This window comes from Chionomys nivalis, chromosome 3 (genome assembly GCF_950005125.1).
Source record: "Chionomys nivalis chromosome 3, mChiNiv1.1, whole genome shotgun sequence".
In the NCBI taxonomy this organism is placed as follows: Eukaryota; Metazoa; Chordata; class Mammalia; order Rodentia; family Cricetidae; genus Chionomys; species Chionomys nivalis.
This window is the reverse complement of record NC_080088.1, coordinates 39,494,021-39,560,560: the sequence shown is the minus strand read 5'-3', so window position 1 is coordinate 39,560,560 and position 66,540 is coordinate 39,494,021. Positions and strand designations below refer to the sequence as shown.

Below are 66,540 nucleotides of genomic sequence, written 5' to 3'. Positions count from 1 at the left end.
TGGATGCCCACTGCCATCCAATAATCTCTAACACGAAGAAGAAACAAAGCAAAGTGGAGTGGAATAACCTAACACTGCTATCTCTTACAAGCTACTTCCAGCAGATGATTTTTCACAGGGTTTGGGGATTTGTTGCTCAAAGAATTAAGTGTGTCCAGAAAGAAAACTTAGATTCACACTCTGGTTTCATTCACACTTCTCCCCTACATGATTTGTTCCTTTGCCACCTTTCCTTCTTATTCTTTCTATAATGCCACATCTGTGGAACTTCAAAGTGGTCTTAGACGTGCCACAGTTCCCTATACATCTATGTTAAAAACATACCATGATTATATATATATATGTATGTATATATAAAATTTGAGTATACTTTATTTTTAAATCTAAACAAAACACCGAGATCTCATTACCAGAATAAACTGGAGAGAAGCAGGCTGTGAATTTAATAGCTGACTCAGAGAGGATTTAGCTCTGCCTTTAGCACTGTTATTTATGTGTTTTAAGGACAATATACTTACTCATCTATTACTTACCTGGGGAGAACATTTTATTAAGAATAATTTCAGCCACATTAAGAATTATTAAGAATAATTTATGGTCACAAATTTTAGTGGTGACAGGAAATTCGGGTCTGGCTTGTCTTTCTTATTCCTTTACAGCGTCTTGTGCTCTTATCTCAAATCACATGACTTGTAACTGAGGTCCAGACTCTTAGTCTGGAAGAACAGTTCCCTTCTTTGTTGCTGCCTAGTGAATGCTTGGGGGGGGGGCATTTTCGTTTATTGTCACCAGGGTCCAGAAAGTCTCAGTTGTGATGTTACAGCTTCATGGTAACTCATATCAAAGTCCAACAAATTGTAAAGATCCTGCCCCTTACGTAGCAAAGAGCCACTGGAGGAGTAATGCAGATAAGAGCTATACCATAGGTCTCTGAGAGTATCTTGTAAAAGATAGCAGCATTGGGTCATGCCACCTGCTGTAACACACACACACACACACACACACACACACACACACCACATCTCTGAAGAGCTGATATTCAGAAACATGATCAATGGGCTAAAAACGAATAACTATTTCCACTTTCTGGAATAATTAAAAAATCGGAACCTTAAAAGTTAATGCTAAATTTCTACATTGCTGTTGACTTTGTAAAATAAGTCAACCATCTTAGAAAACAGCTCAGCTGTTGTTGTTTGTTTTAATAAAGTGTTTTTAAATAAAGTTTAAAAATAAAGTTTCAATTACTCTGTGACCCGCAACACCATGCAATATTTTAAAAGAAAATAAAATGTTAGTTCAAAGACTTGTACAAAAATGATGTAAAAGTTTGATTCATAATAGTCAAAACTAGACAAAATGTTTTCATCTTACATGAAGGAACAAGCGCAAAAATTCTTAGGTAGATGAGAGCTTCTATGGATGAAGTTGATAGGAAAGACATATTTGGGTGGGAAAGAAGACTGATAAGCAGAGCTGCTGTGGGCCTGCTATGTTTGCAAGTGTGGGTCTCCAGATGTTCATTGCAAGGTTACCTGGCAGTGCGGCAGTGTGTGTGAGGAGGTGGGCATCAGGACGTTGAAGAGACAAGGCCCTTGGGTTCTGAGGGAAGCTGCCCTCAGAAGAGATTCAAATCTTCTTCTTCTGGAGATCTCTGAACTCTGCAAAGACTGGGTTGTTTAAGAACAAGCCCATCCCCAGAATTGCTAAAGACATGTTAATACCTTTCAACACATTTATCCAAGTCCTGAGAATTTATCTTAAGGAAATCATTTAAATGAAGGAAAAATTGTATCTGTGCCCATTTATTCATAGCTTTTCCTACAATGTTAAATATTGAAATCAGCTAAATAGACAATAGGGAAACAAGTTAGTGATTCAAGTCATATGCAATCATTATTATTATAAGGACTACATTAGTATGTGATGATAATAAAATTATATACAGTTTCATTTACTGTTAAAGTTACAAGGGCTATAAGGAAAATGAAAATGTAGATAATAGTTTTAAATTAAGACATTACATATTTTGTTTTTATAAAAATATTTGTGAAGATGATTATTCAATAGTTTAATAAAGTATAAAATACAAATTACATATCTAAGGTATAAAATATGACATTGACCTAGGCAAGCAACTACCTCAATCTTGCTAACTTATCCATCTCCTCATACCATATGTGTGCAAAAACAGATGCTTGAACATTTGGGGAAAGCACTCTGCGATGTCGTGAAGTCCACTACTGTTAGCTATAGTGGCCCTGCTGCAGTCCAGTAGAGTACCGAACTTGGCCAGCCCGTGGCTGAAAGTTTGCAGCACACAGCCCAGCTTTCATTTTACCACCCAACCCCTGGTAGTATTCTGCTCTCACCCTGTGTGTGGCTGTAGTGTAGAGTCCACACAGACCTGAAATTACATGCAGTACTTCTGCAGCTGGGTTCTGTGAAGTAATCCATGCTGCTGCAAACGGCAATGCAGAGCCTCTCTTTCTTTCCAAAGGCTGAACAATATCACATTGTATAAGCAATATATAAAATTTCAATTTATGATGTCATTCAACTTAAAGTTTCTGCTTGTACTGGTGCAAAAGGGATATGAATCTAGGAGAAATGGTACTTCAAATTCGATTGTTTCTTGGGTAAGTGATATGTGGTATGACAGCTTCAAAATGTTGGGCTTCACCTTGCAAGTCACGGCTCCCAGTCAGCCACAGAGTCATGACAATAAATAAATGAAACTGTTCAGTTTATCATACATTATTCAATAAACTATATATATATAAAATCTTTATTATAAAACCAGCTCTGTGCTAGATGATTTTGTCCAAGTGTCAATGAATGTACGTGGTGTGGATATGTTCCTGTAGATTAAGCTATAATACTTGCTGTTCATTTTATTATGGCATTTTTAATTTACAATGAATTTACCTGGATACAAACTCATAAGGTAAAGAGCATTCTTATATGTTGCAACTACTTTATCCAATCCAAAAAAAAAAAAAAGATCGTTAGGCTCCTAGTTTCATTAGCTTAACTGTCATAAATAACACTCCATAAACATGGAAGGAGACATACATACACACACATACTTACACACACACACCAAGGAGAGGGACTGCTAGATCTTATGGTATTTCTGTTTTTAATTTTTGAGGCATATTCTTGCCATTTTCAATCATGGCTGAACCAGTTTACACTCCCATCAATAGTGTGTATAGATTCTCTGTCCGCATCCTGCCAACCCTAGTTATCTCTCTGAACCCTTTTTGGAATTGCGAGTTTGGCAGGTGTGCATTCATATTCCACTGTGTTCTGATTTCATTTCACTAGTATGAACTTGGGGAAAGATCTGTCTAGATCCTTTGTTGATTTGTTAATCAGTTTGGGGTGCTTTGGGCGAGTGTTTGATTTTACAATTCATGTGTTCGCCAATGCCTTTAAAATGGATACTGTTGAGTTTGGTTGATTGTAACCCAGCTGCCGACAGCTTCTTCATCATATTAGACCTCATCTCTGGAGACAGGAAAGGGAATATGTCTTGTGCATTACATCACATTGGTGAGGTTCCACAGACATTCCCAGTCATTGACAAGCTGATGTATCAGCTGCTACTTTTTGATACCAACTTCTCAAGTGTTAGGTATGCCCAGTTCTTCTAATTGAAGCAGTGAGTTTGAGAGGGATTACAATTTGCTGCTGACAAGATCAGGAGGGAAAAAAAAGCAAGATAGAAGAGGTAAGAGAGAAAACAAGATAGACTGACAACTGAACAGTGAACTTTGACCTGTCAGTTAAGATGCAGGCAAGAAAACACAAAGGTCAATCAATGATTTGTTTACCTTGACACTGCCAAAAAAAAAAAAAAAAAAAGCAACCAGGAACTGTTACCACACAAAAGTAACCAGAAAAGAGAAAATTAGGAATTGTTCATACACATCAGCAACACTATCTTCCTTATTACACATTTTATTTCCTTTAAATTCACACTTTACAGTTTTACTCATATCCAACTCTACCTTTGGATTCTACTGATGGTCCATCTAAACCCAGTTCAGACAGAGAAGATGACTGATCAGACTTCGACTGGCTTATTTGGCAGCAAATATTCACGTCCTGTCAGATGTAGTAGATTTTTAAATTGCTGCCAGCGTCTCTTCTGAGATGTAACTGTCCATTCTTCATGGTGTTCAACAAGCTTCTTTCACCCAAATCATCCCCAATCTCTCCTTCATGTTGGGCACTACACCAGCATTCCTAACAAACGCACATGTCCTGGGTAGGACATGCCAGCCCTGGACCTGCTGGTCTTTGATTCTCCCTGCCCACTGTACTCTTGCAGAGGGCATCCTGCGCTCCACAGATCCTGTCTTTGCTGGCTTTTTGCCGATTGCATCCAGTGTGAGAAGTGCTGGGAAGCTGTGGGGTCGGAGGAAGTGACAGCCAAGGTTCTTTGCCGTTTTGCTACGGAAAGCTGGCTGATCGTTTCCAGCACACAGCACTGGGAAGAGGTGTTTACAGCTCCAGCTCACAGCTTCATGTCTCTGGCTTAAGAGAAGAATCGTCTTCTCCCCTTACTTCTTTGCGGCTGTCTGCTGCAGGTCTCATTTTGTCTGTGCTTTCTAAGTGCCGTAAAATAAATGGTCTGTCCTTGAGTCCCTCTATTTTAAGCCGTTCTGCTTCCCACTGGAACAGTAAGTAGAATTAAAGCCCAGTAGGATTTGGCTTGTGGTTTGCCAAGAGGAATGAAATCCCTCTTCTTGTTAGATCTTAAGCCGTAGGGCTAGGAGTGCCCGTGAATAGCCATATTTGAGAACAGTGGTAAAGAAACACGTGGAGCTGGGCGGTGGTGGCACACGCCTTTAATCCCAGCACTCGAGGAGGCAGAGGCAGGCGGATCTCTGTGAGTTCGAGGCCAGCCTGGGCTACAAGAGCTAGTTCCAGGACAAAAACAAAAAAACAAAAACAAAAACAAAACAAAACAAAAAAAAAAACATGGAAACAAGAAGAGAGGAACGAATCCTGACACATTGTCACCATCCTTCCTTCTAACTAGACCTGGAGTTACTGTTACCATGCACTACTGTATGTCTCAAGCAGGGACACTTGAGAGTTAAAATTGCTGTTTTTCATGTATAAGTCAGGACAATGAACAAAGCCTGGGATTGCCCAAGGTAAATGGAACATAGAAAAGTTATCTGAAGCCAACATGGCCCTTGGACTCTACATTTATTAAGCCAGTAAATTCCCTTTAACCTTTAATCTAAATTTGAGTTTTATTTGTGTCACCAGACTTCAAGATTGCTGACTAACACCCAAGGTAAAGGTTCAAGCCAAAGGAATGGTTTCCTGATGGTAGGATTTCAGGATTTCGTGTGAATTAGTCTCCACCATTGCATGTGGACCTTGCACATTTAAAGGAAATCATATGAATTTTTTTCCCCTGGAATTATACTCCCAAGATACTGATAAAACAAAACAAAACAAAGAAGCAACTATAGCCATCAAGGAAAAGTGAAATCCTATCCTCAAGCTAAATATAGTTTTTGGTAATTTTTTTCTCACATTTATAGAACTTAAAAGATATTTTCATCTGTTCAAATTTTGAGTCAATCACATCATTTCTCTCCCTGTCCAGCCCACATCTAGGTGTAGCAGTATAATACCACTGAGAGTCCTGCCCTTCAGAACTGCCTTTCTAATGTACTTTCTTCTCTTTACTTTGTCTGCTCTCCCATAAATGTCTCATTGATGCTGCAGATCAAGTAAGCTTGGCTTGGTTTGCCTACGAATCCAATTGGCTTTTGCAGCCATTTCTGCAGAGAATGCACATTAAGAGCTCTGCCTGCTCTTCCAGAGGACACAGGTTCAAATCCCAGCACCAGCGTGTCTGCTCACAACTGTCTGTAACTAACTCCACTCCCAGGGGGAGATCTGAGCCCTCTTCTGACTTCCACAAGGAATGCATGCACATGGTGAATAGGCAGGCATGCAGGCTAAAAAAAAATAGATATTTAAAAAGTTAAATAAAATTAGATAATGTAATCTTTAGGGAATGGTGAGAAGGCTTTGACAAGCCCACATGAAATTTGTTAGTCCCTTAGTTCATACGCACGCACCAGCTGCCTGGTTTACGGCAAAACTAAAAGCAACAATTCAGAGATGGTATCTCCTAAGTCCAGTGGGGTATTCCCCACTCCAGGGGAAGTTGTTCACAATTCAAAGGCTTCAAGTTCTAGGAATATCTGGAGCTTCTAAAAGGCATACGTGTAATTGTCACTACATTTTTTTTTCATTTTCTGAGTCCCAGTGCCACTATATCAATTACACACACACACACACACACACACACACACACACTCCACACACACACCCCACCACTTATTTATAAGGGGTTTGTGTGTGCAGTAAATAGCTAGAGGCTTAGCTGTCTACTAAGACTCAGTGTTGCCTCTTTATTACAGAACTGATCATTTTTGTCACAAAACTTTTATTTTTTAATTATTGTTTTTCATTTATTTTACATTCCACCATAGCTTTCCCTTCCCCCATTTTCCTCCCCACCTCCCCTATATCCCCAACCCACCCTCCTCCACATTTGTTCAGAAACAGGCAGGCCTCCCATGGGTGCCAACAATGCATGACATATCAAGTTGAGGTAGGCCTAAGCTCCTTTCCTTGTATTAAGGCTGGGCAAGGCAACCCAACATTAGGAACAGGTTCCCAAAAGCCAGCCTGTGTGTTAGAGACAGGCCCTGCTTCCACTGCCCGGGAATTCCACAAGTAGACCAAACCATCACACATATGCAGAGAGCCTAGGCCAGTTACATACAAACTGGCCATTGGTTCATAGTCTGTGAGCTCCCATGAGCAGGCCAGTTGCTTCTGTGGGTCCCCTTGTGATGACCCCAACCCCCCTGGCTGATACAATCCTTCCTCCCTTTCCTCGACAGGATTCCCCAGGCTTAGCTCAGTGCTTGGCTGTGGATCTCTGTATCTGTTTCCATTAGTCACTGGATGAAGGCTCTCTGATGACAATTAGGGTAGTACCAATCTGTAACTACAATCTGTAGCTACAGGAGATGGCCACGTTAGGCTACCTAGCCACTATTGCTTGGAGTCTTAGCTGGGGTCATCCTTGTAGATTTATGGGAGTTTCCCTTGCACCAGGTTTCTACCTGACCCTGAAATGTACCCCCCCAATCAAATCATTTCTTTATTACTCTCCCCCCTCCATCCACACCTCAACCTGATCCCTGAGATCTCTTCTGTTTCTCTTTCCCAGGGAAATCCATGTGTCCCCCTTTGGGCCATCCTTGTTACTTAGCCTCTCTGTGTCTGGACTGTAATATGGTTGTCCTTTACTTTAGAGCTAATTTCCACTTAGGAGTGAGTACACACCACATTTGTCTTTCTGGGTCTGGGTTACCTCACTCAAGATGATTTTTTTTTTCTAGTTTCATTCATTTGCTTTCAATTTGCTGATGTCATTGTTCTTAATAGTTGAGTAATATTTCATTGTGTTAATATACCACACTTCCTTTATCTATTCTTTGGTCGAAGGTCATCTAGGTTGTTTCCAGTTTCTGGTTATTACACATAACGCTATGAACAGAGTTGAGCAAGTGTCCTTGTGGTATGATTGAGCATCCTTTGGGTCTGTGTTGAAGAGTGGAATAGCTGGGTCTTGAGGTAGAAACTTCATTTTCATGGGGTCCCATTTATCAACTGTTGATCTCACTCTCTTTGCTACTGGGTTCGACATCATTTCATCTTCTGAATCCCAGTGTCACTTCATCCATTGTTGTGTGTGTGTGTGTGTATTAATGTGTGTGCAGTTTGTACAAGTGCTTGTGCCATATGTAAAAGTTTGCACTCCCACCAGCAGTGGAAGAGAATTCCCCTTGCTCCACATTCTCCCCAGCATAAGCTGTCGTTGGCGGTTTTGATCTTAGCTATTCTGACTGGTGTAAGATGGATCTCAGAGCAGTTTTGATTTGTGTTTCCCTGATGGTTAAGGGTGTTGAACAATTCTTTGTTTCTCTGCCATTTCAGATTCTTTATTGAGAATTTTCTGTTTAGATTTATATCCCATTTTTTATTTGGATTAGTTGCTGTTTTGATGTCTAGTTTCTTGAGTTCTTTATGTATTTTGGATATCAGTCCTCTGTCAGATGTGGGGTAGGTGAAGATCTTTTCCCATTCTATAGGCTCTCATTTTGTCTTATTGACAGTGTCCTTTGCCTTACAGAAACTTCATTTTTAGGAGATCCCATTTATTAATTGTTGATCTTAGTATCTTTGCTAATGTTGTTCTACATTTTTCCATTCTCTCAGTCCCAATGTCACTTCATCAGTAATATATATATATACCATATATACATGGTAAATATGGTATATATATATATACCATGTATATATGGTATATATATTAATCAATTAAAAGTGTGTGTGTGTGTGTATGTGCAGTAAATAATTAGAGGCTGAGGCTTAGAGTCTCCTGAACAGTATCTTTAACCATTTCTTACAGAACTGATTACTCTGATCACAAAACAATTCTTTTTAAAGACTTATTTATTTTATGTATACCAAAGCTCTATCTACATGCATGCCTTTATACCAGAAGAGGGCATCAGATCTCACTACAGATGGTTATGAGGCACCATGTGGTTGCTGGGAATTGAACTCAGGATCTCTGGAAGCATAGCCAATGCTCCTAATCTCTGAGCCATCTCTCCAGCCCACAAAACAAATTTTTTAAACAAAAAAATATTTTCCTGTATGTAAAACTGGTTGCAAAATTCATCATCTGCAAAAGTATAATGTATGCAAACAACTCCCTGTATTTATCAGTAGCCATTTTGTTCTAGAAGGTAATTTTTCTTCATGTCTTTTTTTAATAAGTTGGGAAGGAATTTGTTGTAAGTTCTACATGACAATCAAAGTGTGTCATGTAGACCTAATGACACAACAATGGTCATATTGAATACTGTGTGGGATTCTTGACTTGATTCACGTAGTAGGCTAGTGAAAACCACACACACACACACACACACACACACACACACACACACACAAAAAAAAAAAAAAAACCCCTACCAAATCCACTATCCCTGTGATAAGAAACAACAAGTTTTAACGTGTCTTTAGGAAGACATTCTAGGAGAAGTAGAGAATGACATAAATGGGCACAATTCTTAGGAGTTAGACAGAAAGACCATCATAGGGAACAGTCTTATTAGGCACTTGACTTTGTTTGGCTACTCTCAAGATAGTGATGTTTCCTCAGACACTATAGATGGCTCCAGGAGCCTAAATCGTTCATTCAGGGATGGTATGGACCTGAGCATATTGTACATCCTCACACGCAGTCTCAGCGGGATCCACGAAGCCGATGGCTTCACTCTGTCAAAGGAAGATGACAGAGACTTCAACACCTTGGACGCTTCACTCTGAAATACTTTGGTTCGAACAGTGTAGAGGATGAAGATTTGTAGTCCCTGAAGAGAGAAGAAAAGTTTCATATTGGACAGTACAGAGCAGTAGACAGTACAGTACAGACTTCCGCATCACAGAATGGAGATGTTATTTCACTCTCCCAGCATGAGGAGGTATAGCTGCTCCACATTGCTGGTCATGTGCATGTCCTTCTCATATATACAGTGCTGCCCCAATGCATACTCAGAACTCCAGAGTTCCTGCCCTGGCTTGCCATTTCTGCTGTGCGTGTCTGCTCTTTCCCTAATCTTTACAGCCTTCAGTTCCTAAAAGTGTAAGGGTTTCCAGGGGATACCCGTGTGTTCTTCAGTTGTAACATCCTGGGTATTTAGTAACATAGCTGGAATTTTATAGACTGATGGCACAAATTTAAAACCCTCCAGTCATTGCTTTTCTGTGCTTTACATAGGAGATGAGACAGTCATAAGAAATGAAGCCACAAAAGGCTGGGTAGTGTGTTCTACATGTCTTTAATTTGTCATTTACCAAATTGACTTGAGATACTTCTCATTTATTTCTCATCATTTGATTCTTCTCATTTAATTCTCATACCAGCACTATAAACTAAGACACACTATTCCCAATTTATAGATATGGAAACTGAAATTCAGATGAATTATACAATTTGCCCAAGATTATCCATCCACTCATAGTAGAGCTTGGAACTGAATTACTACAGTCTTCATTTCAATATTCCTTATCCAATGTATGGTTTGTCTCTCACTTGTAACTGGAACAGGAAAGTAATACCTAGAATATTATAGCCTCTAAAAAGCCTTTCTAATACTATTTGTAACCTAGCTGATAATATTGCATCAATGCCCATTCCTTGATTTTGACAATGTACTGTATTAGAGTTGTTACTGGGGAACACTGAATAGAGAATGTATGAAAACTATAGTGTTTTTCCTAGGTTTAATTGTGCATTTAGATTACAGAAAATTATTACTTTTGGACTAGAAAGACGGGTTAGCAGTTAACAGAATTCACTGCTTTCCAGAAGACCAGGGTTTGATTCCCAACACCCACATCATGGATCACAACCATCTACAATTCCAGTTCCAGGGGATTCAACACCTATTCTGGCCTCCACGGACACCATATTTGGTGCACAGATATATGTACAGGTGAAACACAAAATAATTTTTTAAAAATCCTGAAGGTGTTATTAGTACTAAAGGTTGGTCATGGGTACTTAGGTAGTTTGCAGTATTTTGAAACTTCAAATAGTCTAAAATATATTCAAAATTATTGTTTAAAGGAAGTAGAATGACAATAATGAAAGTTAATTAATTTTGCATCAGCTCAGACTTTTTTCTATAAGCATGAATTTATTAACTATGGAATTCCAAAGGGGGGAAGATTGTCAATAATTAGATTTCAAACAAATCTGTAGTTCATGTGCCATATCTAAAAAGAAATTACCACCTAGGAAACTCTTCAATAATCCTTATTCACAGTCTACTAAAATGATTAATCAAAAAAATACTATCATTGATGTCACTAATTAAAACAAAGAAGTCAAATAGGATAATCTGATAAGATACCATGGAAATATTTTAAATGGAGAGTTATGTATAATAAAATTCAGTTAACACAAATATCAAATATAATTTAAGTAATTAATATTTATTAGGAGAAAGTATTGCTGATGATGTTAATTGCACAGTAAATTTTAAAGTGTGCCAATAAAATTAGGAGTCAGTGAACAATTACCCTATGCTAACGGCATTCGTTTCCTCAGGTCAGCTTAGCATCACTGTGCTTGCCTAGCAAGTGAGAGGCCCTGAGTCAGATTCCCAGCTTTGCAGAAAGAATTTGCTCTCACACACATCACTTTTAAAGGGATGCAGGGAGCAGCACACCCTGTTTTACTCTGAAAACTGAAAGTTGAATCTTCTAGTCATCATTAACAAACAAGGATTGTATTAATAGACTTTAGAAATATAATTAAAATGGTCCAAATAATTAGAGAAAGGTATATGTAAAAGTGATAATACATGTGGCCCAATATATAAAAGCAAGGAGATTATGGTGATGTGTGTAACAAAGATGATGGAACAGGACTAATATCTCAGTCTCTTCCATGCAGACAAAACTTTATCTATGTATTGTGACTGTGTGGGTGCACGCACACCACGCTGCATGTGCGGCGGCCAGAGGACAACCTTCTGGAAGTCAGTTCTGTCCACCACCTGGGTCCAGAGATTGCACTCAGGTCATTCAGCCTGGGCAGGCACATTTTACTTGCTGAACTATCCAATCAGCCTCTTTGTTTCTATGACAAGGTCTCATTATGTAGTCAGGCTGTCCTCAACATCCAAAGTGTTAAGACTATGGGGTTATGTTACTACAGCTAAAGTTTTATCAACTATTTTTTCTTTTTTCTTATTATTTTTATTAAGCTCTACATTTTTCTCTGCTCCTTCCTTCTCCTTACCTCTCCCCTCCCCTTCAACCCTCTCCCAAGGTCCCCATGCTCCCAATTTACTCAGGAGATCTTGTGTTTTTCTACTTCCCATGGAGATTAGATCTATGTCTGTCTCTCTTAGGGTCCTCATTGTTTTTTAGGTTCCCTGGGATTGTGATTTGTGGGCTGATTTTCTTTTCTTTATGTTTAAAAAACCACTTATGAGTGAGTACATGTGATAATTGTCTTTCTGGGTCTGGGTTACTTCACTCAAAATGATGTTTTCTGGCTCCAGCCATTTGCCTGAAAAATTCAAGCTGTCGTTAAATAGTTAAAAGTTATTTTTTTAACAAAATGAAAAGACATGAGAAAATTATCCAGACCATCAAAATATGTGGGCACAAAATGTTAAGAAACAAGCTTAAAAATAAAACAAAGGGTTGGGGAGATGGTCGGTGGATATGGGTGCTTGCTGTTCAAGTATGAGGACCTGAGTGTGGGTCACAGCACCAACATAAAAGCTAGGCGTGGACACACGTGTGCCAGTAACCCCAGATGGAGGGAGAGAAAGTGATCCTGAGACATGCTGGTCACCGGCCCAGCTCCAGATTCAGTGAGAGCCCCGAAATCAAAAGGAATAAGGTGGAGCATGGTAGCACATAACATCCAAGGTCCTCTTCTGCCTCTGCACACAGGGGCACACGCACACATTCATACACACTCACACACAAACTAAGGGAAAACGGCATTGATACACTTAGATAGACGAGATGAAACCTGTAAGAAAGACAGTTTTAGTTTCAGTCCAAGTGTATTATTTGTTGAGCCTGTTCTTGATAGGAATATAACGAAATGTGGATTTGCTCTACTACACTGCTTACAATATACAAGAAGCAATCAAAATACTACAAAGAAACAGTAAAACGTGACCCGCCCTAAGGAAAACCAGCAAGGAGTAGAGAGTGGCTGAAGCGACCAACCCAGACATTGGATTTAGCAGATGATCTTTGGACTCTATTCCTGTAGAGTGCGTCAGAGATGTGGTTATAGTGGGGGAAAGCAGAATTTAAGAGAATAAATAAGAGCAAAGCTTTTAAACTGAGTAAGTTTAACATCTACAACCAAATATACCGACAGGGTAGAGACAGTCACAGCAAACCAAGTGAGTTTTAAGATAAGAACCTAAAGTCTGAGAGAGAGAGAGAGAGAGAGAGAGAGAGAGAGAGAGAGAGAGAGAGAGAGAGAAAGAGAGAGAGAGAGAGAGATGAACAGCTCGCTATGACCTATGGGACAGCATCCAATGACCTAATATCAAGGCAACTGGACTATCAGAAGGAGGAGAAGAAAACAGGGAAGGAAAAAAATAATGGTGAAAACCATAAAAGATTCTACTAGTTCAGCAATCCCGAGAAAAGTATGTGCAAAGAAAGTTAAGAACCATTTTCATACCACAGTTAAACTACCGAACATTAAAACAGAGAGAAAGCCCCGACCCGAGCAGAGAAAAATAACCCATCTGTGTGCAGTAGAACAGTACAAACGGTTGAGGACATCCCATTAGGAAATGTATCGGTGTGTGAAATTGCTTTTCTAAAAAGCAATAAGAAAAGAAAAAAGAAAAAAAGGGCCTCTGTCAACCTTGTTTCATAAATAAAAAAAAATCCTTCGATAATGAGAACAAAATGAATGTTTTTCAGTTCAAAGAAAATACTTGGTCACCAAAAGCCGTAAATTACAAGAAATATTAAGAAATATCTTTAGGCTGAAGAGAAATGATAGCATATGATATTTAGATCTTCAGAGAGGAAGGAAGGGTCCTAGAAATGGTTGATATATGACCAAATATAAGTTTTTCCTCCTAATTACTTAAAATGCATGTCTAAGGGAAAAATAACATTTCTTTTTGGGGTTTATTATGAATATGCATGTAGGACATAAGTAAATTGCCATGTGTTCTCTCTACACAAGGCTAGAGAGGGCACCAAACAGACTTCTATTGTCATGAGACTCAGATTTCACTGGGTATTGTAAATTAATGATCTTAAGTTCCTTATGAAAGTTATGACTGTATGCTGCATCCATGAACTTGTCTCCAATTGCAAAATCACATCACTGGAATGTGAATTAAAGTGGAGTCATAACGATAATAAATCATACTTAAAAGTGGGGAGGAAAAGAGGATCAGGGGGATAAAAACAAATGACCACAGAAGACAAATCGTAAAATGGCAACCTATATCAATGAGTTCATTAGATCCAAATAAGCTACCCTCTCTAATAAAATGATAGAGACTGTCACAATAGACAAGAAGGTAAAGCTTATGTATTCGAAGCCTCATAATAGAGACTTAAAATTTAGAGATACAGAGGTTCATAGCAAACATGCTCACACATCACACACACACACTTGCACACACAAGTGATCATCTAACCAGTTTATGTGACAAGACTAGGTAATAGATAAAGAGTACAGTATGGCAAAAAGATATTATCAGAAATAAAAGGATATCGTAGTGTAAGTGATAAAAGGACTAATTCCTCCAGAAAATATAATAATCATTAATGTGTAACATGAGGATGACTGATTGTTAAGTCTTCACTTAAAATGAATGAAGCAAAAACTGACAAAATGGAAAACAAGGGAACACATAGACTCAAAGTCCTTGGTGGGGATTTTTAGTTCTCTTCACTAAACAGGTAAAGGAGCCAGACGATAATACTGGTAAGGACAGAAGAGCCCAATTGAGCCTGTGGTCTTTAACTTTAATGGCATTTTAAATCTTCATACCCAGCAACTACAGAATAAGAAGGATTTTCTTTCCGGTGAATATTTTGCTTCTGGGCCTGTGAAATGACTCAAGGGCAAGGCACCTGCCAGCACGTGTGAGGATCCAAGCTCTAGTCACGGACGCTAGAAGGGGAGAACTGACTTTTGCGAGCTGCCCTCTGACTTCTACGTACATTTATTCAATGGCATGCATGCCCTATACTACTACTACTAAATGCAATTTAAAATTTACAGAAAAGATAGCTCAAATGCTGGGCCTAAATCTAATCTTAACACATTTTTATTTTTTAAAAGAAAACTTCGGGGGCTGGAGAGATGGCTCATCTGTTAAGAGCATTGCTTGCTCTTCCAAAGGTCCTGAGTTCAATTCCCAGCAACCACGTGGTAGCTCACGACCATCTGTAATGAGGTCTGGTGCCCTCTTCTGGCCTACAGGCATACACACAGAATATTGTATACATAATAAATAAATAAATATTAAAAAAAGAGAAAACTTCGGTAAACCCACAGAGTTCCAAGCTCAAGGAATGTCGACCACTGCCCATTCCAACCAAAGTAAACTCGTTGCATGGAAGAAAGGAATGGACATATTCTGCCTTATGTAGTATTTTTTTTTTTCACTTAGAGAAAAGGAATTCTGCACCAACCCTATGGAGAGCTTACTCTCTGACCTCCAGGCCAGAAAAGAACACAGAAAGCTTTTGTTCTTCTTGTGAGATCTACAAATAATTGATCCCCTTAAAGGTAACTAAGCAATGATCTTCAGAGAGGTTTACAGGAAGAAAACACGGATCCAGGACGATACTATGTCTCGTGTGCCATGAGTTCTGCTACTTTGGGACCATCGATACCATACCTGAGTGGTGTTGAAAAGACAGAAAATGTAGCTGAAGACAATCCTGATGTTATCATCATTGATTAGCATAGCATATGCAAAAATCCAGGTGACTCCAAAAACAACGGCAATAGATAATGTGCTAAGAATCTTCTTTAGGGATGAAACTTTTTTTGTGCTACATGAAAAGAAAATGAGAAAGAGAACACAGCCGATTAAGCTTTTGCTGACTAATGTCCTCACTGCCGGTGATTAGCGCTACCTATATACCTTGTTCACTTAACAATGTCCTGTCATACCTTACGTCACCCTGACAAAACGTGACTCGACTGTCTGTCTTAAAACACTTTAATGCCCACTTCAAAGCTCAGGCAAATCATTCCTTTAGTACTGCACAGGAAATTTCATGAGGAAGCAACCGTTTTTTTAGAATGGGATTCTGGTTGATTATTACTAAAAGGTTAGCTAGTGAAGAATTCCTTTCTGTTAGGGAGCTTGGGATGCCCGGAAACTTCTTGTGCCTTGGGTTATATGAAAACAAGGTATTTAGAAGTAGCCTGATTCCCCCCTCTCATGGGAAGCCTGTACCCCTGTACCCCGAGAATCTGGTCTTGACTCTGTGACTTATTATGGCCAGGAGAGCAATCACTCATGGGGTTTGCCGTCTTTGGCTGCTCTTGAGAACCCTGATGGTGTTGGCAACGGGCCTCTTCAGGACCAGACTCCCATGTTAGCATATTCTCACAAACATCCTTTCCTTCATGTTCAGTAAAAACTGAAAATACAGATTTGTTTCTGTGTAGATCTATTATGTACAGATCTATTTCTGTCCATTCTTTTAATCTTCTACATATGTGCTCTGAGACATTGGGCTAACTATAGCCTAAATATGTGTCTGCTATCTTTTCAAATTATGACCCTACATTGGCCCTCCTTGTGAATTGGCACCGCCCCATGTAAATATGTATAGACTTGGATAAAAATCCCCATGTTTCATTTGTTCAGGGAGATGGGAACGTATTCTCTTGCTCTCCTTGCTGGTCATACTTTTCCCCTCCACTTCTTCCCCACTTCATTTCCCTTGGGCTTTTTTTGGCTGGAGGTGTTCAAGACAGGGTTACTCTGTGAAACAGTTCTGGTTTGTCCTAGAACTCACTCTGTAGACCAGGCTGGTCTCATATTGTATAACAAGAGATATTAGAGATAACAATAAGGGCACTTACTGGGGCTACAAAACTGACAGGAAGGAGACGTGCAGCTGGGTGGGCCCTGGTAAGCCCTGGAATGTGGTCTCCGTGTCACTAAATGTTCCATATTTTTAAAAGGCAGAATACATTTGTCAGTGAAATCTCCAAATTTCATATATGTACAATAAATTTTGAAGTTTTGGAAGCTACCATGTATGTAATTCAAGCACTGTCGGCAGTGATTCTTAAATTGAAAATGAGGATGTCAGCACCTCCCTCCTTACAGCCTTCTCATTTCTTCAAGTATTCAAATTTTTGCTTCCTGAATTTGGGGGATTTTCTTAACATTGTAGAGTTCAGTTTATGTTTGGGCCCATGTGACACAGAAGTGTGGTTTATAGTGCTGTACACCACACTGGATTTCTTGGGCCCACGTGACAAGAAGTGTGGTATATAATTCTGTATGGCACATTGGACTGCTGAGGTTAGCAGAGAAGCTGAGCAGATCCCGTTTCTCCGTCAAAGTTCGTTGGGATATTACTCCTGAATACCACATGCTCATGCCTTGTGCAGACTTTGAAAACCTTTGCAGGGCTTTGGGATGTAGTGAGATGCTATTACACCTACATTAGTCTTTTCTGGGATGCAGTGAGATGCTATGTTACACCTACATTAGTCTCTGCTGGGATGCAGTGAGGTGCTATGTTACACCTACATTAGTCTCTGCTGGGATGCAGTGAGGTGCTGTGTTACACCTACATTAGTCTTTGCTGGGATGCAGTGAGGTGCTATGTTGTTGTTACACCTACATTAATCTCTGTTGGGACGCAGTGAGGTGCTGTGTTACACCTACGTCAGTCTCTGCTCACAGCTTCCCACACCGGGAGACTCACCTCGTCAGGTTCTGGTTGTTCTTCCACAGCACTTTGACCGTGATTATGATGAATATAACAATATTAGTGATGAGGATAATGGTTACAGGGATGATGAAAGACCACAAAAATGGACTTTTTACAAAATTATCACTCTCAGGAATGGCCAGCCAGCAGCTGTAGAGGAAAACAAATTATTTCAGCAGACCAAGAAAAGAGCCAATACCAATTCCTTTTGTTATTTAACATTATTGTCGCTCATGGAACGGATGTCCCTGATAATAATATCCCTTGGCGTCTTACACATCAGAGGTCATTTACAATACTTCAGCCCATTAGAAAAGTTTCCTCTGTCACGGTTTCCTATGAGTCAATATGCACCAGGTAAGTCACTGAGTCAGGCAGACCTGAACTATTTACTAATCTTCTTGTTGCTGCTTTCATTATGGAGAGATGAAACCCGGTCTTGGGGCATGCTAGGTAATAGCTCTTCTACTGAGTTGTGGTTTGAATCAGAAATGTTGCCAGAAGTTTGCGTATTGACCTCTTAGCTCCCAGTCTGTGGCACTGTTTAGGAAGGTTGTGGAACTTTAGAAGACTGAGCCTTGCAGGAGGAAGAGAATCAGTGGAGGTGGGCTTTAAGGTTTTATAGCCTGGCTTTACTTCCTGTTCTTTCTCTACTTCTGTGTGTAGAAGAAATGCCATGTGTAGTCCTGTTCTGTGACTTTCAGTCTCTGCTGCTGCTGCCACCCATACCTTCTCAGCCAGGATGAACTGTTTCCCCGTGCAACATAAAGTAAAACAAGCCTTTCTTTCCTAAGCAGATTTTCGTAAAGGTATTCTATCACAGTCACAGAAAAGGACGTAATACATGTTCTCCTAAACCCACAGTCTGGCATTATATGCTGCTCCTGTCACGTATGAGGGACTTAACTTTAGGCAAGCTATTACTATTATTATACTTTTGGATATGTAGCTTATCCTGGCTCCTAATATGAAAGGTACAAATGGCTGTACCATATTTCCAGCTCCAAAATTCACCTGTGTTTTGCAAGTATCCTTACAGATTTAAGCTGCACAAACACTAGCAAATACACAGTTTCCTTAATGCTTTTAAAACAAATGACAGCATTCAATTAATGCTTCTGGAACTCACTTAGCATACCTTGGAGATTATTGGAGAATATAAAAAGAAACTTTGTTAATTTAGCATTGTATTTAGTCCTATATTACTTTGATATTCTGTAACTTAAAGAGTTTCCTATTGCTAGTTATTGGTGTGTGTGTGTGTGTGTGTGTGTGTGTGTGTACTTGTATGTATAGGCACATGCCTGTGGAGGCCAGAGGATAACCATGTGACTGAATCAGTTAGGCTGACCCATTAGCCTTAGGGATCTACCTGCCTCAGTTTCCCAGGCACAGAGATTGCAAGTACACGCCACCACATCTGCCTTTCTAGCCAGGAGCTTGGGACCTGCACTCTGATTCCATGCTTACACAGCAAACTGAAATGCTTCCCCAGTCCCCTGATAGATATTTAAAAATCTTACTACTCAAAAAGTATTCAAAAGTTAAGTCCATTGTGCTGTTTTGTTTTACAGATTGTCTATCATGATCTTTGTTTTGATGAAGAATTTTGGATGGATTTTGTTCTTTTCATTTCTTATCTAAGTTGAAAATGATGTGGCCACCTCATAGTATTGTTGAAATAATTTATTCACTTAAAAACCTTTAGAGAGAACATACTATGTACCAGATGGTCTTTTAGATAGCAAGAACTTAACAGTAAAAAAAAAAAAACCTCCATAATTTAGTGAGTAAATATTTTAGTTTAGAGATGAAGATAAAACAAAAAATAAGGCTGATAATATGTCAGGTAGTGATGAGCATTGGAGATAAAAATAATGTGAGCAATGAGTCTAAAGTGTGTGTGTGTGTGTACAGGGGAGGGTTTCAATTTAATAGAGTGGTTGTGGGAAAATCTCACAGAAAAATACTACTTGAGCAAAAACCTGAAGCTGATGAGGAGGGAGAGTATTCTAAGCAGAGACTGCATCATGTCCAAAGGCCCTGAGGTAGCAGCTTTAGAAACAGAGGTTAGTGTGGCTCGGAACACTTGAGTAAGTGAATAAGGCTTATGGAAAAATACAAACTATACTGCGGCTTTGCGGGCACTTGCTTGCATTCTGGATGAGGTGGTGAGACATGAAATGATGCGCTTTATCTTTAAAAAGTGTTACTCCAGGTGCAGCGATGAGAGCATGACTTGAGCAGAAGTAGGAAATCCTCTGGAGCTTGTTGTATCGTGAGGGGTGTGCAATAAAAGAAATGTCCAAGAAACAGTCTGGCTGAAGATTGTTTAAGTAAGGAGAAAGACCAGGATGATGGCACACACTTGCATTCTTAATCCTTGGGAGACAGACAGAAGCAGAAAGACCAGGAGTTCTAGAGCATCCTTGGCTCCACTGGAACTTCAAGACCTATAGATCCTATCTCGATAAAGTAAAAAGAAAGAGTTGAATGACTGCCAAGTGGAGGAGGGTTCGGGGTGGTATCATTGTTCTGAGCAGTTTTCAGAGGAAAGACAAGGAGGTGTTAGCAGACACAACAGCAGGCTATTTACAAAAATCACCAAGGACTGAAGGGTTTGGTTCTCAGCCACTACACTATACAGTCTCTATAACTCCAGCTCCAACAAATCCAAAGCATTATTCCAGCCTCTACATGTATCTGTATACACAACAATGACTTGGTGTCCAAAGAACTCTCTGGCATATACACAGACACACATATAGACTCTTTTTCTTAATTAAGCATGAAAAATTAACCAGTAAGCCCATCTGGCTTGAACCTGTGCAGGCTTTGTGCGTGCTGCCACTAAGTCAGTTTTCTCCAGTGGAATCTAAGTGGGTTTATCAACTGCAGGCCCCATGCCCAGGAGAAGTTGGTCAACAAATTCAGTGGTATTTTTTTTTTTTTTTGATTTTTCGAGACAGGGTTTCTCTGTAACTTTGGTGCCTGTCTCGGAACTAGCTCTTTTAGACCAGGCTGGCCTCAAACTCCCAGAGATCCACCTGCCTCTGCCTCCCAAGTGCTGGGATTAAAGGCATGCGCCACCACCGCCTGGCTCAGTGGTATTTTTGAGAGCTTTGGTTTTGATTTTTTGTTTGTTCGTTTTTTTTATTGACCATTGCTTTTTTTGCTTTGATTTTCAGTTTCTGTAGTCTTTTTTTGTCTGTTTGTTTGTGGGTTTTATGTGTGTTTCTTGTTTATTTGTTTTGTTTTTATTTCTCGTTGAGAGAAAGAGAGAGAAGAAGAACACTAAGTTGGGTGGGTGGGCAGGAATGTTCTGGGAGGGTTTGAAGAGGGAAAAAACATAATCAAAATATATTGCAGACAATTGTTTTGGGAAAATATAACCAGAAGTCTATTACATATTTGGCTTTCAATTTCTATTCATTTTCTTATCTCTGGAGGTACAATATTATGATATATGACAAAGAATTTTTTAATTTAAAGTCCCTCTTCAACTAAAGCAGAGGATAAAAATAGAATTTTCCTTCCTGTCACATATTTTCTGATAGGTGCCGGCATCTAAGTGTGTGTTTCTTCCAGGTCTTCCCATCCTTGGCTCACTAGAGATGCTTACAGTCATTTGTGTCAGTGCACGTACAGCAAGTGGTGCTTCTCCTAACTTGTAGCTATGAGCACTGCGGTGGGAGCTTTGTATTGAAACTGTAACTGTGATCCTCTGTGGCTGGTTGTTTGTCACTCTGTTGGCTTTTCGGGGGAGCTTGCCATGATAAATCACACACTTATTCTTACTCATAAGAAAGTAAGTAAGCTTATTCTTACTTGTAAATACCCAGCCTTAGATTGGCTTATTGCTAGCTTTCCTTAACTTAAATTATCCTATCTATATGTTACCTATGGGCTTTAAAAAAATCTTTTCTTACTTCAGTATATCTTACTTTTACTTTAACTGCATGGCTGGCTGTGTGGCTGGGTGACTGGCCCCTGGAGTTCTCCTCCTCCTCCTCTCATTCCTTGATCTTCTATTCACAAATCTCTCCTTCTATGTATTCTCTCTGCCTGCCAGATGATACTTTCTTCTGTCTAGCTATTGGCCATACAGCTCTTTATTAGACCAATCAGGTGTTTTAGACATGCCCAGTAACACAGCTTCACAGAGTTAAACAAATGCAACATAAAAGAATGCAATATATCTTTGCATCATTAAACAAATGTTCCACAACATAAACAAAAGTAACACATCTTAAACAAACATTCCAGAATCCAATCCTCGATTCACAGATGAGAGGAAAGGGATGATAGGCATCTTTAGGATAAACTTTGCACATCCTCAGCATTTTATTTAGAGACAGACCCACTCTGTTAAAGGTGGACATGCCTGTTGGTTTATTAGTTCATTACAGACTTGAACATTCATCTCAGTTTTATCACAGGCCATTCAGATTAGCAATATGATTTTCAACCGTTTGAAATGATAATGTTTCAGTTCCAATGATTAATTTCAACCCTCTCCCCATCAGAGAGTGGGATACAGCCCATCTGACGACAGAATAGAGAACTGGGGTAGTGCGTTAAGAACAATGTGGCCTGCGCTACATCTGTTCCTTCACTAGACTTACACAGAAGCAACAGGTCAGGGCCTCGGGTCAGATAAATAGAACTGGGGTCAGTGAGGTAACACACGAGACATCGAGGAGATGCTAGTGGAAGAATAACTCAGGGTAAGCACAGCAGCCCTTCCTCTTTCTCAGGAGATGAAGGAATGTGATGCTGACGCCATGTGTGTATGGCAGAGGCAGTAGGATGACCAGGATGGTCTCATTACCAATCCTTTCCTCTCCTCCTATCGTCAATCAGCAGTGGCCTAGAGCCATCCTCCGTATCTAACCCTGTGCTCAGCGAAGGACCTGCTGTAAATTATTGATAGCCCAGTGTGAATATACTCAAGCAAGTTGGCTTCTCTCTCAGCTTTCATAGAAATGGATCTAACCGTTTGCCTAGGTTACAATAAGAAATTAATAATGGGCTGCAAGTAAGGTACCTCTCCTGTGATATATTTGTACCTCAATGAAATCTAATTAAACCGAAAGTCTAGGTTGAGAAATCTAGCCAGGCAGGCAGCCCTTCAGGCTGTCCTACAGCTATCACAAGCAGGTAAATCTCTTGACACCATAGTCTTCCCTGGGGTCATCAAGTGCCCTTAGGACAAACTGGTTTTCAGGTGAGTGGGGATAGGAATGGCAGGGTGTCACAAGAGAAGGACGGATGACGTTCAGGGTGGCTGCTGTTTGGTGGGAGAAACACAAGGACAGTGTGGAGCCTCTGCTCAGCTCAGCTCAACTTTCCTCTCTTTCCCACATAAAAAGTAAAACGGCTCCAATAAGAACAGTTAATTATCCATGCTGGTGGCCTAGCAAGAATCTGTGGTCCGGGAAACATTGCCATGAAATAGCCATCCCAGCTATGTTTAACATGAGGGGTTCATCTGCATGAGATGCGGAGAGTGCTTTGTGAGTTATTAAATGATTCCAGGGTTGATTGCCATCCTGCAGAGCAACCCCTGAGCAAAATCACTCTAACTGCTATCCTCGTTCTAGAGGAAGGAACCAAGGCACAGGGCTACTAAGGATCATAACTATTATTTTATATGATTTTCTCACTAACTAAGAGGATATAATTTTAATGTGGAAATCTTCAGATTTATAAGATCAAACAGCAGATATTTCTTTTTCAGAAATTATCCCAGGAAATTTCTTTGTCATCCTATCTAAAATACGGTGTATTCTTTGAGAACATAAAATACCCATTACAAAATAGGGCATTTATAAAGTGAAACCTGGAGACACTTGGAGTTAATATCAATGAATTCATATACTTTTATGTCAAAGAAGTTTAAAGAGATAAAACTTACATTTCCTCTTGCCGATAGTCTAACTCCCAGTATGACTTGTCTCCACTCTGGGCATAAACAATCCCCACCGTTACACCCACGACTATAGCTGGAACTCCTAAGGGACAAAGACAGGCAAGGAGTTAATAGTTTGTCCAGGATAGAAATTAATTATAAAAGACTTCAGGTAAATGATACATCTGACCTCTTAAGTTGCATGCTTTCTCCTCTTTGAACAACCTACTGACCAATGAGTAGAAGTAGATTAAAAGTTGATAGATTTTTTTTTAAATTCTAATTTCTTTTTATTGATAAAATGTAGAATTTAAAAATGCTTAACGGATCTCTGTGAGTTCGAGGCCAACCTGGTCTACAAGAGCTAGTTCCAGGACAGGAACCAAAAAGCTATGGAGAAACCCTGTCTCAAAAAAATAAACAAATAAATAAAAAATAAAAAAAAAATTAAAAAATGCTTAAACTGTTTGTTGTTCATGACACTTTGATTTATACAGGAGTTACTTCCCAAAAAATGTTACCCATAGCTGGATTGAAAGAGTATTTGGGAAATGTGGCAATGTGGTTTACATAAGTATTCCACATTACAAGTCTACTGGGGAATCCAAAGGGATTTGCCTTTGTGGAGTTTGAAACAAAAGAGCAAGCAGCAAAAGCCATTGAGGTCTGACTGTAGGGCCCATTGTGAACCGGTGGCCAAAGAATCCGGTCCTCTGCTTGGAGGTAGACAGATTTTTTTTAAAATCTATTCTTTTTTTTTATTTATTTATTTTTAGCTTTGTTTCTGTATACCAATCCTATCTTATTGTTCATTTCTTTGTATTTCCGATCACAATGTTCATCACCAAATGTCTGAAGTCCTCTTTTACTTGAACAATTTAGAGTTTCACTGAGACAATTCTTCCTTTTGTCTTTGCCTGGACACAATATAGCCATCAAGAATTCTTTCTTAACAAGACATTCTGATTACTTTCTGGGAAACACTCCCATTTCAGTATTTAGGAGATGAATTGCATATGTTCTGAATCTAGCGTAAATTAATAAAAGGATGTTTTTAAACAAATCAACCTCTTTAATTTAGCTTATACTATGTCTGGTACAGCAGTCTGGATCCCTCACTGGAGAATAAGCTACTGGACAGATGTAGTGTTTAACGATTATTCCATTTGCCCCCTACCTTGAATTATTAGCCCTCCAATGGGTGTTTGTTTACATTAAACAATTGCAACAGTGTAACGAAGCGAAATGACTGAACAGGCGTTGATGCAAACACTTACCCCATCCAACTAATGAGATGATGGCAATGAAATGCGGAGGCAGGGGCTTCATGGTTCTGATCAGAAGGAAGTAGAGCTGTGTGGCGCTGAGTCCGTTCCAGGTGAACGTCACCAACAGAAAATAGTGAAGGAATGCAGCCACGGCTGTGCAGGAGGGGTTCGGGGTGTCGACCGTGTCTCGCGCAGGTATGTCATTGTTGTCAAGGTTATTATTACTAGTGATGTCAGCATCATTTATCACTAAGTTCTTATTGGAGTTTTCAATTCCAAACACAAAGAGGAGGTTAAAAATCAACATTGATGTACACAAACTGACCAACACCCAGGTTACTGAGGTTTTTCTGATTTTCCTAAAAGTAAAGAAAATAAAAAATTATGTGGAACTATGTGACAGGTGAAAGCAAATCAACTGAAAAAAAAAAAAAACATCAGGACTGAAAAGATGTCTCGACTGCAGAGGACCCAGGTTCAGTTCCCAGCAGTCAATGCTGTTTCCCAGCTTAGTAACTCCAGTTCCAGGGGAAATCTGATGCCCTCTTATGGCCTCTGTGGGTATTGCCTGCATGTAGTGTCCTTAAATACATGTAAACAAAGCACTCACACATACCAAAAGATAGAAAATAAACAAAAAAATTCACAATCCTCAGAGAAACTATGAAGGAATAAATAAATAAATGTGTTGCTCAACATAAGTCCAGTTCATGACCTGGTGGGCCTTCTGGTAAACCTTCCTTCTCTACAAAGCAGTGAATTCGGCAGGCGTGGTGAGGAACTGCTGCGTACTGATTAAGAAGAAATGACGGCTAATCTCTGAAGTCAGTGGGCAGTGAGCCCTAAATCCTAGTATTTGTGCCCTTTAGCGTCCTTTCCCAGGGTTGTCCTTGCCTTGATTTAACTAACAGAATGTAACTAAAGTCTGGTGGCCAAGGCTGGCTTATCCGTTGGGTACCATGATGCTCGAATCCTCCTTCCATACTTTTATGACCCTGAACAAAGTTCAACTCAAAGAAAAATAAAAAATGGAAGCCTACGTCTGAAGATGCTAATATACTTATTTTGTATCAATAAAGTCACTAAGGTTTTTAATTTTTAAAGTTTCTTTTAATTTGTTTGTTTGTTTACTTATTTTTAGGAAAGTCCCACAGAGTTCAAGTTGCCTTGGGTCCCAGCACAGTCTCCTTGTCAAATAGTTTTATGGTTGGAAGTCACACAACTTGAGAAAGTGTATAAAAGGGTCGCAGCATTGGGAAGGTTGAGAACCAGTGTCCTAGAGGAATCTCCAGGGCACTCACCCCAGCTACTGTCTGACGACCATCTCCCCGGGGAGCTTAGCTAGACCACACTAGCCATAGTAAGTCCCAGACTCGTGAGAGGTAATACATGGTTTGACATCCTGAGCTTGGACAGCTGCAAACATACACAAAGATTATAGGGAGAAGGGCCTTTACACAGCATTTTATCCCTCAAAATAGGACATTACAAATTAATAGATGAACCCATGTAGTGGCATTTCAAATGTATTTCAATAAATAAAGGCTTCCTGAAGATCTGAGAGTAAAAGAGTCCCTCTGGTCAGCCTTACAGACCAGATTATGGTAACACACACCTTTAATCCTAGTAGCCACACTAGTTGCCATAGAAACTGGGTGGTACATGCCTTTAATGATGGTGGTGCACGCCTTTCATCCCATTCCTAGAGGGAAATATAAACTGGGGGAAGATAGCTCCAAGACACAGTCTCCTGAGATTCCAGGAGGCAGGATCGCCATTTCAGACTGAGGTCGAGGTAAGAGCCAGTGGCTGGCTGTTTTGCTTTTCAAATCTTCAGGTTGGACCCCAATTTCTGGCCCTGAGTTTCTGTTAATCATGCTTCAAACCTATGTTTGAATGTAGAGAAAAGTCTCATGTTTGTAGCCAATGTTTATTTTTAAAATCACCTGTAAATTTTACAGTACTGCCAAATATACTCTTAAAAGCTAAAAATACAGTAGTGTAATGCATTTGAAAGAAACTGTTAGGCTATTTTGCTTATGTTTTATTTAAAGAGAAGATCTCCAACAGTTTTGTAGCCTGGTCTGTTTGTGGGACCCAGGCAGTGCGACCAGGATATATCCCTAGTGCATGACCTGGCTTTTTTCCATATAGTGGGGTGCCTTGCTCAGCCTTGATGCTGCAGGGGGGAGTGTGTGTCTGACCTCAGCTGAATGTGCCAGGCTGTGTTGATACCCCATGGGAGGCTTTACCCTTTCTTAGGAGTGGGTGAGGCTAGGTTGGGTGAGAGAAGGGAGGGGGGAGAAGGGAAGGGAGGGGGGAAGTGATTGGTATGTAAGATGAATAAAATAAAATAAAAAGAGCTGTTCTCCCATAAACCTGTAAAAGTAGGCAAACATGTTTTAAATTTGTTTCATATTGCTACTGGAGCTATTTTCTTTTTGAGTAGACTGATGATTATTGCCTGTGACATCTATAGAACAGAGTCACATGTCTTTTCCACAAGTTAGAATTCTCTTTCCACATAGCACCTCTGAAGGACAAGAGTTGGGAAATTCTTGCTCACTGCTAAAAGGTCAATATGTTCTAATTTCCCTTTTGCCATAAATATGCCCAGAGTTCCAGCATTTGAAGATGGAAATTCTAGGTGCAGAAATTGCTCTGCAGAGACCACTCCTTTGTGCTCAAGTCCCAATTCCTATTTACCCAGTGTGTTTGCTCTAAAAGAAAAAGATTTTGCTCTGGTTTTATCTACAGGCTGGCCATGCTTACCAGCAACTTTTAGAAGGTGACATGATCATGTTTGTGTTCCTGTCTGTGCGTGCATGCGCACGATGTACAATGTGGTGTGGAAGAAGTATGCAGTATATGTATATGATATGCTGTGTTGAGGGCATGCATGCTCTGGTATTTGGATGTGTCCTGTACTGGCCAACACATGCATCTTCAGGCTGGCAAAGGAGGAACAATGGAAGGCCTGATAGTCTCTCTTTCATATGTGCACTGTTTTCCTTCTTCTTTAACGATAGTTATAGCCTTGTGCCCTCTCCAATGGCATTTGGCAGTCCTGTGGATCCTATGGCATTTAGTCCTGTACCAGTGAAGACTATTCAGTGCCCTCTCAATCTTTCCCAGCTTTCTAGAATTATAGATTTCCCCAATAGTTGTCTTTCTGGATTTATCCTAGATGTTACATTTCTACTATCTAGACATACTTTATTATCCTTACCCTGTAATTTAATGATCAAATCTACCCATTTTATAGCCTATATGGTTTCCTAATATTCCACCATATTCACTGAGTCGTTAGATTTCTCCACTGACAGAACTCAGCCCATTAGATATGTTAGTTGAGATTTTCTTGATCATGAATCTTTTTACATATTTTGAGATGTTTAGTAATTAAAAACAGCAAAATGTCTTCAGAGAAATCATCATATTTAAAAATAACATGAGGGGCTAGTGCAAGGGCTCCGTGGCTATAAGCTCTTCCACCAAACCTCATAATCTGAGTTATAAACACAGTAGAAGGGGATCATGACTCCCACAAATTGTCCTCTGACCTCCACATACATTCAGTGGAATGCTCCCTCCAAAACTATATTTTTAAAATACAATAAAAACTAACAATAGTTACTATCTAATTTTGAACATAAAATATGACCTTCGCTTAGAATATTGCTATGTTCTTCATGTTATTATCATATGGGGATTTATCCAAGAACAAAAAAGTATTTCATTCAATATTTAAAATATCTACAAAATGTTTTTATTATTTTGTAAGATTATAGATTCTCATGAATTTTAAGTGGCAAGTATGATGACCAAATTGGGGTAGGAAAAGCTAACAAAAGCAAACATATCTGATAACAAATGGAAGGGGTAATGTTTTAGGTGGGAGAAAGCTAGTTGTACAGCAGTTACATAGTGAGCTGAGTAATTATCTGTCTAACTGTAATGATGGAAAGAATGCAAATGAATGGACAGATATGAGAGCTGTTTAATTTCCACCATCAAACTTGGTAGTACACAGCACATGCTTTCACTCCAACATGCTTGTCACAGCCTATAACTATACATTTCACTTTGTACATATTTGTGTAGTGTCTTGTTTACCCTTGAAAATTTAAGACAGGAACTTGACCTTGCTTATTGTTTGCTATTTAGCTTCTGACATGGTGTTTGGCAGCAGTAATAAGTCAATTAATTACTATCAAGAGATATTAATGAACCAATAAAAAACTCATTTAGTGTGAAGGGTGAAGGAAAAAGCAACTTTACTCTCAAGAATGACAAGTGATGGAGTGGAGAAACTGAAAGATGAGTTCAGTCATTCTGCAGTCATCAAAATGAGACAGACTTAAAGTGTGGTACAAGTATGGCAAAATGGCATAAAGAATTCACTATGACTTTTTATTAGTGCATCGCCAAGCAACACAGGAAGCATAAAAGAGTATGAAATCATCAATGCGATCTCACTCTAATAAGGATCCCTGTGGATCTCACCAGGATCACCGTGGGAGAGATAGTTGGAAAGCAGAAGGATATTGAATATTCTCAAATTCACGCTGTAAGAATAACCTGTTATTTACACACTGAGAAAATGAACTGCGATGATACAGAAATCTCACAGTTACCCATTAAACAGCACTGAAACTTACAACCAATAACAGCAGGGCTGCTACCGCGTACCCCTTGTGGAGTCACCCCGAGATGAGCCAGTGACATAGGATTTACTCTACCAACCCTTAACCTCAATCAAACAGTGAGGAGAACGTGAAACGGATCCTAAATCAAAGAGCAGTCTTCAAAATAACTGTCCTGGACACTTCAAAGACTTTAGTGTCACAAATGACCACAACAAACAAAAAAAGAGGAATTGTTAAAGGCTAAAGGTGAATAAAGTATCATAGTAGTAAATTAATTTAGAGAAATACACGCAGCTGTAATAGACTACTGGGTGAACTGAGATGTTTGATCGTGATTGCATAATTTTAAATTTCATAGGTTACATTTTCAGAGTGAGGATAGAGAATACAGAGTGTTGCTCTCTGGAGATGCACAACTGAAGAATTTAAAGATGATAGTCTTATGTGCAGTCTACTTGCAAAATTTCTGGGGAAAAGTTGAAAAAAACACAAAATGTTAAGAATTGGCAAATGTCGATGGGGTTTACAAGGATATTCAGTTTCCTGTTTCTGCTTTGCTATAGACTTTATTTGCTAAGTAAAACAATCTGGATTATAATAATTATAAATAACAAAATCTATATAGTTAAATTGGCCACTCATCTAAGATATAATTGAGAAGAAATTTAGTGGGGAGAATTGATTCTAGAGAAATGGTGAATTCACCTTGGTGCAACTTGGGTAAGGGAGGAGAACCAGACTGGCATATTCAATAGATTAATTTATTTCATAGTTTTATAAAGTTTTCTAAAGGCCCAGTGTGGCACTTAGCCCTGGGGAGCCAGGGAGAAAACAAAGCAAAGCACAGTGACAAGGGAACCAGATGAGGCCCTTGTCTTGGTAAACTGTACTGCAGGCTGTAACCACAATGAGAAAACCCTTTGAAGGATGCAAAATTAGATATTCAGTGGAAAAATAAAGCAAAAAGAACTATGTTTATAAGTATTTATTTAAAATTTAAAGCAAGATTTTTTTCAAAAACAAACAACTGAGAAACTGAATAACTTTAAACGTTTCACCATTTGAAAACTTTATTTTAAAAATTACTTTCAAGATGTTGTTGTTCAGCAATGGTTTCTTCTTTTACAATCCAATTTGTCAGACACGTTTTTTTTTCACATTAGTTTCAGGATCTATGCACTATGCGCTTATATTGGTTTTGCTGTCAAAATGGTTGTCTTACTTGTAACTGTATGTTTACTGTGACTTTATCTCAGCCTCTTTGAGATTGTGCCTTCTAGTTTAGAGAAACTAAGTTCTGAGATGAGTGTACCCAGTAAATTACAGGATAGCAGTTTCTCCTGGGAAAAGTGCCCTTCCCCTCCCCTCTTACCTGGTGACAATCTGGAATATGATAGTTAGAGCCAGGCCAGCAATGGACAGGGCACAACCAATGTTGGACAATATGTCTAAGGATTCGGGGTACTGATAACCCTTTTTGAAAGTCTGAAAAAAATAATTTGACATAGATTTTTAAATAAACTGGCCTAAGTGCTTAAAATTATTAATATAAATCAGTATTGTAGAATTACACTGGCTAAAATAACCAACTAGATGCCAAATATGCCTTCTTTTATATAAAGCCCCCTGTACAGGGAAACTTGACCATTGACGGGCTTAAGGAAGGGAGAATGGGCCTAAAGGAAAAACATAAAGGACTGAAGAGCGATCTCTTTTCCACTTATCAGCAAGAACAGCAACTTGGACAGCTCCAGTGGAAAACATTCCCAGAAATCAAAGTGGCCTACATATGGCCAGGTATGCATTAAACGGTTCCTTTCCATGTGGACCTCACTCTTAGTTCATCCCGTGGGATGCATCTTCTCTTTCACACATATGCATCCTTTCCATGTGTAAAAACACAGTGCTCACCTAAATTCGTCTATTTCTATCCCAAGACCACATTGCAAACAACAACAATAAACCGTAACTTTATTTATTTATTTAATGATTTAGTTTTTCCGAGACAGGGTCTCTCTGTGTAGCTTTTTAGCCTGTCCTGACACTCTCTCTGTAGACTGTGCTGGCCTCGAACTCACAGAGATCTGCTTGTCTCCCCCTCCAAGTGTTGGGATTAAAGGTGTGCACCACCACCACCACCCGGTAGCTTTCTCTCTAACATGTTCCTTTTCACACCTACCACTTCATTCATTCGCTGCATTTCCCAATTTTATGATCTACATAACTTATACCTCCTATATAAATTGCACATTCTTACCATCAGTACTGCGAAGTTGGTTGTGTGGTTGCAGCGGCAACCAAGGAACCCTTCAGTGCTCCCGTCCTTTCGGCAGCCGTGTGTGTCCCAGTCATTTCTTGAAAAATTCCAGTAGACACAGGCATAAGAGTGAAGCTGGAATTCTCTTCTGTCATACTGTGAATTGATGACATATTCAATGCTTAATTGGATAGAAAAAATCTAATAGGATAAGATAGTCCCAAGAGAAATAAGTGCATATTAAGCCTTAATGTCTTCCTTGTAGACTGAAGGAAGAGTCAGGGCATAAGAAATCAGGTGTGATAGCATACAGCTAGAATCCAAGTACTTATGAAGACGAGGCTGGAGGACTGCTCCAAATTCATGACCCCTTAAAGCTATATAGTGATAGTTTGTCTCAAAAACAAACTAAACAATCAACCAATCAAAGAAAGTGTATAAGGGTATAAATCAAATTAATTTACTTTCTACTTAGATTGCCAGAAATTTAGATAAAATTTAAACAATTACTTTAAAAGACTTCTCAGAGACTTTCTGTAGAGTTTTTCTTATTTTATACCATAGCTAATTTTTTAAAACTAATATATTCTACATCCTGATCACAGCTTCCCCTTCCTCGTTTCCCACCCCCTCCCCCTGCAGCGCTCCTCCAATCCCCCATCTACCCCTACTTACTATTCCTTCAGTAAGGGGCAGGTCTCCCAGGGGCTTCGCAAAGCATGGCATATCAAGATGCCATAAGCAATCACCTTCCCTTGTATTCAGACTGGGAAAAGCAACCCAGCAGGAGGAATAGGTTCTCAAGAGGCAGCCAGAGCTCCCATTCCCATTGCCAAGAGTCCCACAAATAGACCAAGTTACACAACTGTCATGTATACACTGAGGGCCAAGGTCAAAAACAATGACATCAGGAAATTTGAAGGCAAGTGGATAGAACTAGAAAAAAATCACCCTGAGTAGAGGTAACCTAGACCCAGAACGACAAACATGGTATGTACTCACTTGTAAATGGATATTAGCTGTAAAGTAAAGAATAACAGGCTACAATCCACAGACCCAGAGAGGTTAGGTAATAAGGAGGCTTCAAGGGGGGACACATGGATCTCCAAGGATGGGGCAATAAGAGATCTCATGGTTGGATTTGGGGCAGGTAGGCATGGGAACTTGAGGGATCAGACTCAGGAGTGGGCAGAGAGGAGGAAGGCAGAGAGAGATTACTTGGGTAGGATAAATCCTGATGCAAGGGAAACTCCCACAAGTCTACAAGGATGGCCCCAGCTAAGACTCCTGGTGGCAGTGGATGCGTAGCCTGAACTGGCCATCTCCTGTGATAAGGTTTGCGACCACACTGAATGACAGATGGAAGCTGATTCAGAGACCCGTGGCCAAACACTGGGCTGCGCTCAGGAGTGCTACTGAAGAGATGGAAGAGGGACTGTGGGAGCCAGAGACTTCAGGGACGTCAGAGAAAAACCAACAGAAAGGGTTAGTTTGGCTCATGACAACTCTCAGAGTCTGAACCAACAACCAGGGAGCCCGCCTGGAACCATAGAACTCTTTTATCTAAGATATCTCCAGTTGTGTAATTATCTCCAGATTTTTTTAAAATTTCCATTAATGGGGAAACTTACCGCAGGATTAAATACCATTTCCACAGAGACATCTGGGTCTTGAGCACTTGAATCTATTTTGCCTGAGATAATTTTTTGACTAAAATCTGATGTAGCAGTGAAAGTTTTTGACTGGAAAAGTTTGTGGTTTTGGTACACTACAAAGCCACATGGATTTTTATCTGTGGAGAAAAATAAACATTAATATTCAACAAATGTACCTGGTAGTGATCAAAAATAAAATTTTCAAGTCATTGTGGAACTGCATGGTTGCTTCATCTTTGAGTAAGGTACAACAAAAAATAGTTCAGCAGCTGAGCTTTTATTTGATTGCAATATAGTATGGTAATATTACAGTAGGAGTTGATTATAATTGGTATAGGGTTGGGGTTGGGGAAATTTTTATAGGCTCAGGGATAACTTTGAAAAAAAGGGAAAATTGGATGGAATAATAATAGTGAGTAATAGAGTGAATACTTGTGAGTTATTATTTATAGGCAATTACATTGGTATAGATTCTTATATATTGATACAAAGTTAAATTATATTGAATATTGTATGCATGCATGCTTCTACCTCTGCTTAAAACATTTTTATATATTAATATGTATTTATCATATTGCAATGTACATTTCTACCTCTGATCAAGATACTTACACATTGTTGACATTTTAAGGTCATTGTTCTCATTTGTTGCACAGTTTTTTATTGTATAATATTCTAATATGAAGTCTTAGTCTTTAAGTTATATAGGTATTAAGGAGTATAATCATCTATGCTTGTCATACTTAGACTAATCAGGTTCTTTAGATACATAGAGATTATATTCTGTATAGACAGGTAATCTTCAACCACTTCAAAAAGCTGTAGAATATGGCATTTAAATAACTTAGAATTCTGTTGAAGTGAGACACAATTGCTCCTGGCAGCACCGATCTATTCCCGAGAAAATGTTGAGCACTGAAGACACTCCACTTGGAGCTTGTTTTCTTCTTGGCAAAACTGGCCTTTGGGCAAAGAAATGCCCATGCCTCAACCACTGACAAGATACATGATATCTGAAAATGGATAAGAAAGACTGTGAAATCTTGCCAAGACAGAATAAGATGGTTTTGAAAAATTTCCTGCCTCTGAAAATGGTATGTCAATAATTCTAGGCCTTAGCCAAAGTTGGTTGCTTCAAGGTTGCAAATGAGACTTTGGGTGATTGCTCAGGTAGCCAGTTATCTCTGTCATTTGTTGCACATTTTGGAAGTTGCTTGATTGCACTTCCTGCTTACTCAAGTAATATTATTTCCCTTCTTGGATCTTTGATGGGGTTGAAGACTAGATAGTTGTAGTTACTTTCCTCTCATGACTTGGCCAAGTTATTTATTATAGAAGACTTAAACTAGTTAGGATAGGATAATTATTGAATATATATGTTCTAAGGGGGAGGTGCTATAGGAAGTCTTACAGCTGGTGGTTACCCGCCCACTGGGGCATGGCCTCTTATACTATATATGCTGAAGTAGAGCATGCATCTGGCTTATTTTCTGGCCTCTCTGTTCCGGTTGTGGGATTAGTTTTCTGATCTCTGTTCAAACAGAGGATTCTGATTTGTGAGTCTACCCCTAAATAAATAACCATCTATTTCTAAAAAAAAAAAGAATTTAGAAAAAAATTTACTTTTTTCATATCTATTTTTGTCTCTATCGTACCTTTCATTGAACATACATGTCTGTATATGTCTATATAAATAACATTTAAGTTTCCCACAGTCAACAATGAATTTTCTTGCAGTAATCTTTGAAGTTTCCAGGAAGAAGATGGGACTCCACAACAACAACTCCACCTGATTGCTATGACATTATGTTGCTGATAGTGATACTACAAGATCTGTTTTGGGTACCAGCTGCTCAAGATGGTTCCAACTTGGTTAGCTGAAATGGTGTACTTTTTTATACCCTTCTAGCCAGACCTCCAAATAGGTACCTCAGAAAAACCCTACCAAATACTCAAAGACTATTTGCAATTATACCAGACAGTAATCTTGGAACTTAACCATCATTTTACTTTCACAGGATCCCATAGAAAGAACATTGCCCCCATGACAGCTGGAAATAATTCTAGAAGACGATGGCCCCTCTCCCAACAAAGTTTGTCTTCAGGGTTAAGGACATCACACACATATCATCACTGAACACAGCCATTGTATCATAACTACCTGCATAAGTCAAACCATGAGAACTAGTGTGTCTCTTTGGGGTTGGCCATCAGGACAGTCTCTAGGCCTTCTGATCTAGTAAATCTTAGGACTCCATCTAAATAAATACCTTAATCCATGTCCAAGAGGCAGGGGTGCTTCACAGAGTTGAAGAGCAGTGTTAATAGACAGGCTTATTGAATTTCCCTATTCTATTTATGAGTGTTAGATCATATTTTTGTTCAATCATGTTTCCACATGTACATCTATTCTTCAGTTATAGACAAATATGCAATTAAGTCTCCATGAAAACTCAAAGGATGGAGTTCAGAGAGCTTTGGAAGAGTAGAGCATGTGGAGGTTCCTAAGTGTGATACTCTCCCAGAGAGGGTATAGAAACTCTGTACCTCTGCACTCAGACCTCATCCTGTTCTTATTTTAATATGTGTCCTTTGTAATAATCTTTGTAATAAGCTAATCAATGTGCCTACCTGTCCTAAGACATCTGTCAAGATGGCTGTGCCTACAAAAGCTTCCATGAGGTCTGCCTGCCATTTGACGACAGCAGGGCAGGTGTCTTAGGTCACAAAGAGACAAATTTGAAGGAAGCTTTGTGGGAGGTCTTGGCAAGGGCACCCCTCACCATCTCTGCTCCAACAATCATCAGCTACCTGAGGGGCCGGATCACTATTGTTCCAAAAACATTGGTTTTGGAACATTGTTGTTGGAGGCTGCTTGTTTGTTTCTTGGCTACCCAGGCTCCCGAAATAACCACACAGAAACTATATTATTTAAATCATTGCTTGGCCTATTAGTGCTAACTTCTTATTGGCTAGCTTTTACATCTTAATTTAAGCCATTTCCATTATTTTATATTTTACAACAAGCCTCATGGCCTAATGACAAGGTTCCAGCATGTGTTTCTGTCATGGCTACATGGCTTCTCTCTGACTCCGCCTCCTTTTTCCCAGCGTTCAGTTTAGTTTTCCCTGCCTAGCTACACTCTATCCTATCAGGCCTAAGACAGTTTCTTTATTAACCAATGGTATTCACAGAATACAGAGGGGGAATCCCATCTCAGAACATCGGAAAATGGAGCCCACTGTTCATTAGGGCTCTGTAGTGTTGTAATCACGAAAGTTGTGCCTGCCTGACCATGGCAATGGTCAAACAGAACTAGCTGAGGAATACTTCTTAACATTTACACAGTTGCTAGGCACAGGACGCATAGCAGAAGAAATAATAGAAAGTAATATTTTGGTGTGTGTGTGTGTGTGTGTGTGTAGGATACTCACACATCTGTATGTGGAATGTACACACTTGTGCAAGCATGCAGGCCAGAAAAGGATACCAGGTGTCCTGCTCTATCACTCTCTATATTACTTCTTGAGACATGGTCTCCCAGTGAACTTGGAGCTGATCTAATGGCTAACAAGTTCCAGAGTTCCTCTTGTCCCCTCATCTCCTAGAGTTACAGTTATGGGCTCAGGCATTTGTACCTGGATTTTTACATGAGTATTGGGGATCCAAACTCAGGTTCTCATGCACACAAATAAAATGCTCTTACCCATTGAGCCAGATCTCTAGCTCCCATAAGTATATTTTTAGCAGAAGAATTGCAGATATTGTACTCTTTCTTTCCTAAGTGATATGACAAAAATGACAGCCATGAAATGTGCCTATCCCACAATGTGGCTTGAGAAGACAGGCAAGGCTCTGATGGCCTCTTGGTCACTGCTTTGTCAATTATTCTTCTCTACCTTTCCCTGGAAGGACATGTAGGGCTTTCTCACATCCTTCACAGCAAGCTGTCCTCACCAAATTTTTCTCTCCTGGATACTGGATGACAAAATTAACCCCATTTTATTTTATTTTGTAGGAATAAGCTATTTTAATCCTTCAAAACAAATTTCTATTTATGATTTCTAAAAGTAAAATTAGACTTTTCCAACCCTTAGCATTTACATGTATTAATGTCTTCTAAGCAAAACATGGATGCTGGGGAAGAGAGTTAATTTTTTTTCAGGGATGAACTCCCTGATATGTTATCTAGTCACAAGTGGTCAGCTGTAAACACACCTACATTACAAGCAATACTAAATGGACTTTGTAGTTTGTATATGCGTGCATGTGTATGCGTATATATCATTACACACAAGTTAATAATTTGAGAGAAAGCAGGGAGAGGACACAGGAGGAGTTGGAGGGAGATAAGAGAGGGTTGGAAGCCAAGTACAGTACTAAAACATGAAAGTCTCAAAAAAACTTAAAATGTAAATAAAAACTAAAAAAGCAAAATACAGAGTTCCTGCTCACTCCTCTCCTCAGTGCTATAGTATTTTGAGCATGTTACAAAATAATAATCTTTTTTTACAAATGCTTAGATTTATTAGAATAACTTCTGTTTGTATCTTGTGTATTTTCAAGTTTCCACATGTTCAGCTATTCCTTTTCCACTCCTCCTCCTTCTTCTATCCACTTTGGTAGATGCTTGTTTCATTGTTTTTCATGAAATTAATTTTCCACTTTGTTGACCAAGCCTAGCATTTTTTAATTTATAATTTTATTCACTTATAAGCTTATGTTTACTCATCCTTACTCCTACCTTTATTTTGTGTAAGAGTAAGAGTCTTATAGAAACACAGGTTTGTATGCCTAGTGCTAATATTTCAATCTGTTACTCTCCAATGTGTTTTTGGAATGAAGAGGGATTCTTTCTGACATAAAATAGTGGACTTGATATTACTGTAATATATTTGAGCCTAAAAACACTCAAACAAAATTATTAGGTGTAAAACTAAGCAAGGATTAATCTCCCTTCATGGATATAAAGTGTGTTTACAAAACAATGCAGAAAAAGGTTCGAGGCATACTTTCCCCGGTTTTAAGCAGGATCTGAAGTTCAGTCTGTCCGTTTGGATTGAGTCTGTCTGCAGTTTTATTAATGGATGTTCCACCAGAAACTAGAGAACCACTCGATCCTACAAGAAAGGGGAAAGTAGACTTTTAAATACCTGCACTTTCGTGACCCAGGAACTGCGTGTGATTGGCAATGGACTGTTCTTTACTGTTACAAGCGCAGGGGACCAACAGCTTACCTTTCTGTACAGAGAAGAGAACACTTGACCCTGCATCATCACCTCGCGTAACTGACTGGATTGCTATGTTAGGTTCCACTATTGTTTCGTCACCCAGAGAAAAGGAGTAAGACTCCATTTGCTCAATAAGCCTGCACAGAATGAAACATAACAACTGAACATTTTCTCATAAACTCAGAGATGTATTGTTTTCCTCATTGCTTTAGAAAAGGCATGAGCACTAAACATGTAGTCATGGTGACACGACAGTTAACTATACGTGTGTGCATTTGTGTGTGTATTTACCTAATTATCTGCTTCTCTTCATCAGAGTCTTATTTTGTCTCATGTACTTTTTAAAATGTTATGATGATTACCCCGCAAGTTTTGTGCCACCATTGTATTAGCATGTTTTGCAGGCAGGACCGCATTGTAGATCAGAGAGTTTGTGGCTGGTCTGATATTTAGGTTTCTCCTTTGGTAGTGTGTAGGTGTGAAGGCTCTATGTAGACGCCAGCTCAACTTCTCAATGGTCAGTGAGTTTTGTAGGTATTGTCTTCAGTAATGGGGCTTTGCCTTCAGTGGAGAGAAACCTATAATCTTGGCAACAACCTGGATTGTTTACAGTTCCCATGGGACCCCTTTGGGCAACAATTTAACTAGACATAGCCTATTCCTGGTACTGAATGCTTTGATGATAAGAATTTGTAGGAGTAACCAACTGTGATCTAATTTGACTTAAGGCCCACTCCACAAGATAGAACTCATACCTGCCACTGCTTAGATGACCAAGAACCTGAGACTAGATAGCCCAGGTACCTAGGGTAAAACCAAATACTACTGCTCTAAAAGCAAACAGAAAAATAGAACAATATTGTAACTCTTAATGACATTCTGCTGTGCTCATAGATCAGAACCTTTCTCTGACATCATCAGAGAAGCTTTCTCCTACAGCAGATGAGAACAAAGGCAGAGACCCACAGCCAGACATGATGCAAAGGGAAAGAGACCTTGGAACAGTCACTCAGCCCTAAGTGGGATGTCTCTGTCAAATCCCTCCTCTCAGAGTTCAGGGAATCCCACAGAAGATGAGGCAGGAAGAATGCCCTTTGAGTACACATTATGGCTTCCAGTTTAGTGTTTTGATGGGATTCCAAACTATGTGAATGCGTGGGTCTCTCTCATGTACCTTCTCTTGTGCTCTTCTCCCTTTGTCTGTTTTGTCTACTCCCAATGTGTTAGTATTTGTTTTACCTCATTGTATTTTATTATTAGAAAGTGATAATGTAACGTCATTTATTTATATTTTTGACAGAGATTCAGAAAAATATAAATTATGTGGATTATTATTTTTTTAAGAAGCTTAAACTAATTAGAGATTGTTTTATAAGGAGGAGGATAACTTCATTCCTAATGTTACACAATTTCTTAAGGTTTCAGCAATTTATACTATATATTTCCCATGTAATACATAATATTCACACGCATGGGCAGCCTGTATATGGTGGTTCTTGTCCATACTGGGTTTCATGGTCTAAGCTGATAAGGACGACTGACCAGTTCTCTTCCTCAAAAGGGCACCAGATCTCATTGCAGGTGGTTGTGAGCCACCATATGGTTGCTGGGAGTTCAATTCAGGGCCTTTGGAAGAGCAAGCAGTGCTCTTAACTGTTAAGCCATAGTTCAGTGTAATCTATATTTTGAGGTTTATTTCTCCTCTAACCGCCTTTGTTTGAGGCCATTAGGATGTTATGCATAAATTATACAAGGTTATCTTTTTCTCTATATACGAGCCAGTAAATGCATAATTGTTTCTTAGTAAGGTATCGCCACCTCTGTCATAACCTATAAAATTCTCAGATAAATGCTACATTTTTTCTTCTTTCTTACTAAACACATCCACCACCCTCAGCCCTTCTTCTGGCAATAATCTACTGCCACAGACCCTTCCCTGACTGGTGGGGGAGGGCTTTCTCTGTCTTTCATTTCTATTTTCATTAAACATAGACTTTGGAGCTCATGGAAACCTCCTTCCGCACTTTAGGAAACAAGAGGTACCCTCAGCCCCAGGAGAAGGATCCAACCTTCTCTGAGGTCAAGAAATATACCAGTCCAACCATTGACATGACTTCTGCCCCATCTCTCAGAACTGTGATCTTTCGAGTTCACAGTTTCACATGTACCCTTTCTACTCTGAGGGTGTAACCCCAAGTAGACTCTGGCTGTGCTCAGTCAGGAACTGAGAGTTACATGGAGGAAGTGAAGATAGCGCTGCTTGCTTGTCTCCACCTTGCTGGCGAAGGCATCTGCTTTGTTGTAGCTGCCGCCATTCTATGTTGGCATTAGAGCCCAGCTTCATAAGCCTTCCAGTTGAACTGAAGGCCAACAGTTCTCCATGAATCCTCCAGGCCTTCAGGACTACTGAGGCATCCAACCTCACAGACTGGGCAGCTACTGACTTCTCAGCCTCTGTGGTGTTTTACGTAAGTCAATCGAATCAATACATGTCTGTAACACATATTCATTCTGTTAGCTTCTACAGTGAGTCCTAATATACTCAGATGATGCAGTGATCTGAAATGATGGTGTACATGCATAGATACTCATATTTTAAAAAATGTTCTAAGCTATTAAAAATAGGTTAACATATTATGCAATTACTCCAGTGCATGAGAAAATATTTGGAGCACGTGCGAACAAATTAATAAAGGTAAATAGTTTCAAAGAATTTGCCAATTGTGTATTTTCCTATTTTTCTGAAAGAAGCATATGTAAATGTAAAGGGGAGTTTAAAAGTGTATTTTAGTGAGGGGCCTCTGTGAATAAAGATGATTTTTTTATATAAATATTGAATAAAAAGTAATCAGGAACATAGTCTTAATAAGAGAAAGCAAAGGGGGGGAGTTGGATTTCTTTTTTTCTTCCTTTCTTTCCTTTTTTTTTTTTTTGAAGTAGCTGTAGGAAAACTGGAAAGAGCTTATCAGTTCTTGGGAAGAGAGCTGAGGTGTGGGCTGGAGGCTGACAGTGGGCTGCGCCTGTGCTCGGCTGCTTCCTGCAGCACTGTGCACTGAGAAGGGAATGGGAGGGGCACCTTTGTGCGGAGCGGCTGCTTTGACCACAGCAGACCCAGGCCAAGGGAACAAATTGTAAACTGAATCACCCCTTTTTTTTCTCCTAGGCCATGACCCCCTGGAACCAAGAGGTAACACACATCACTCTATGTAGGAACAAGATCGCATGAGAAGTCAAAGATTTTCTCTTAATGCCCAAAACATCAGGCAGTTACTGCACCCAAGAGATATAGACCCTCTGTTTGTGTTTTAACCCGAAAAAGGTAAGTAATACTCCCCAAACTTTGTTCCAAACTGTTGCTTACGTGGAAAAGGAGTCCTCTTTATCAATCATGGCGGCTTTTTGAAAAACGTCTTCACTGGCATCCAGAAGCTGACTCACCGTGGTTATAGCGACTCTTTTTGCCTGAGAGGGAGAAGGCACATCACAGAAGACATGTGTCATGCATAATCATCACTATGATCATGAGGACTTATCATGGTAGCAAATAGCATGACTAGCATGATAATCCAAAGGAAAATACTACTTAAATTGAAGTTTCAGTTTATTTTACCTATGTAAAATAAAAGAAAGAGCCGAGATAAGAAGTAAAAGCATAAATGAAGCTGGTAAAGTAGAGGTTTAGGATTTTGAATTTGAATTCATGATAAGATCATTTACAGATCCCCTTTCACCCATAAGAACAAAAGAAAGAGTGCTTGGGAAAAGTAGAATTAAATACCACTGCAGGCCTGCTTGTCCAAACATCATAGCTCACAATACTTAGCATAACTTATCAGTTGTGCTTAACGTAACTATCAGTAAAGTTTTCTTTAGTTTCTTATAATTGAAAACTTTGGAGTGCATCAGAGAAATGGTGTCTTGGCATTTCATTCCTCTCTTCACTGACTAATTTTCTATAAACTTTACAATTGGAAGTACAGATCTTTTGAATTATGTCTTCCATCACTTTATTACTTAAGATCTACTTCTCAAAGGACCTTTGGTAATTGAAACAATTTTGTAAAGAAGAACACACACACACACACACACACACACACATATATATATATATATATATATATATATGAAAGGAGGCATGCTGACATACTTCATATTGATGATTTACAATCTTGCTGATCAATAAAAAAATAGTTCCGCTGTTGACAAATATTGAGTATACTTCTTGCTTTTATGCTTCAGAATTTAGCAGGCCATGACATTAGACATGTAAACTTGGTTTAAGATTCTTTAGGAAGCCAAAGAACAACTTGCGAGTAGCTTGGCACAAAGAGCAAACAGAGCTTAAGGCACAATTCATAGCAAGGGTCTAGGAAAGCTGTCTCTTTGGGGAAGAACATGTATATCAGAGTCTAACACATCTGTTAAACTGTATACAATAAAGCTAGAGACTTGTTCATTCCAGGACATGCTGGGATATTTAACATAATAACAATCATCATGTCAATTCCAGAGAATGATTAGAAAGGAGCCCTTGTTCAATTTCTTTGAGCATCTCCCAGAAAGTGTACTCTACCCAATGGTCTTAATTTAAATACCACCCACATCATAGGCTAAGGAGGAGAATTGTGGATGTCTCTCCTCATTCTAAAACATTTGGAATCAAGTCCAAGGCCCTGCACGGGCTAATGAAACACCATCAATAGACCACAACCCCAGCCTTCTCTTATATCTTAAAATCTTGAGTTTTACCTGCTGCTCAGCCCTTCTGCTTTCATTGAAGATCTGTCCAACCACTCTAGTAGCAGAAGTGATGTTCTCAGGAGTTAATATATCGGCATTAGCTGTTAAAATCTGGGCTTCTGAAGAAATAGCCGTAGATTCTGTGGTGATGTTGTCTATCTGTTTAAAAACGTTTTTTTTCCAGAGTCTGATTTATATAAGTATTCTTAAACATTTTGCAAATGACTGCAGTTGAATGAGCTGAAATTTAGCTGAGTCTCAACCTCCTGAGCATCACACCCTTCCACTTTTTCTTGTTTATTTCTTTATTTGAATAAACAACACAAAGAGCAGGGATTTCATTTTCCACTACTGGATTGGATTATATTGAGACTAACAAACTGCTATAGTCATACTGTGTAGCTGGGGTCAACATGGATGGGTGGAATGAACTTAGTTTTACACTAGATGGCACCATCACTTCATAAATCAAGCCAGTACTCACTTGTAAGGAGTCAAGACAAATTCTATCAGCAGACAGAAAACGAAACAAAACAGACAACAAAACAAAAACTATTGAATTCAAGTCTCTGTCATGTGCTTGCACTTTGCTCAGTCTTTTAAGGTGTGATCATGTATAACACATAATGGGAAACGGCCCTGTAAACTGTGCTTCCTTATAACAAAGACTTAGAGATGCTTAACCCAAGCTCACACAGCATGGAAGTTGTGGAGTTGAGAATCAAACACTGGCTTGTCAGATTCCAGCATCTGTCCTCTTTCTTCCAGTGTGTGTGATTAACAGCTACCTGCACATTCTATTTCCCATCCCCAGCCCACCCATACCCTGCCCATCTGTGATTAGGGAACTGGTGTGATTGGTTCCCTGTGGATTTTAAATTCAACAGTAGCTTTGTCACAGCTTGGCAATGGTCTCTGGCCAAGCATTTCATCCCTCAGAGCTGCAATATTCCTCACTTATAATATTTGTCTGTGGTGTTTAAAGATTAAATATGAGTTGGAAAACTTGGCAGTATGCATAAAATGTTTTAAATGGTATAGGCAACTACTCAATTAACCAAAGTTGTTGTTTTTTTTATAACTTTTTTGAGGGTGTTACAATTATACATGAATGATTTACTCAGTACAAAAAACACATTGAATTTTGGTCTTTTACCACATGCTAAAGATTTGCAAATGTGCTGTAGTTTCTTAGTTGTGACAGACAGCAAACCATAGAGTCTAGTCTTCCAAAAGATGATGAAGATGAACAACCAACAACTTTAGAGTGTGTTATATTGATCAATCATGGTGCTGAGTAGATTGGGTGAATTAAATACATCTTACACTTTCAATGGGCTTATAGGTCTTAGCCCTATCTTATATCCAGGATCGTCTGTGCTTGATAACAATAATGCTCACCAATTAGTGGTAGTAGCTATAATTACCTTTAGTATGGAAATGGTACCCAATTTGATAAAGAAGATGTAACATCCTGTACAGAGAAGTACCTCCATTGAAGTTTATAGTGCCTTCTGTAGAACTCTAGGATAACTCTAAAGCCATTTCTGACAACTCTGAGGCCATTTCGGAGGCCTCTCAGCCTTAGTGCTTTCCTCCTCCCCTGGGAGCGAGGAATCTAACGATTACCCACACACGTACTGAAATACTGGGAACTTTCCATCTCCCTGAGTCTTTGTGAATGTTCTCCAGCTAGAACTCAGTTATTGAAATTGGGGCAAGATAACCTTTAAGATGTTGACCCAGTTCCTGATGTTTTGACTCAGTCCCTGAGAAGGGGTCAAAGTAACCCTCAAATGTTTCCTCTTACCTCACCTGATCTGGCAACCGTCCTCCAGCCCTGGCTCGGACCAATTATTGTTAATAGTTTTTTGAATAAGCCAACCCCAATAGTTGGAAAACAACCCCCGAGTTCCCCCTCCCACTTGTTTCTATGGCTTTTTGCTTTAAAAGTAGCCCATACCAACTATTCGAGGTCCTTGGCTTGAATGCTGAGTGAACCTGTCCCGACCGAATTAAAATCCTCATTCTTTTACATCAACTGCAGTGTGAGGGTGTTTTCTTGGGGCGACTCCTCCTCGGTAATTGGACTCTAGGGTCCAACACTTCCTCTTCTGTTGATCAATTGAGTTAGCACTTCCATGTATGCTCACTTGCCTAGGTCCTCAGTCAATATAATTTAATATAAACGGTAACACAGCTAGCCATAAATTCTTCTGATTTTATTAGCTCATGGTCCAGTCCTAAGACCAGTATCAATCAGGAGTTGTCTGTGTCTAAGATTCATTGGTCACATGGTTTTTCCATTCTTTCTGATGGAGTAGACTACCTTCGGTTTCTGAAACCAGGGATCTACATTAAGTCAAAACTTGAGCAATCTACAAATATAAGGGTGTTTAAAATATTCTCTAGCCTACCATTTGTTGAAATGTTCTGAAATAAAATGTCAACATTAAATGGATGTCAACTTTAAACAAATAAGAATGTTTTAACTTAATGGGTTTTCTTAGTTTCTAATTTGAGAGTTTGAAAAGCGTTGAATTGACCATCAGAAAAGCGTTGAATTGACCATCAGGCTTCTGAAGACTAAACAGATCAGCCTAGGCTCAGAGCATCCCTGATTGTCCGTCAGCTGGGCTAGAAGACGTACCTGCATTTCCAGTGTCTCCAGATTTTCTTCGCAGTTTCCTATTGTTACATTTCCAAATTTTATCTCTCCATACTCAGAAACATCGCATAGTCGAGTTGCTCTAGGAGTCCCCGCTTTAGTAAAAGGGAAAAATGGAAAAAAGTTTATAAAGACAGACACAGTAATCACTGCGCGCTTGCTCCGTGCCAGCGTGACTCCGCTGCTTCTCCCAGGATGAGCATCTGTTCACTCTTGACTCTGGGCCGACCTTGACTAACAGAGTGTGGTGGAAACACGTGACTCCCATCACTTGGGCCTCACAATTTCCCAGCTTCAGTCTCCACCCTTCTGGGACGTTAGGATGCTGTCCCGAGGCAGCGCATGAGGAAGAGACTCTAACTACTGCAAGACAGGCCATGTGGTGCTGTCTAACAGCCTGCACGCGTGTTCCCCTAATGAACCTTTTAGCTGCCACAAACAACCCACAGAACTGTGAGAAACCTAAGGCCTTGTGGGTTTAGGTCAAGAATACGAGGTTGTTCTAATACCCGGAAATAGAAAAGTGAAGCAATCCCTGCAGCATTCTAGGCGGTTGTCTTGATTTTTGAAACTGGACTTTGTACAAGGGCCAGTTCCTATTCACTTCCTTCTCCGTCTTCAAGAAAGATTTACTTTCTAAATAGTAGGCATGAAATAACTTTAATTGGACACAATGAAAATCTACTAGGCTGAGACAGGAGGCAATATGAAAATTTCCTACAAACTATTAAATATGTTCATCTTTTATCTCTATGTAAATCTGGACAACTCCTCCAAGACCAAGAATTCCAGGGTATTGCAGCAACTTCTAGATGTTTTATTGGCTCTCAATAAAGCAGTTCTTTGGGCATTTTTATTTTTGCAGCCTGTCACCTGAACGTTCCACCCCATGGCTCACCAATGTAATCATTATGTAATATCTAAAGACAAAATCATAATCAGTAGGGAAGCTTATCACAGGTGAATTTTTTTCCTCAGGATTAGTATTGAAGCAGCTGCTTTTTGAGGAACGATAAGAAATATTGATATCAGAATTGCTTTGATAACACTTAAAATAGAAGGTTGGAGTTTTTATTAATTTACAGAATAACTCCACCTCTACTGCCAGACAGAATGCAAAGTTTTAACACATACAGGATTTATATCTTTTAGGCAACCACATGTCAAGTGTGTCTCTTCCATTATTCATAGAACATCACTGAAGTGCATTGTGATCACTTGTTATATAAAATAAAACAAAAGAATTCTTAACAGAAAATTAAGTGAATTCGTTAATAGTTGAAATATATATCTTTAAAATGATATGGACTCAGTCTGAAATTCAAAGATATGTACAATAAATATTTTCATAACGGTTGCTCAAAAATCAAATAAATGTCAAATAAAAGATGATAATGTGACTCTTATTTATCACTTGGTATTATATCAAATAGCTGCGATGACCTTCATGAATATATTACTGACACTTTTCCCAATTCATAGCACACAGTTATGTGTTGTAAGCTGTACCTGGTTTACAAAAACATAAAAGTGCTCTTAACCACTGAGCCATCTCTCCAGCCCCCAAACATTTTTTTAAATAAATAATTTAAAAGTGACTGCATTGTTGGCACCAGGATTTATCTCTACTGCTTGTGTTGGGTTTTTGGGGAATGCATTCTCTTTGGATGGTTACCTTGTTCAGCCTAGATATAGTAGGGAGGGCTTTGGACCTTCCCCAAAGCAATGTGCCTTACCCTCTCTGAGGAGTGGATGGGGGGCGTGGTGGGGGGGATAAATGGAGGGAATGGGGGGAAGGGAGTGGGAACTTGGATTGGTATTATAATAAAAGAGATAGTTTGTTTTCTTTTTTAAAAAATGAAAAAATGTGACTGCATTCTTGAGGCATCCAGTTATGTAAGACATGGGAGCGCTGGCAACATTAATAGATGCAAATTAATGCAATCAAGGGATAGATAAGTCGTTTAAATAAAATGACATGACTGGTAGACTTTAACTATTAAGAGGGAGCTCTATGGATGAATATAGTCTACACTCAGAACATATTAGCCAGTGTGGGGCTGATATAAGTCATCAATGTTCTGGATCCCGTCTGCAAACAACTAGAAACAGGATTCGTTGATTCTAAGAATGCTTCAATGCACAAAGGGTTGTCATACCGATAAAAGTACCATGAGCTAGAAATGTGCCAAGATAAGGAACCAAGATGACCAAAGAAATAAAGGACTGTTGACAACAGACCTGCTCTATTCCGTATCTACTTGGAAATACATCATCTGAAAGAAGGCACAGAAGGAATCTGGGATATGTATTGTTTCAAAATAATGTAGAGAAATGATACCGGTAACTCCAGGAAGAAGTATTCACTTGAACAAATACTATGGGACAGAGAAAGCTTGAGAAAATTTTCCAATCAAATAAGGATAAGGAAGAGTTCACAAACAACTAATCCATATTAAAGTTTGGGGGGGTATGAGTCTACGTAGTTTTGTACTAAACTTCAAACACTGACATTAAAGTGAACCAAGCTTTCCTGGCTGTCTTGTCTAGAGACCTAACAGTAGCTGGGAGAATGAAAGGTATGGCGGTCTAATGGTCCCTCTGCTTAAACAGTGATCCTGGGGGAAACACATACCATTTGCAGTGTTCACACCACATGTTTCCAGAGAAGCTCCATATCTGCCCACTGCGATTCTGGGAAAGGTAAAGTTCAGGGCAGTACTGTTTTCACAGAAATTAGCTGTAAAGAAAACAAATTTCTCTCATTACAGATTATGTGTTTTATTTTTGAAATTTCAAACTAGGATAAAAGGTGGAGTTTGGAACCTTGGCAGTGTAATTTACAGAAGAGTGAGTCATAGAGTCAACTGACTGTTTCAGGAGTGCCCAGGCATTCTATCTGATTAAATGTCTTCTGTTACAGTCAATACGCTAGATAACAGGTTTAGCCGTGATGTACACCACACAGACTTGAGTTAGAGGGAAGGTATGAACACTAACACACTAGCAAGAATTATGTATTGATTAGTTAGAATCTAGAGAATTAAAAAACTACAATTTATGGTGACAAAGGACTTTATGAGGATTTAGATCAAAGTAAAAAACCCAAATCATGGGTGGGTTGGTTGCTTAGCTGCAAGGAATAGAGACAGTTAACGAGAGTGGATGGAGGAACTCTGTGCTCCAAGCCGGAAGCATGAGACTGAAAAATGTTGGGAAGCACACCTTGAACCAGAAACTCTTGAACTCGGATTTTTACACACCATTTAGTGAAGTCAAACCATAATTTAATAACTCGATAGAAAGAAAGGCACTTAAGTAAACATATACTTAATATAAGCATATGCTTAGATAGGAAGATTCATCGTGATTCAAAAAATTATGTTAAGTGGCTGGAGAGATGGTTTAGCAGTTAAGAGCACTGGCTGCTCTCTTCTAGAGCTCCTGAGTTCAACTCCCAGTAACCACATGATGGCTCACAACCATCTGTAATGAGATCTGGCGCCCTCTTCTGGCCTGCAGGCATACAAGCAGATGAAACACTGTATACATAATAAACAAGTAAATCTTTTTAAAACACTTAAATAATTAACATAATTATCTAAATAATTATATTAAAACTCTGACATTTGAAAGAGAGTCAAATGGCATATAACCCCTGGAAAGTTCTGAGGAAACCATATTGCTAGCTGCCCTGGATTAAAGGCTGGAGCCTAAAGGAAAATTATACCTGTGAATTTTAGATAAAAAATGACATTTGGAAAATGGATAAAGCTGTCTTGACCATATAGAGCCTAAGAGGAAAACAGGGCTTTGTTTGTTGGAAAGAAAAAAAAACTCACACTTTTATCATTTACAATATTTTTTATATATCTATGTATATGTTTTTTGACAGTTTTATGCAATTACATACTAACCCTTAGAATATTTTTCATCCCCACTTCCGTCTTGTATCCTCCATCCTTTTCTCCAACAAGTCCTCCTTCTATTTGCAAACCTTTGTGTTGTATTTGAACCACTGACTTTAGTTAGTGTTTCTTGCACAGGGGCGTTGAGTGAGAGGCAACTTACTGGAGAAGGAGCAAATTTGCCAGTGGCTACTCCATTGAAGAAAACCGTGCCTCCTCTCCCCATGACAGTAGTCCCTCAGGGAGGGGATAGAACCTCATAAGAGCCTCTGCCATCCCTGATGAAATGTGGGCTGACCAATCTTATGCAGGTCTTATGACGATACCCCTAGCTATACGGGGTTCATGAGTACACATCCTAGTGCTATTGTCTTTATGCTAACTGTGTCTATAGTCTTTAACTAAAGCTTCCAGAATGCTTGCTGCTGTCATTATTAACAAAGGTTCACCTATACATCATCATAGTACCAGCCGAGTAACATACCAATTGTGCACCTCAGCCCTGTCCACTCTTCAGTACAAATGCACCTGCTGTTCTGCCAGGTTCCACCATTCCTGCAGAACTGTACAGGGGTGCTCGGCACAGAAGCAGATAGGCCTGAAAAAAAAAAACACACAGTAAACAACAGCAGAATAGTATGCTAATTTGTCTATTAGTTTTTCTTTTAAAATCTGTAGTTATCCAATTTCTATATGCAGAACCAGATTGTCATTGCTGGAACTGTCCTTTATGATATCCCCATCAATATGTGGTGCTATGGAAACCAAAAAGATGGATTTAAAAAGCAGACTTCCAATGATACTCCTCTAAGAAAAAGGAAATTATAAAGATTAGGGATAGCTGGCCTGTTAGATAGATGGTAGGTAGATAGATAGATAGATAGATAGATAGATAGATAGATAGATAGATAGACAGACAGACAGACTAAGTTAGCAGCATGCAGATTTCCAAATATAATTTGAATAGTATTCTGGCTAATTTTATATCAACTTGATATAAGCTAGAGTCATCTGATATGAAGGAACCCTGGTTAAGAAAATGCCTTTACAAGATCGGGGTGTTGGCAAGCCAACATGTGGTTAGTGCATCTTCCTAATTAGTGATGAGAGAAGGGAGCCCAGATCCTGTGGGTGGTGCTATCCCTTGGCTGGTGGTTCTGGGTTCTATAAGAAAGCAGGTTTATTAAGTCATGAGCTGCAAGGCAGCAAGCAGCCCTCTGCCACAGCCCCTTCATCATCCCCTGCCTCCAGGTCCTTGTCCTCACTGCTTTTGATGATGAACTGTTACATGGACCTGTGAGTAAAACAAACCTTCTCCTCCCTAAACTGCTTTTGGTCATGGTATTTTATCGCAGCTATAGAAACCACCAAGACAAATACAAAGGCAATAAGGAGGACAGAGGTCATATCACCAAGGAAGACTTTCCTAAACAGTCAATATTTGAATTAGACTGTGTAATTAATTCAGATAAACCTGGATAAAACTGGTGACCAATATTAGAAACATAGAAAGAGCAACAGGAACAGGGGTGGGTGCTCAGTAGGTAAAGTGCTTTCTATGCAAGTCTGAGTTCAAGGTAGACAAGGTAGTGCCCATTTGTGATTCCAGTGCTGGAAAGGCAGAGTCCTGGGCCTCACTGGCCAGAAAGATGAGTTAAATCAAGGAGTTCCTGGCAAATGTGATACCCTGTCTCAAACATGGTAGATGGCAGTCAAGGAATGATGACACTAGGAGCTGACCTCTGACCTCTACAAGCATTGGTACATGTACTGTACCCACGTGCATCTGCACACAGACACACAACCATACATGCATACTCCAAAACAAAGTGCAGCATCACAAAGCATGGACAGTTCCTATGTGTCTCAGCAAAAGAGTAGAACTTAACACAACGGCAATAGTCCTACCAGGGGTATCAGCAGGGCATAGAGTAGATTGTGAAGAACGTTATGTGCGAAAGTGAGGAGACTAAATTCAGAGGGAACACAGAAGGGTCTTAAAACAAAAGACAAAAGGGTAGACTACAGAATGGGAAAAGATCTTTACCAACCCCACATTGGACAGAGGTCTTATCTCTGAAATATACAAAGAACTCAAGAAATTGGTCATCAAAAGAACAAATAATCCAATAAAAAATGGAGTACAGACTTAAACAGAGAACTCTCAACAGAGGAATTAAAAACGGCTAAAAGAGACCTAAGGAAATGCTCAACATCCTTAGTCATCAGAGAAATGCAAATCCAAACAACTCTGAGATTCCATATTATACCTGTAAGAATGGCCAAGGTCAAAAACACTGATGACAACTTATGCTGGAGAGGTTATGGGGTAAGGGAACACTCCTTCATTGCTGGTGGGAGTGCAAGCTGGTACAGCCCCTTTGGATATCAGTATGACGATTTCTAAGAAAATTAGGAAACAACCTTCCTCAAGACCCAGCAATACCACTTTTGGGAATATGTCTAAAGGATGCTCAATCATACCACAAGGACATGAGCTCAACTATGTTCAATGTTTGTCATAGCCAGAACCTGGAAACAACCTCAATGCCCCTCAACTGAAGAATAGATAAGGAAAATATAGTACATTTACACAATAGAGTACTACACAGCAGAAAAAATAATGACATCTTGAAATTTGCAGGCAAATGGATGGATCTAGAAAACATCATATTGAGTGAGGTAACACAGACCCAGAGAGGCAAATATCATATGTACTCACTCATAAGTGACTTTTAGACATAAAGCAAAGAAAACCAGCCTACAATTCACAATCCCAGAGAACCTAGACAACAATGAGGACCCTAAGAGAGACATACATGGATTTAATCTACATGGGAAGTAGAAAAAGACAAGATTTTCTGAATAAATTGGGACCATGGGAGAGGGTAAAAGGGGAAGGGAAAAGGAGAGAGGGGAGTGGAGAAAAATATATAGCTCAATAAAAACAATAAAAAATTTAAAAAATATTAACAACTTTTAAAAGGTGCGTAAGGGGCCATTATCTAATTCTAATTTTGTTACATTTGAAATGTTCTTTAATATAAACTTCAACAATAAATACCATGTAAACATAAAACTTTAGAAATGATGTAAACATCACAGTGAAAAAAAAACAAATAAAATAAACAAAAAAAGGAGATGCACTATTAGGAAGTTTTCTAGGGTGATTCCTCCAGCAATATGGGAAATGGTTAGAGCTGGCAGGCAGCAATGACAGCGAAACAGGAATCCAGCCCTCAGCAGTGGTACTAAGATGTCAGCAATCAGCACATTCTGGAAGCCATAGAGCTAAGATGGTAGCAGTCAGCACATTCGGGAAGCAGTAGAGCTAAGATGGTAGCAGTCAGCACATTCGGGAAGCAGTAGAGCTAAGATGGTAGCAGTCAGCACATTCGGGAAGCAGTAGAGCTAAGATGGTAGCAGTCAGCACATTCGGGAAGCAGTAGAGCTAAGATGGTAGCAGCAGTACGTCCAGTACCACTCCTGAAATAGGAGACCTTGAGAAAACCTTATTTGCAGTTGGGGACACTAGATTCTCTAAGTTTGTAGAGTAGCCAGTGAAAAGTTACCAGTTCCAACAAGGATAGAGTGGGTTGTACCATGTTGAGCCTCCCACAGATAACAACCATACAGTCTCAGCAAAATCTACAAATGCGGTAACACCAGCATTGTCGACAAAACCTGCTCGATAGTACTGGAAAGCAGAGAGAAATATTCAGAAATGAAAGGGGATTCTGTTTCTATAGTTTCCCCACTACAGGCATAACTGAGTCTGGGTGACAATAGGGGATAAAAACTCCAGCAGAAAGCTGTAGTCTTAACAGGGTAAGGTGTGAGATGGCACACGCTGATGGAGACAGAGCGATTGGAATCTAAGTGGGGTATCCAGGAACAGAGAGAGACAAAGAAACACAGCTCCTCATCTACATATAAAGTCCCATTAAATATGGAGAAAGAAATTTTTTGAAAAAAATGAAGAGAATTATAAGATCCTATGGGTCTAATATGTATGTGTGTGTGTGTGTATGTGTGTGTGTGTGCATACGTGCATGTATGTATGTACATGTGTGAAATTGGAGGCACAAAGCAGGAAAATAAAAAAACCTTGAAACTTTTCAAATTTAGTTAAAAATTTTAGTTTAGAGATCCAAGAAACTCAGAAAAATCACAGGCAAAATGGATATGCGTATGTCCAAACTGCAGAAATTCAAAAATTAAGAAAAATACTGAAAGATATCTATTAATGGCTGACAGCTTTACTGATTAATTAGGAAGGCAAAAATATCAATATTACAAACTCTCTGAGAAAACAGACAAACAAAACTATCCAAGTCATTGCATAATATAAAAGTAAATCTGATACTAGGGAACAGTCAAATCAGAGCAAAACCAAATGCCAACTGGGAAAATAACTCAGTGTTGAATGTCTGGGATCCAGTCACGTTCTTCTGACCTCCTCCTGAGGGCTTGGATAGACATTTGCAGTATGACGCTTAGGTTGGCTTCACTCCACAGCTGCCGCTGTTCTCGGGGTTGTCCCATGGTACCGGCATCTCCAAAATGTTGAGGCCTCTTGCTGCAACTGAGCCACACTTCCACCAATAGCCTCTCCCAGGCTCTCTTCATGGTGCTAAGCCTCAACCTCTCTGCATGACCCCTTCAGTCCTGGGCCTTCAACTGCCACTGAGGCTGCACCTTCACCAAAGTCCTCTCCTGGTCTCTGACAGTGCCAAGCCTCAGCTCTCCACGACCCCTTTTCATGCCCTTAAAGCCAATACCATCTGGGGGATTCTTCTACATGACCAAGTTTGGAAACCAGCATGAGGTGCAACCTTGGTCACCTCTGGAACACAGTTTCTGTTCTGACTCACCTGAATATTTCACCTGGTCTCTTCTCACACACCACTAATTTCTCAGGTCCACTGTCCAGACTTGACTATCTCAGCAAAGTTTTCTCTTTAATGCTTCTGGATTCTTGTTAATCACAGCTGATTCTCCAGTCCCAGATAACTAGAACCACAGATTCTTAACTCAGAATATACAACAGCCTCAATAGAGTATTTAAGGGAGTCTCAGATTTCTTCCCAACCCAGGCCTCCATCATCTGCATTTCTTTCAACCCTCTTTTCTTCCAAGCTCCCACAGAACAGCTCTCCAAGCTTTGAACACTCAATGGCTTTTCTAGCTTAAATGTCCAAAGTCCCCCCATGGTCCCCCCAGAAATAGCATGGCCAGGCCTGTCACAGCAATACTCCACTATCCTGGTACCAATTTCTACCATAGTTCGGATCACCATCGCTGTAATCAAACACTATGACCAAAGACAACTAGGGGAGGAAAGGGTTATTTCCTGCACAGCTCCACGTAACAATTTATCATCAAAAGCAGTGAGGGCAGCAACTCAGAGCAGGAACCTGGAGGCGGGAGCTGATGTAGACGCTACAGAGAAGCGCGGCTATCTAGTCTGTTCCTCATGGTTTACTCAGTCTGATTTCTTTTTTTTTCTTTATTTTTTTTCAGATAGCAGGGTGATATTTAGAGAAACAATTGCTATGTAAGGAAAAACAAATCTGCAATTACTACCTGGGATAAATGATACAAGGGACTATTGCAGGAAGCCCAGGTGTTTTTATAAGTTAGGGTCTGACTTCCTTGTGTCTATGTGAGACAGAGAAAAGTACAGAATACTTGAAAGAATAAACAATGAGTTGAGATCTAAATGTATGCAGGAGTCAATTACATGATAAAGAATACATAAATTGCTTCCAAGCAGAAGAATCAGGTGTGTCTTTAGTACTAATTCTATATTTTCTTGACTTCTATTTTAATTATTTAGTAATTTTGCATCATGATCAAGAGTCCAAGGCTGTAGTCACCTACCATGGGGTGGGCCGTCCTCCATCATTAATTTTCTAATTAAGAAAATGCCCTACAGACTTGCCTACAGTCCTATCTTACAGAGGCACGGTGTATGTTAAGTTGACATCAAACTAGTGAGCATGTGCTTTTAAAGCAGTCACAAATCAAATTGAGCAACAAATAAAACAGATACCACATGACCAAGTAAGATTTATCCCAGGAATGAAAGGTTGGTTTAAAAATAAAAAAAAAAAAATCAGTTGGCTAATTAATCATCTAACCATATGATAGAATAAACAGAAAATTATCAATACAGGGAGCAAAATATCTCACGTACTAAAAGCAAAACCCCTAGCAAATGAATCATAACAATAGAATTTCCTCAAACTCATAAAAGCCATCCATGAAGAACCTACTTCTAATATAATATATCACTTTAATATGCAATGTCTTCCTCTGAAGTTTCACAGAAAAAAAGTTCAATATAATTGCGCTAACCACTACTAATGAAAATTGTCTTCAGTGCTCATCAGTGTGGCTGATGGCAAAATGAACAGGTATAAAGTTTAGAAAGGATGATAGTCATATGGAAATCAAATCTGTTGAATATCCTAAGGTGCATCCAAAACCCATTAAAGTGATTAAGTAAATTAAGAAAGATTGTATGATGCAAAAATATTTATTATACATGTTATCAATAAATAATTAGAAAATACTTTACATTTATATTACCATAAAATCATCAAACTATTGGAACTAAGAAGATATTGGTAAGACTTCATTATTAAGAGAAAATTTAAATAACTAAATAAATGAAGATATAAATAAAGAGGTGAAAGCCTCGTTAGCTAAGCTGTCCTTTCTTCTCCAAATGATAGTCAAAATCTAAATCATAGGGGCTGGGAAGATGGCTCAGTGGTTGATTAAAAGAACATACTGCTCTTTTATAGGACCCAAGTTTTCTGCTGAGCACCTACTTCAGGCAGCTCACGACTGCCTATAGATTTCAGGGACCAAACACCCTATTCTTTTCTCTATGACCATCTGCATATATGTAGTGGCACACGTACACTTAGGTAAATACACAGAGATATACATACAAGCACATAGATAAAAATATTTACAACTATTTCATTTCTGTGGGGATTTATGAACTGGTTTTAATTTTTTGGGAAATGGAAAAGGTAAAAAGAAGAACAAGGTTTTGGAAGATGAACATGTCTTAATACTTTCATTACTAGTTTTACTGTTGGACTAAGTCACACCAATAATGGTTGGGTAGAATTAACATAAAGACAAAGATATCAATGAAATAAAAAGTTCAAAGATAGATATAACAGGACCGATGATGTAGTTTGGTGGTAAACATTTGCCCAATGTGCAATCCCGGGACTTGGCCCCAGAATCACATATAAATTCAAAAGCCAAAAAGATAAATCAGAAGTGACCTGTTGATCTGTCACACACTTGCTAAAACTACTAACTGAGAAAGTTGTTGATTTTCATTTTTTTTTTTTTTACAAATGGAAATGTTCTCAACTAAGTGAATCTATCCCTCTTAAAGCTCAATTTAATATGGATCACTCACTGAAAACAAAGCTAAAACCATAACGCTTTAAAAATAGAATGTAGAGGGTTGTATCGCAACTGTGGAGCATGCAACTACTTTTGAAGGGCAAAATAGTATTAAATGTAAAATGTAGAAATAAATGAATAGGAAGAACTAGCTTTCACCACAAGTTGTTGTCTGGCCTCCACGTACACACTTGCACGCACGTGTGCGCGCACACACATACACTCAATAAAACTACAATGTGTAATTTAAATTTTTTGTATTGATGAACTTAAGCAAATACATTTTTAGAAGGATTAATAAAAGAAAAACTAGTAATTCAGCAATATACAAAGAAAGAAAGACACTCCAATGCAAGGAAGTGGGATTTAAGCAAACTCATAAGGAAATACCACAGAAAACTTTACCTTTGAAAATATATACAGTGCATTTAATATAAATACTATATATAAATATAATATATAAATTAATATATAAACTGCATTTAATCTAAATTAAAAACGTCTGCTCATTAAAATGCATTTTCAGAAAATAAAAATGAGTCACAGACTTGAAAATAATGTGTGTGTGTGTAAAAGAGAGTATATGTAAATTAGAATTGCAAGTTAAATTGTATGTCAGAATTGTAATTTATAAAGAATATATATCCATAACAAGAGTGCAAACCACACGGTTTTTATTTTTCATGGGCTAGAGTTGAAGAGACACTCTGTAAAAGAAGTCATATAGACAGTCGTTAGCACAAGGAAATGCTGTGCATTTAGTCATCAGAGAAACAAGCTTTCAGGGAAGGGCACTTCACATCCCAGTAGCATAAATAAGTGAACCTCTGGAATGAAATACAATCCATTCACAGCCCATTCAAGAACAGCCAGGTGTTGTTTGAGAAAGAAGCATTGTGCTCAGTGGAGAAAAGCTAATTTTCCAGCAAATGTTGCAGGACATCTAGAAACAAAGACATAAACAAATGGATCTAGATACACATTTCCAGCTTTCAAACGTTATATGAAAGCAGATCATACACGCAGTGTAATCTGAATAAAACTAATAGAAGAAAATCTCCGTGGTCTTGGGAACAGTAATGAATTTTTAGATACTTTATGAAGATCACAGTTCACTGAAGTGTGTATGTGAGACCTCAAAACAATTCTGTGATGTTCTTCCTTCCTGTCATATTTCACAGTACAACCAGTGACATTTTCATACAGGGCTTTTAAAAGCTGCTTATTCAATTATTCAAAAATTTAAATGACACATTGTAGTTTTAATGTGTGTGTGCACATGTATGAATGTACGTGGAGGTCACATGACACTTGTGGGGGAACTCGTTCTTTCTATTCATTTATTTGTTCATATGGAGACTATTCCATTTGACTCAGCTTATGTATTTTCAAGGTAAAATTTTCTATGATATTTGCTTATGGTTTTGTTTAAATCCCACTTCTGTGTATCGGAGTGCCTTTCTTTCTTTATATATTGTTGAATTACTAGTTTTTCTTTATTAATCATTCTAAACATTTATTTGCTTAAGTTCATCATTTCAAATAATTAGTTAAACTATTGTTTGCTTTCGTTTCTTTGATTTTAATTCCATTAATTAAAAAAAATATTATCTGGCCGGGCGGTGGTGGCGCACGCCTTTAATCCCAGCACTTGGGAGGCAGAGGCAGGCGGATCTCTGTGAGTTCGAGACCAGCCTGGTCTACAGAGCTAGTTCCAGGACAGGCTCCACAGCCACAGAGAAACCCTGTCTCGAAAAACCAAAAAAAAAAAAAAAATATTATCACCAAGAATACTTGTCCTAAAATTTGCTGTTCCCTAATTTCTAAAGCATAAACGACTTCTTCCTAAGATGTTAATGTAGAGTCTGTGAGCTGGTGACAAAGAATCAGAATAAGTAAAGATAGATTTTATCCAAAAAAAGAGAATCAAAAAATAATAAAAGGAATCTTCAGCCATCTATGGAGAAAAATGAAAGGATGGCAGAAAATGCAGGCGTGGGGGAGGGGCAGGTGAGACAGGTATTGTAGAGAACTAAGCTACACACGGTTTCAGTGTTGGCACAGGAGCAGAAACAGAAGCAGTTTTCAGAAGGTAAGCTAGACAGAAGTCCAGAATCCCAACTTCAGCACAAGCCCCCAGGAAGATCAGGAGTTCAAGGTCATCCCGGCCAGTCTCAAATTCACCACAACAGAAAAGGTAGGTGATAAGAGTTATCTAATGTTTCTGTGGCAAAGAGAACAGAAACCTTCTAACCTCCTTGTTATGGCTGATATGACTCCTAAAGGCTTCAAGTGTCACACTAGTGGCTTGGGTTCAACTTCCTCATTGCACAGTCTACCACCATACCTTCTGTGCCCATGGATACACCAAACCCTTAACCTCGAGAGTTTACGACAGCACCTACTCATTGTTATGGTATCAACTCTTTACAGTATTTCAGTCTCCTGGGATTTCCCTTTAAGTACAGAAGCCTGTTGGGGTGTTGGAACATTTAGTTATGATTTGTATACATTTAATAAGCAAGAAGAAGCATCTATCCATGCCTAGTCATTCTGCCTTTTAATTACAAGTCTTCTGGTTAAGGAGTATATTGAGTGAAGGTCATAGCTTGTATCTCTAGATCTTAGAATAGGAAGTTAATAATTGTTTGCTGAATGGCTTCTCTGTCACTTGAGTTCTAGTTAAGGACATCTAGCTGAAGCTGAACTACCCACTATCTGTTGTAGTGGTATTTAACTTTGTGTTCTACCCCCTTCAGACTCTTAGCCTCTAAAGTACCTAAATCACACAAAAAGTCACCCAAAGTAGCACCAGCTACTTTCAGGCTATATCATAGCTATAAAAGGTAAACTCAGAAGGATGAAGTTGTTCATATAAATATTTTCACAGTTGTAGTTGCAAAAAGGAGACATTAGGCTGGCCATGTTTAGGAAAACATATTCTTTGGGTCAGAGAAAGAAAGAGAAAGAAGAAATGAAGGAAGAATAGTGTACACAAATAAAATAAAGTATATCTTTTGTTAAGATAAAAGTTGTTCAATATTAACTATATGGTTAACACTTTCAGTAAATATAAATGTTTTAATAAACTGTCTTTTACTAATGACGTAGCATAAATATTGAAAAGCAAATATTCTATGGAAGTTCCTGAAGCACTTTCTGTTTCTCTTTTCAGCTAGCCAATTTAACTTAATGATTAAACCTATTGTTGACTGTTGGTGCAATAACTTGAGTCTCAATCCAAAGGTTAATGTGGGTCAATGGTATCCAGTCAAGGTATAACTCAAGAAGTGGACAAAACTGTGCTTGGTACTGGATGACTTAAAACTTCACAAATTAGAAAATAGTTGCCCAGGTGTTTTGAGTGCTTAGAAGAAAAAAATAAAGTGTTGAATTTTCAAATGCATTGACTCACTTAATTTTCAAAATAGCCCCAAGAGGCAGAATTTATCATCATTCTTACAAGAGGGAGAGAAACTGAGGTACAGAAATATTAACGAATGTGCCCAGTCACTAAGCAGCCATGTTGAGATTTGAAGTAAGACAGCTTTGCTTTAGGGCTCTCTTCCTACTCACTCACAAAAATAGTCCTAGCCACTGAATTCTGGAAGGATCTTTAACAGCTTGTCACTAGAGTCTGGCCCAGACTAGTGGTCATATCCCTAAAAATCTAACACCGGAAAACCGAGGAATAATTCACTAAGCCAAGAGTCCAGCTTTTTAGTTTAAGATAATGACTTTTGATATGTGATCTGTAAACCACTGTTTTGTTTTTTTGTTTTGTTTTTTTTTTTTTTTTTTGAGACAGGGTTCCTCTGTGTAGCTTTGGGCCTGTCCTGGAACTAGCTCATGTAGACCAGGCTGGCCTCGAGCTCACAGAGATCCACCTGCCTCTGCCTCCTGAGTGCTGGGATTAAAGGTGTGCGCCACCAGTGCCTGGCTACATCACTGATTCTTAAATCACGATAATCCTTATCATTATCCTTCTGTCACTTGCACGACAAAGGTTATCCCTAGAACAAGACTCCCTCCCTTTCCATAGATAATTTTGTATTAAAGATATTTAGTGTGTGGACAAGTGCAGAAACAGGAAGGGAGACGAAGGAATAGGAGAGAGATTTGGAAGTGAAGAATTGAAATTGGACACCACCCTCATCACCTCAACATACGTTCCTCCATTAACACTAAAATGGCCCTAGTGTTCCAGGATCCGTTGCAGGAGTTAGATTTATTGCTGTGTAGATGTATTCTGTGGGAAGTATTAAACTAAGTAAAGAAAGGAAAGACAAGTGTCTGTGGGCAGGTTAGTTTCTGAGCAGCAATAAACTCATCGTGACTTTTCCTGATAACATACATTTTCTACTGAGTGAGAATTATGAGTGCCATAAAATATGACTATATAAGCCTTCTGAGGCCCTTGATAAGCCGAGGAACAAGTCTGTCCTATGGTGGGGAAGGAAGGTTACGGCTGGTGTAGGAAAGGAACAGAAAGCAGGGAAATCTTAGAAGCAGAACTGAAAGATACAGTTAAATAAGGTGTCACCATTGTGTACTGAGGTTGAGATGCCTTCTTAGTAATACAAAGTAAAGAAAGCATCCTCTCACCACTGTGTTGTGAACATCCGGGTATATTTATGTTAGGATTAGCTCAAACTGGTAAATGTCAACAGAGAACAATGCAATGAAATCTACATTTATATTTGACTTTCCTTATCAAGTGTGATGGGACTCAAAGCCACACTGCTTCTTCCATTGCAAGCCCCTTGCGATTAGAAGCATGAAACCAACAGAGATAGATCTTTTACATCTACGTTTCTGAAAACACATTAGACATTTTTCTATGAACACTCAACGTGAAAGGAGTGGGATTCTGGAAGAACACAGATTTCTTGCAAGAGAAGTGCACCTTGTGAGATTACTGGTCATACAGGTAAACAGAGGCTTTATGTAACTGAAAAGATCTTAATGAAGCCTAGGGTCCAATGGTCATATGCCACATGACTTCAAACAGCAGCAGGAAACGAAAACATCTCTCTTTAAACATCCCAACTTGCATTGCTCTTACTATTTTGAAGGAAAGCATGAGGATTTGGTCATTTTGTTGTGTAATTTCTCAAACAACTATTTGACAATTCTTCTTCCATGTGATGGACTGAACACATCCTCTCAAAATTCATGTACTGAAATCAAATTTCCAATATAATAGCATTAAATGACAAAGTTTAAAAGGTGTTGCAGCAAGAAGACTCTTCAGAACCGAGAGACAGACCTGAACTAGATACCAAAGCTGGAGCTCACGTTTCCTCAGTCTCTCTGGTGCCCATAACTGTGGAAAAGAGATTTCTGCAGTGTATAAAGTACCTGGTTGCAATATTTTGTTATGGTCTCCCTAGAAGTCTAAGTCAACCTTCAGTTTTTCTAAGATTTGTTTATCCCTTGCAGTAACTCAAATCTAGTTGCAGGGAATACGGTAGGTTTCTTATCAGGCCCCTCTCCTCTTAACAAAATAAGTAAGGATGAAGAAATTGTCAGTAATGAGAACTGTGAAAAAAGTGTGTGTGAAAAGGAGGAAGTGGGTAAGAACTTGTATTGGGTAGGTAGAGAAATCCCCATGGATTGGTGACATTCAGCTGAACGCCTACGCCATCAGACGAGATGTTCTTGTGAATGGGGGAAGGCAACTGTAGGGAATCTGCCACTATAGGGACAGATCAAGTCTAGAACTCCTCTTAGGGATTGCAGAAGCTATGATACTATTGGAAGTTTTGTTTGCCCAAAGAAATGTTAAATGGATAAGAGTCATGCATTAGGAAGCATAGAACATATGGCAATAGAAAAAAAAAATCATTCTTAGTCAAGAATTCCATCGGTCATGTAAAAATGACAGGCTACTCCAACCAAGCTGAAAGAAGCCTCAGCTACTCCTAAGTAGCAGCATCCATTGCCAAAACCAGAATCTTAATTGGTAGTGACCTTTGAACAAGAGGCACAGTTCAGAAACAGGAGTGGGACTTTGAAAAGCTCCAGTGTTCATAGAAGGTCACTGGAATTCTATAGATCATGTCTTAAAGTACTTCTTTGGCATTCAAACCAATGGTTCACATTTTTTTTTTTAAAAAAAGAAACTTAACACTTTGAATAATTAGAGTTGATTTGTGATGTTGGCAATTTTGAATTTGCCTTTCCATTGAGATTAGGCAGTGACCTGGATAAAAACTATAAGAAAATGGAGTTTCGCAAGGCGGTGGTGGCACACACCTTTAATTCCAGACTCGGGAGGCAGAGGCAGGCAGATCTCTGAGAGTTCAAGGCCAGCCTGGTTTATAAGAGCTAGTTTCAGGACAGGCAACAAAGCTACAGAGAAACCCTGTATCGAAAAACCAAAAAAAAAAAAAAAAAAAAAAAAAAAAGAAAAGAAAAGAAAAAAGAAAAAAAGAAAATGGAGTTTCTTTTGCTGTTTTGTGCTAGAAGATCAAAACAGACAGACTACGATGCTGCAAACCCAGACTCCCAGATGATAGCGGAAGCATGGCAGTTACTGCACCAGCAGAGATGAGCATCTGCATGCCTAGCATGGAGTTTTTTGTTTTTGTCTTCTGTTATTCACAAAGAAATTACCATTTTTGTGAAAAATATATTATGTTTATATAAAATGAATTTCTAATGTAGTAAATTAATTTAGACACAACTTGATGTATATGTGCATATACATTTTTTTCTAAATAAGGTATTTATGGTTAGTTGGGCAAGTGGGATCTTGCCTGTGAACCTAGCACTTGGGAGGCTGCAGCAGGAGGAGGAGCACCACAAGTTGACGTCATCCTGGGATAAATGTTGTGAGTTCCAGGACAGCTGGAACTATAAAGCGAGCTCTCAAAAATGAACAAAACAAGGCACTCACACTTACATTGGTTTCTCTGAGATATGCATGAACTCTATCTCTAAAATTAAATTAATTTAAGAACAATTTATAATTAAGTAAGGGACAAGAGAGGAAGCCCTCTATAATGACATTAAATGAGATGGGGAGAAGGAAGCGAGCTGGGGGGTGGGAGGGAAGAGATGAAACACCCAGAAGTTAATGGGAAAGAACGGAACAAAATAGAACAGAATTAAACAAATGAAGACAGAACTAAAGCACATTCCAAATAAAACTGACAAGGCAAGCAGCAACAGCAAACAGGATTAGTCTTCAGCCTTAAAACAAGAAATAATAGTGACAACCCTCAGATTTTCCATTGGTTTTACCCCAAAATTGAAAGATAGCTCTTATACAGAGAACCAACTGAAAAACTAACACCCAGGGCAAAGCTAGTCTTTCTGAGGCACTGGCACATTAGTCCTCTGAGAAACAGAGCTTTTATTGCCTTTTCTACTTCCTTCAGAGGCCTTAGACCTCCAGCAGCTCAGAGGTGTGCCCACACGGCTGAAGCTCTCCCTAAGCCTCTGACAGTCGCTCAGTTTCTGTCCTCTGCTATGTGCTGTTCCTCATGCTGGTTTTGTACTTTGTCCCTGCGATAGTTTGATTGAACTATGTCACTTAAAAGCTACAAGTTTTCCTTTAAAAATAGATGCCTTAATGACTACAGCAAGAAGGAAGAAATTTCTCAAACACATATCCTTTAAAAGAGAGCTTACACATTTAATAATTTTAACAGTGAGAAAGACTCCTTATGGTTGTCTTCAAACTGAATTTAATGATTTTACCAATCTTACATTTTAATTTTCTTCTTTTGTCACCCCCACTTCTTACTATAGTTCTTTGAATGCTGCCCACACAGTGTTCTCTGAATCCGAGTCTTTCTGATGGACTAGAGACGGCTGCATTCCAGGCTACCTCTCCAGCGGCAGCCAATATCAACCATCGCTATCAGCACAGGACTCTGCAGGTTGGCACCACTGGGCAGTGGTTCCTGCTTTCCGTGAGGGTACACTGTTCCCCCTTACAGACATTAGTCATGTCCATCTATTTCAATTTCACATGTTCCACACGCCAAGTTTCAATCCCTTTATAGCAGTGGGTCTCAACCCTCTTAACGCTCTGACCCTTTACTCTAGTTCCTCATGTTGTGGTGACCCCAATCACAAAATTATTAACATTTTTGTTGCTACTTCATAACTGATTTTTCTACTTTTATGAATTGTAATGTACATATCTGTGTTTTTCAGTGGTCTTACGTGACCCCTGTGAAAGTGTCATCCAACTTACAAAGATGTTGCCATCCCCAGGTTGAGAGCCACAGCTTTATCGTGCCTCTCCAGAGACCAAGGGGGGCAGCATCAGAATCATTGGTAGTGTACTTTTGAGTTCCAAGGACTTTGTTTTAGCACCATCAATTTACACCCAACCATGCTAACATCTCTAAAGTTTCTTCTTGAGATGAATTTCTACATGGTTGTACATAGTTGCTACATAGTTGTTCATGGTTGCTTGGGAGTCTGTGCTCATAACTATTTACCTTTCTAGGATTTAGCTAAGTAAACCCAAATACACATTGTAATTATTTCTATTATTACTCATTCTGTCAACTCAGGAATTAAAATAGCACAAAGAAAACAACTCAAAACTCATTCTTCACCCTGCTTATTTGCCCGCATGCATATTTTTATACACAGAGCTACCCACTAGCCACAACCCAGCTGCTGTCTTATGCTTCATAAGAGGCACTGTAGAAAGCCCCATAGCCTGGACAAGGTCTGCTCTAGCAGTGGTACATCAGATGACAGAGTCATAGGTTCAAGCCCCCTACCCACCCAGCAGATGATAACAGGGTGACATTACCTCTGCTGATCCTTATTGCCAACCTCCAGATGCCCAGGCCCAAAACGATGCCCGTCAGCAGCCCACACACAATAGCCACGAGCACCCGGACATTGCAGGAATGACAGGAACGCATGTTGAACCAAACCACTGCACCACTCTGGATAAATCAGCTGGTTTCTCCTTTTGTGAAGAAATTTAATCAGAGATGGTTATAAAACATGCAAAGAATCTTTCCTTTCAGGGATCTGTTTGGCAGGTGTTCTCATGTTTGGAGAGTTTTGAAGTTAATTCAGCACAATGTAGTTGGAATCACCGAGTAGAAGGTATGTTTTTGCTTGCAGTGTCCTCATTCTTCAACGAGAGAGATCAAGTGACCAGGGTTCTCAGAAAAGGAAACCAACCCAGGCAATAAAGAAGGGGAGGGATCAGCCTAGAGGG

At 39.2% G+C, this 66,540-nt stretch overlaps 1 protein-coding gene across 1 annotated transcript; it reads right to left on the bottom strand.

Moving 5' to 3' along the window:
- Positions 1–9,101: 9,101 nt before the first annotated feature.
- Positions 9,102–66,235, bottom strand: Adgrg7 (adhesion G protein-coupled receptor G7). The gene is made up of 16 exons (XM_057765666.1): positions 66,121–66,235; positions 50,386–50,499; positions 48,629–48,733; positions 45,976–46,088; positions 43,335–43,484; positions 41,947–42,047; positions 38,592–38,722; positions 38,367–38,474; positions 33,330–33,490; positions 31,699–31,854; positions 30,814–30,926; positions 24,802–25,151; positions 23,531–23,627; positions 17,608–17,763; positions 15,549–15,705; positions 9,102–9,497 (listed from the first exon to the last, which is right to left on the bottom strand). Exons 1-16 carry the CDS (start codon positions 66,233–66,235, stop codon positions 9,264–9,266), a joined length of 2,361 nt encoding a protein of 786 aa, XP_057621649.1. The 3' UTR covers positions 9,102–9,263.
- Positions 66,236–66,540: the final 305 nt, after the last annotated feature.

What these genes read in the sequence shown, in the direction of transcription:
- Adgrg7 (XM_057765666.1), bottom strand. Translation starts at nt 66,235, where the DNA reads ATGCGTTCCTGTCATTCCTGCAATGTCCGGGTGCTCGTGGCTATTGTG. An exon ending in GGCAATAAGGATCAGCAGAG is followed by an intron (nt 50,500 to 66,120) that starts GTAATGTCACCC and finishes TTTTTTTTTCAG; the next exon opens with GCCTATCTGCTTCTGTGCCG. An exon ending in TCTCTTCTCTGTACAGAAAG is followed by an intron (nt 38,475 to 38,591) that starts GTAAGCTGTTGG and finishes CCTTTCTTGTAG; the next exon opens with GATCGAGTGGTTCTCTAGTT.